At 49.9% G+C, this 61,146-nt stretch overlaps 3 protein-coding genes across 3 annotated transcripts in view; 1 reads left to right on the top strand and 2 right to left on the bottom strand.

Moving 5' to 3' along the window:
- Positions 1-2,602: 2,602 nt before the first annotated feature.
- On the bottom strand, positions 2,603-22,097 carry CFAP52 (cilia and flagella associated protein 52). Its single transcript, XM_042833446.1, has 14 exons — positions 22,027-22,097; positions 21,076-21,275; positions 20,267-20,403; positions 19,257-19,385; positions 18,113-18,212; positions 17,562-17,675; positions 10,489-10,589; positions 9,638-9,808; positions 8,176-8,324; positions 7,048-7,193; positions 4,897-5,048; positions 4,231-4,333; positions 3,887-3,998; positions 2,603-3,107 (listed from the first exon to the last, which is right to left on the bottom strand). Exons 1-14 carry the CDS (start codon positions 22,094-22,096, stop codon positions 2,914-2,916), a joined length of 1,878 nt encoding a protein of 625 aa, XP_042689380.1. The 5' UTR covers position 22,097; the 3' UTR covers positions 2,603-2,913.
- Positions 22,098-22,339: 242 nt separating this feature from the next.
- On the bottom strand, positions 22,340-29,706 carry LOC122168265 (TBC1 domain family member 24-like). Its single transcript, XM_042833454.1, has 7 exons — positions 29,577-29,706; positions 27,576-28,608; positions 27,197-27,355; positions 26,223-26,286; positions 25,359-25,454; positions 24,825-25,101; positions 22,340-23,602 (listed from the first exon to the last, which is right to left on the bottom strand). The coding sequence occupies exons 1-7, from the start codon at positions 29,686-29,688 to the stop codon at positions 23,457-23,459; spliced, it is 1,887 nt and encodes a 628-aa protein (XP_042689388.1). The 5' UTR covers positions 29,689-29,706; the 3' UTR covers positions 22,340-23,456.
- Positions 29,707-32,273: 2,567 nt separating this feature from the next.
- STX8 (syntaxin 8) overlaps positions 32,274-61,146 on the top strand; it is a 78,887-nt gene continuing 50,014 nt past the window's right edge. The window contains exons 1-6 of the mRNA XM_042833452.1: positions 32,274-32,335; positions 32,484-32,583; positions 34,902-34,996; positions 36,562-36,672; positions 45,453-45,577; positions 46,509-46,601. Coding sequence (XP_042689386.1) covers positions 32,319-32,335; positions 32,484-32,583; positions 34,902-34,996; positions 36,562-36,672; positions 45,453-45,577; positions 46,509-46,601 — 541 coding nt within the window. The 5' untranslated portion in view covers positions 32,274-32,318. The remainder of the gene's footprint in view (positions 32,336-32,483; positions 32,584-34,901; positions 34,997-36,561; positions 36,673-45,452; positions 45,578-46,508; positions 46,602-61,146) is intronic.

Genomic DNA, 61,146 nt, shown 5'->3' with positions numbered 1-61,146 from the left:
CCGCCCGGGGCCGCCCCACGCCGCGCTCATGGCCCCGGGCGGCCCCCGCCCCGATCCGGCACCGCAGCGCCGCGCGTAGCGCCGCGCATGGCTCCGGGCGGCCGCCGGGTGCCCGCTGGGTGCCCCCCGCCGGTGCGGGACCGGCGGTTTTGAGAACGCGGGCGGCTCCTCCCCCGGTCGGGCTGGACCCGGGGAAGGGACGGGGAAAGCGGCGAGGAGGAGAAGGAGGAGGAGGAGGGGGAGGAGCGTGGGGCTCCTGTTGGACCTCAATCGGCCTCAGCCCATCGATCAGTCCGTGCGGGGAGGGCCGTACCTGCGTGATCCCCGCCGCTGTGGGCGTGGATGGGAGGGAAGCACGGAGGGAAAGCGAGGGCAGCGGGAGGGGCGGGCGTCGGGGAAAATTCTTCTCCGAAAGAGTGGTGATGCGTTGGCACAGCTGCCCAGGGAGGGTGCAACTTCCTCCTGACACCTCGCTCACTCTCATCCGTCTAATTAAATTATAGATTGCGCACTAAGTTATTTAGAGCCCTCATTAAAGATGGATGGGCGCTGCCTTGTTAGGAACACGCTGGCAGAGCAGCAGCGCTGAGGCAGGTGAGCAAGTGCTGCTGTGCCAGGGAGCACCACGCTGCTCCCTGCTCCATTGGTTCCCAACATGAGAGCTGAGCAGAGAGAGCTTCGTGTTGCTCCCAAGCTGTGCTTTGCTTGCGGCAGTTTTGCTGTGTTCCAGCAAAACCACACACCTGCAGCACCCCGAGGCACCAAGGGATCTCAGTGAATACTACGAGGTTATTTCAGGTGCTGGCGTGCTGAAAACACACACCGAGGAGCTGTTGTGTTGGGGTGGAGTGAGGCAAGAATGATGGGAGCACTTGTGTAGGGCTGAAGGCCGGCTGTGCAGAGGGGATGGCAAAATTCGGGGTGGCACGGGGCTGTGATTGCAGCATCCATCCACCGTTCCCTGCCTTCTGCCCTCCAGGGACAGCACCTTCACTCCATTTTCACATCACAGGGCTCTGTCACAGCACAGCACAGCACAGCACGATAGCTTGCCCACGCATTGCTGCTTCTCTGCCTTGCTGCTGCTGCTGCTCCTGCCAGGAACGCAGCAGTGCAGGGAAGAGATGTCAGCAGCATATGCAGCGTGTGTGCAAACAGAGCTGCTGGCACTGACACCTCTGGGCTTTGCTGATGTGATGGGAGCAGCTCTGCTTGCCTCTGCCACGCTGCTGGGTAACAACAGTGAGCTCACTCTAAGCATCAGAGATCTCTCGCTCACAGGGCCGTCCTTCATCACTGATGATGGGTGGAATAGAATTGCTTTGCTGAAGTGAGAGTGACCTGCGGCTCCTGGGAAGCTGGCATGGCAAGGCCCTGCCCTGCTGGGCTCCCCATCTACTGCTGGAGTGGGCTGGGGCTGGCACAGCAGCAACCCAGGCTGCTCCTGGCTGGGCAGAGAGGACGTGGGTTGCTGGGCTGCCTGCCTGGCTCCACACACAGCTCTGTTTTCATTCTCCTACACAAGCACAAATGTTTTGCCTGTCCATCCCACATTCCAGCGGTTTGATCCTGCCTTCCAAGCCACACTGAGCGCTGCTGCAGAGCTTGTAAAACCTGCTGGAGTGTTTACAGCTGCATAGCAACGAGCCTCCAATCCAGAGAAAAAGAGGAAGGAATGACTTAATTCCTTTGCTCCAGACACTGTTAATAAGAGCAGGGATATTTCAAGCAGAAGGAATAAATGTGGAGGTTGGTGGCCCTGCCTGTGGGAGGGGGGTTGGAGATTCACGATCTTGAGGTCCCTTCCAAACCTGGGCCATTCTGTGGTTCTGTGAGCTGCACGGTGTTTGATGGGCAACATGTGCACAGATACCCCCAGAGCCAGAGCAGAGGGGTGTGCCGTGAGCAGCAAACATTTGTTGTGGCGTAGAAAGAATGACGAGCAATCCTACTTTTCTATCCCCCTCTGCATACCAAAACAGCTAATGAAATCAATCTGGGTATGACAGTACCTAAATGAAATATTAGTTAGCTTAAGTCTCTGTAAGTCTTAACATTAGGAATCCAACATTTTGAACACTTTTCACTTATGACTCGACTCCTGCAGGCCATCAGTGCATGCAAAAGGAAGATTTACTCTATTGGCATCACTTCATAGACCGGCTGCCTGCACTGATCTTCGAGCAAGCTGTACCATCAGAGCTGTCAGTTACAGCACCAGGCATGATACGTGTTTTGTCCCAGCATGAGTATCTGGTATTTCATGCATATTTGGAACCCATTTGGAAAATTAGGGCAGTGACCAGGAATTCACATGCATCCAGCTGGCATTGCTGGAAATAGCTGTGCTCTCACTCTTGGAAATCAGGCCTCTGAACAGAGCTTTAAACTGGGCACTGCAAACGAAGAAGCCCCGAAGACCCCAAATTCCTTTGAGAACACTGATTTAAGAGCTTGACTCAAGAGTTTCATCGTCAAACAGCTGAGCAGGAGCTGAGGGCTTTTTCCTCAATCAGGACAAATTAAAATGAACACAGAAGACTGAATTTACACAACAAGTTATTCATTAAGGAAAGGGACAGAAAGGGATTGGGAGGAGGGAGAGAGCGCACCCAAATGAGCGGCCATATGAACAAGAGCAGACTGGGGGGCTGTCAGGGAAGGTGGCAGTAACCAAACAGCAGTGCTGTAACAGCCTGGGGTTGTCAGGAGTGGTGAAAACTTCCACTCCAAACTAAGTGGAATATGAAATTAGCCTCCCCGCTAAAAACCAGGCCTGTGTGTTCAGTGCTAGAAAGGATATCTGGAAGATCCAGTAAATTCATACCAGAAAGTAGAAAAATAGCATCTCCTCCAATAATAAAAGTGCTTTAAAAACCTCAGCTCTGAGAAGGACGGACTTGCAGGGCTGTCTTAGGAAGCAGCAGCTCCTGCGTTAGGGGCAGGGTACTTCCAGAGCAGGATGGCACCATCGGCACTCACGCTCACGATGTACTTTTTCCCAGGGCAGATCTTGAGTCGGGTGATGTTGCCACTATGGCCCACTCCAATGTGGGTCACCGTCCCCTCGTTGTAGTCCCACATTTTCACCAGGTGGTCGTCACCACCTGCATTGGGCACAAAGGGAGAACGGAGGATTACGCAGAGCCCTGCTGTGCTGCTTTTCGTTCCCGGCTGACAGGCAGAGAATACTTGGGCACTCTTTGACTGAGGAAGGATGGGATGTGCTGTCCTAAGCATTATAGCAAAGCCTACCTCTGTTCAGCTGAAGCAGAGAGGTGGTGGCAATTAGGCCACTCAGGCCCTGCACCAGCAGCCTGCTGTAAGCTCTGAATAGCGATTGCTACCAGTGTGGCAGGTCCTCCAAAGGCCCTTCGCCAGCAGTGTCACCAGGCTCCCTAAAGGAACTGGTGCTGGCATAAAGCCTGCTGGCTTAGCTCAGTGTGCACAGTAGCATGGCCCTGTGCTAGCAGTCAGCTCCCAGAAGAGATGTCACCACAGTTGGGAACGTGTGAGCCTGAGGCTGAATGGAACCTGGAGCCACGTGCACCAGGAAATTAACAGTGCCAGCAGGACACCTGGAAGAAAGCAGTCAGGTGCACTGCAAACACGATGAAAACAAATGAGGAGCCCTGTGCTCCCTTGGGAACATTCGAACCTGTCTTCACCTCTAAATTACATCTTGCAACACTGAACCATAGCATCTTCCATGTCTGGATCACAGCCTCTTCCAAAGTATTTTTCTGCAGCAATTTGTTTTATTCTGTGTTGCAGCTGAATTTTCTTTTATATTTTGTTCTTATTTTACCAAGACTCTTGTTTCATTGCCTTGCTTTTCTTGGTCTTAATACGGCTTCCTCTCTTCTAGTTTCACCCACTCACTCACCTGTGACAAAGTTTGCCCCATCTGATGTGATGTCCATCCCATTGATGGAACCCGATAGCGAGCCTTCCAAATCTCTGATAGCAGAGCCATCATACACTTCCCAGTATCCAATCTAGAGAGCAGACAAGAGACAAGTTCAGCTGTGCATAAACAGCACGAAGATGTCAGTGCTGTCCCACAAACTTCTTCAGAAGTACAGGAGCTTCATCACGAGCCTCTGCTTCCCCAGGAAAGCTTCCCTAGCTGGCACAGCTTGCTCTGATGGCAGCCTGGTGTGATTATGAAATGTCCATAACCAGATGTTCTGCAAGGACTACCAACAGAACTGCTGTAGTTTGGCTTACCCTCCTGTCTGTCCCACTGGTGATCAGCTGGTATTCCTCAGGATGGTAACACACACATTTGAACAATGTGTTGGCCAGAATCATTTGTTTTCTTGTAAAGCGCCTGCAAAACATCCCAAAACAAGAGCAAGCAGTAAGGTCAAAACCCAAACCTTGACTGCCTGAACTCTCTCTACTTGTGCTGTACATCAGGTATCTTTCTACTTGAACGTTAACAGGTTTTAGATGAGTTCAGGGCTTCATGATACCTATCGGGGTCATCAGTTCTGTTCCCCACCATGCTGTGTCACGGGACTTTTGATCTGCTATCACACAAAACAAAGATTTTTATAGATTCCTTGCTAGGTGCTACACAAAAAAAAGTCTTTGTCCCCATCACAGTGCAGAACAAGTAGAGATCTGCAATAGCTTGTCAAGACTCTGAACTGGATCTGATACAGCAGAACAACTCGGGACCAGTGCTTGTCTAAACTGCTCTGAAAAGTTTCCGGTGTTGGAAGTTCCACCTTTCCTGACTGATTGTTCTTTCCCATCTTTCCCCATTTTAGTTCTCTATGGCTCTTTTCCCCCTCCTTCTCACCATATGGTGTCCCAAATAGGACACAGTGACCCAACACGGACACTTCCAGCACTGTAAGCACCTTGCAATACAACCCCCCTCCTTACCCGATATCCCAGATGATGCAGGTTCCATCAAGGCTGGCTGTGACACACTCTTTGTCATTCTTCTTAATCTTAATACAAGACACAGCAGAAATGTGCTCCTTCAGAACTACTTCCAGTTTGTGAGTTTTCTCACCAATTGCCCAGAGCCTCACCTGAAAATCAGCAGCAAACATCAACTCTGTACCATCCAGTTTTGTCTGAGCTCAGGAGAATGCCCACAGCTTCCCCAAGCCCTGCATTTCCCTTACAACCTGTATAGCCACAGAATCTCAACAGGCTGCTCTCTGTTTCTCTAGCTCCAAACGAGAGCCCAACTCACCCACATTTCAGTTCACTCATTTCTCCATCGAGAATAAGCACCTGATCCATGATGCATTTCCAGCTGTGTTTTAAAGATTGAAGAACAGTGCTTCTGAAACTGAGTTTGAAAAGCTACCTGGTACTTGTGGTACATATGTAATGCTAGCAAGTAAATACAAAACAGCTCTTTAAATCTTTCATGTGGAATACATGCCTTGAAAGCATCTCTTTTCCCAGTGGAGGTAAGGGCAGCAATATTTCCACTTGATCCTTCACACCTTGCATTTGCTGTCCCATGAGTGCCAAACTTCGTGATATCAATTTGCTTTTACATTTCTCTAAGGTCAAATGCTAGTGCAAATTTACTATTGCACGCTGAGATCCAAAGCAGAGAACGTTCACCTTCCATGTTTTCAAGTCTGATGCTAAGTTACCTATGGGATCCGAATTGGACACGTCCAATTCCTGCTGCCTAAATGATCAGAGCGTTCAGATACCTCAAGCAACCCCGGCCATCAGAGCTTTCAGATGATTGATTTTGACAGAACCATTAGCATTTCAGAGCACTCCTTTGCCTTTTGAATGAATGCAGCAAATGCCCCCCTGCAGTTCTCATTTCTACTTAACCAACCTTCTAGCTTTAATTCTGTCCCAGCTGTCTTTTTCAATTCAGAGAGCAACTAACCGCAGCCTGTGCCATTCTGTGTGCTCATACAGAATCTAGGTCTTCCATCCCCTGCATCCTCCAGCACTAATCATCCAAGGTACTTCACTGTGCTTTTATTAGTGAAGGGTTGAAGTGGCTCATCATCTCTGATGTCTTTATGCAGTGAGACAAGGCAGTGCTGCTGCTACCACTCTCTATCACTCTGCAGGAGAGCTGAGGCACAAGCTGATTTAGAAAGATGGGGATATTTGCTTGAGATCTGCAAGCCCCACTCTTCAAGATTTCCTGTGCAGTCTTCAGTGTGCACACTGCACATGATGAGCAGGGTACAGAAACAAAGCATTAAGAGCAGTTCTATCCATCAGGATGCACTTAAACGTCTGGTTCTGAGAGCACGCCAGACTGCAGGGAGGAAGTCCAAAGCAAAGCAAGAAACTGAACGCGAGCCTTCCAAATCTATTTTAATATATTTTAAAAAATGCTTGTATGATTTAAAATTTAGGAAAAAACAGCGTCTCTTTTACAGATTGCAAAAGGCCACAATGAAAGGCAGCGTGTGGAGCAGACAGAGAACACGGTGTTATTTTTTAACTGCTGGAATAATATTATTGAAGTGCACAAGTCTGATGCCTTCTGAGTTCTGTGTTGGAATGTTTTCATAACTGTATTGGGAGTCAAGTTATTAGAGCCTTCTATTAACTTTACCACCTCAGTCAGGTAACACCAACCCAAAGCATCAGTTGCTCATAGACGACACAGCCACAGAAGGTGAATGTTGTGCTGTTAACTGAATTCATACAGGTTGTATCTGACTGGACCAGGGCTTCAGGAGAAACGACAGAAAGCAAATCTGTGCTAGAACACAGTGAGACGCAGGCTTGCAAACAATGACTAATGCAGATAAGCCAAACAGGGGGGAGAGACAAACGAGGAAGGATGAAGAGCATGTTCTGCATTAGAATGATTTTCAAGACTAACATGCCAGAAGAAATCGGGGCATTGTTTCATAGGAAACCCTCTGAGAACAAGAGATTTGCACGTATCAAGGGCTAATGCTTTCAAACCCGGTCCTCTGCTCAAGTGTGAGTTCAGAATAGCTCCTTTCTGACTGAGCAGTTTCAGACAATTCCCAGGTCCTGTGATGAGGCACAAAGCTGCTCTGGGCTTTCAAAGCAAGAAATTACCTGCCCTTCTCCTCCTCCACTGAGGATCCGCTTACAGTCGTTAGTAGCAGCGATCGCTGTCACCCCCAGGCTGTGGGCATTGTTAATGACATACTTTTCCCGTCCACTCTCTGGCATGAAGGCACGGATTTTTCCATCGTTCCAAGCTGATGAACAAAAAGAAACAGATCATCCAGGCACAGAGTCTTTCCTCATGCTGTCGTTACTTTCCATTACAAACAAACCCTTTTCTTATTATGTTCCTTTATACTGTGTAGCCTCGCATAAACTATTAAAATTTAATACCTTTTCTTGGTTCTGGCTGAGGGCAAACTGTCAGGTCTCTGGGGAGACCTCATTGCAGCCTTCCAATAATTGAAGGCAGCACATAAGCAGGAGGGGGAACGGCTGTTTACGAGGATGGATGGTGATAGCATAAGGGGGAATGGTTTTAAACTGAGACAGGGGAGGTTTAGGTTGGATATGAGGAAGAAGTTTTTCACCCAGAGGGTGGTGAGGCACTGGCACAGGTTGCCCAAGGAGGCTGTGGATGCCCCATCCCTGCAGACATTCAAGGCCAGGCTGGATGTGGCTCTGGGCAGCCTGGGCTGCTGGTTGGGGACCTGCACACAGCAGGGGGTTGGAACTGGATGAGCACCGTGGTCCTTTTCAACCCAGGCTGTTCTATGACTCTATGATTCAAACTGGTTTGGTAATAGCAGAGGGGCAGCATTGCTACTCTAGAACTGCAGCAGTTCCTGTGTAGACAACTTTCACGTGGCAACAGGCACCAAATTTATGCAAAGTTGCTCTATGTACATTATAGATTAATCTGCTCCATACATCAGTGTTAACATTTTAGAATTCGGCCTTCTGAATAAGACCCAACAGAAGTTCTGGATTGCTGGAGATCACATCTCAAGCAAGGAACCTCCCCTTCCCCATAATCCTGCAACTACGGTGCCAGGATCTGTGCTCTGTGAGCAACATCCATTGGACCAGCAGCTAGCAAAGAGGCCTGTGGTCACAGCAATCACCTGCAACAGCTCCCAGCTCATGCCTGTCTTCATTCTCACGTACTGATGACGTTTATTACACTAGATAACGCTTACAGGTTGGACTCACCCATGGGCTGGGAATGCCCGTTACCTGAAATGATGCTCTTGCCATCCCTCATGAACTCTATGGCATAGCAGGTCATGTTGGGGATGACGATTCGGAGGAGCTCCCTGTTCTCTGGGGTGTGCCATACCCGAATGTCATCTTTGGAGCAGGTTGCAAACAAGTCTGAAGTCCCACTGGGGTGGTCAGAGAGAAGAGCTAATGAGAGGAGAGCACGGCTTCTGCATCAGATCTTAACTCATCCCCTAAAGCTCAGCTGCTGCCGATGTTCAGCTGTGATCCATGCAATAGGGATCATAGTTGTTAACACTGAAAGACCTTTATCACAAAGATTTCCCCTGGTTTGGCACCTGTGTACAGTGAATTTCGAATGGAGCAGAAGGAAATCTCCCTGCTTTAATGAAGTTGGGATGCTGATTTCCCAGACGGAATCCCTACAAAACTTGAAGTGTTGTAGACAGTAGAGAGAAAATGGGGGTAGAGGTGCTGACTGCCCAGGTTTGACATCGACGACCAACAGCAGCCTCACATTGTAAAGATGTCATTTTTTATCTTGCTTACTGGGTGATTCCTATTTAACATTGCTGAAGGCAATAGGGGAAATGGTAAAAGCCTTTCATAGTATAGTTGGTACGTTTGAGTAAAAAAGACCTGCAACATTTCAAAACCTGTGGGGCTGAATTCTTTGAAATGAGCTCTTAAAATAAGCAACAAACAAAAGGAGACATTTGGGCATGGTTTTATGCCACCACTGCTGCTTTCTGCAGGATGAGATTAACTCCAACTGGCATAAGGCAATACATCAGTTATGCACAAAGACGACCAAAGCACGTATCCTCTGGATACGACAGAGAGTGAAATTTAGAGAGCACCGTATGCTTTTGTTCAAAATCACCAGCAAGACAAAGCAGGACAGGGAAAATCGGCCCAGCAAAAGTGCAGCCTCTCTCAGGCCAAGCTTGTGCAGGTGCTTTACAAAGCAGAAGAGCATCAGCAATTTAGGCGTCCTGAAATACACCAGAACAGGGAAATTAAGCCTGTATTTCCTGCTCAGTGACATGTACTGCTCAGGAGCAGCTAACCAATAAGATGTTTAAAACAGGCATGTAAAGATATGGAACCGCAGCCCTCACATTCATCACTGAAGCCTGCTCATCCAAGCACCTCTGTGACACAGATGTGCCAGTTGGGATCATCAGCATCACATTACCTTGAAGCGCCAAATGATTTACTCATTAAATTAGAAGTAAGTGGATTTTTCAGGCCGGTGACAAGGGAGGAGGGCATTTTGCACTTTCCCTGTCTGCTGTGTTACACCTTGACGAGCTCTGATCATCTGTGCTGCGTCAAGAAGCAACGCAGCACCATGCCCCAAATCAACATTCTCTTTGGGATCAAGCTGCCGTTCCCTGTTTGGGAAGGAAACAACCAACTGCTGACCTTACTTGCAGCTCCCTTGGCAGCCCAAAGCATCCCAGCCAGTACTCACGAAGGAAACACGATGTCGTGAACAGCCTCACTGTGGCAGGTGGTGATCAGCTCCTCTGTAAAGGCCGTGTAGTTGACCCGGTAGATCTGGCACGTCTTCGTCCCCACAAAGAACTGGTGGCCCTGACCTCTGCGTGTCAGGGAAGTGACACCACCTTGAACTTGAATGGTCCTGGTAAGAAAAAGCAGGATTTATTTTTGCTCAAGTGCACTTAAATATCCCGCATTGAACAACATCTCCGTTCAGCTTAGAACTCGTGGGGATGGTTACACTTGTACAGAGCTTAGCTGCTTCTGAGCTGTGTGCTGAAGTTGCCTATTCAAACAATGCAGTGACTAGCTGCAAGCCTGATTTTCAAATCACCCACTGAAAAGTGAAGCCTGCAGCTATTTCACATGCAGAAGAAAGCCCTGCGAGCACTCCAGCGTTTTAAGACACTCCTGTGAAATCAGAGAGCACTTTCTCCAGCAAACACTTTCTAAATGGCAAATACTCATCTTCCTCAGGTGGTGTAAGGGAGCATGTAAGTAAATAATGGTTTTACTGACTTCAACAGACCTGTCCCACTTTACATCAGTTCAGGATCTGACTTCTAATGCCTACCAGGAGACAACGGTCATTTAAAATGAGCTACAAGTAGGGCAATGTAATGCAGAAGCACCCAGAAATTTCCAGTTTGCTTCAAATTCCTTATGCTGCAAACATAACATCTAGATTAAGAACACCTGTTTTTGTCTGTAGGACTGAAAAAAACCTGAGGCTTATTTGGATTGTGCCATTCCATAGGAAGGACTGGTCCTTACTGCACAGCCACCATCTCTACCCCTCTGATCCCCCACCTGCAGACTCACTTCATCACTTTGTAGTTTGAGCCTTTACAGAGCGCCACAGTCCCTTCTCCAGTGCCAACTATTACATCTCCTGTCTTCAGCAAAAGCAACGCCGTGACTCCCTAGGAGAGAAGGGGATTAAAACACAACTGGATGGAAGCAGTTGCAAACACAGCCACGCTGAATAACTCAGTGGTGCCTTAATGATGCTCCCCATGGCAGTGTCCACATCGCTCACATATGGCTCTATCAGCATTCTGACTGACTCAGGCTTAAGAATGGTTCTCTGGAGGGAATGGGAAGAAAAGAGTTAATTACAGGCATATATGAACATCTACAGTGGGAGAGTTTAAGGTAAACAGCATCAAAACGAAGCCCTCCATGCAGTCGGGACCACAAAGGAATTTACACATCCTTACCTTGCTCCAGCAAGCAATATACACATTTTATATCAGTACCTCCACTTTGCCTTCCACTGGTTCTTTATAGATGAACGACAGAAGGATGAAAACAACAGAAGATGAAACTCAGCCTAAGCACCCTTTGGCAAAGCTGCTCTTAGGATGCACCCCCTGCATTCCAGGCCCCTCTCGGTGTCTGAAGCATCCCGTGCCACTTCACACACACCACTGATAAAACACACTTGTGGCAGAAAGGCTTTGGAAATCAGACAGCCCATCAGCACAGGCTTCAGCTATTAGCTGAATAAACCCACAGGAGGTCAGCCATTAGGAAAAGCAGAAACGCTTTTCCAGCAGCTGAAGTACCACGCTACAGTTGGAAGGAAATCAATCCCCAGTCCTGCCACAACATTTCCAGCCTCACTAAGTCAGCCTGCTGCTGTTTTGCCCCTCCTCAAGTAGTGTTGGTCTGCCATACACAGACAACAGATCCATTACTGACCATTTCTGACAGTCACAAAGTGGCTGCAAAAGGGGTGAGAGCATTTCTCTGGGGTCAGACCTTGTTGTTTTCACTCAACAAAACATTCTGGGGAGAGAGGGAGGGGAAAAAAAAAGGAAAGAAGACAAGGGAGCCACAAAAACTTGGTCTGAAACCTAAGTTCCATTGCAAAGCCACACATACAGGATGTAATTTCACAGCGTTATGATGTTTGCCTTTGAGTCCGAGCTCATAGAGAACACAGGTTGTGACTGGTGGGGTTTCTTCTGGGCAAAGAATCCCAGAGCTTCGCGTTGTCACAGCAAAAAGACGTGGATTCTCAAAGCAGAGCTGACAAGTAAATCAGAATAATGATTCATCTATACTTTAGGAGGGAATCACTGCCATATACTTGACCTCTGAATTTTGAATATACACAGGAGCCAGCATTTGAAATCTAAGCAGTAGCACCCAGCACTTCTGTTCTCTTCAGCCATTAATCTGGCCCATCCCTGGTGTATTTCAGGATTAAACACTGCAGGGTGTTTAAAAGAATGAAAGCCAGAAAGTGTCCGTTTTCTCTGTGGAAAGGAATGAAGCTCTAAGGAATGTGAGAAAGAAATCAAGACAGAAGAGAACAGACGTGACATTTGAGCTATTTAGAGGTCAATGCTATTAGAAAAGATGCTGTAAAAGCTACAGAGAAAGGCTGCTGAATGTGAAGAAATTACTTTGGCTCTGTTTTCCTAACAAGCAGAAGCAAAGGATGCTTTCTTGCTTCTATTTTTTAATGGAAAGACAAAAAAAAAGACAACAATATGTAGATAGCTGCCTAAAATAGATGAATTCCTTATCCTCCATAGTATCAGCAAGGCTTCTCGGTTGTTTCTGCCTGGTGTTCCATCAATCCTGCGCCTGCACTGCAGGTTAGGGACTGAGCAACCTTGGGATCAACCCTGTGTGGATGGCAGGGAACAAAATCCCGGCCAACTGGCATAAAACCAATCCTGATTTATAATTTACACTCACTGCAATCACTTGTGAGCCTGCCTCCAGCAGCAGCAGCCCACTGCTGTCACGGCCATCGCTGGGAGGCACTGGATGCTGTGCTCCCACATCAGTGCCAGGCAGGGAGCCAGGTTTCATGCAAACATTCTTTGCTTAAGCACGAGAACAAAGGGAGTGTTTTTAATTAAAAATACGATCCTCGAGCAGAGCTGTTTCCAAACTCTGCTTTGCAAAATTTCTGACCAGGCATCAGCAGCGTTTTACCAACCCCTGTTATCTCAGGGTCTTTGGATCCGCTGTTCTGCAGTATTTTCTGTTGCAGGCTGCTTTACCTACCTGTGCCCTGAGGGTGCAGCTCTACGGCTGGTGGCAGCCTTGAAAATCACACCTGTGAGTCCATAGTTGACCCGATTACTGCTTTCTGCTTGTTGCTAATTAGGGTTCTTAGAGCCACTTTGAGACTGAGCAGGTATTCTCTTTGGTTCTCGTAATGTGGGAGGGAAGCAGGTATTATCAAGAGAAAAAAAGGAACACCCGAAAGTGACCGGGATTGGTTGTGAAGCTCTCAAAAACAGTTTGATTTCAGGCTGGGTTTAGTAACTGTGCTTCTTCCTTCTCCTGGCTGCTCTTGGAATCCCCACGAGTACACAGCTCTGGGAGTTGCTCTCGTTATTCATGCAGCTCACATTAACGATGCAGCCAGAGCTCTGCTTTATAACACTGGCAGTCCTTTTGTAGGGGAAATGCAGAGGGTAACCCAGGTTAAAAATATCGCCATTCATTATTTACCTTTTACAAAAGGCAACCGCAGCTTTGAAGTGTGATGATAAACAAAGATGCCAGCACAAGCACAGCCTGTGTGTTCCCTCCCCGCAGGGATGCTCGCTCTTTGTCCCACTCTGATCTCTCGCAGAGTTCTCGGATGCTCTGTGAAATCCAGTCCACCTTGTTAAAATATTTTGTTTATTTGCAAAATATCCGACTATTACTGAAAATCCATTTGCAGTCCTGCATCTCACTCTGTATCTGAGTGGTTACCCTACAGCTCCTCAAGCCTGCAGTGGGAATAAATGGTAAAACTGTGTTTACAGACGTGACAGCAATGCACTGAACTCCACTGAGATGTGAAACAAGTTGCTTCAAACGTGCCACTCCTCTTCAAAACAGAAACAAAGACAACTTCAGATCACATTGAACAGTAAACACGTTCTCAGATCTAAAGGTAACATTTCTCTAAGATCGACCAAAGTTGTTTTCAATACACACCTCCCCCTCACTGGGCAGCAGCTAACCTCCCTCTTTCAAGGCATGCTTGTCGTGGGGTTACTCCAGGATGGAGTTTCAGGGCACGCCACTGTCTTGTAGTTCCCTGGTGATGCTGCTGCCAAGGCTTGCAGGGATGCCCACACACATACAGCTTTGCAGGGGGAACTGCAGCAAAGCGACGAGGGTGGTCCCAAAGGAGGGAGGCAGGGAGCTGGGAATTGCTGGTGCTAAGTGCTACATGCCACAGGTAGAGCTGCATCTCATGGAATGCACACAGCTCTGCAGAAAAAGAAGCCATCACTGCTCCTAGGTTTAGCAATAGGACGTACTACATTTTGTGAAAACAAGGTTGGGAACACTTCTGCTTTGATAAATGCTGCGTTTTCTACTTGAAAAAATACCTGCACAAATACTCTTCTGATATTGAAGGCTGTGCTACAATTGGAAACTTCTGTCATAAGACATTAGAGCTGATTTGTGTACCGAGAGGGCTTGCTGACAGCACAGTGACAACATTCAGTTTGTGTGCAGGGATGTGCACTGGGTGGGCAGAAAGGGGGATCGTGGTATGCAGCCAGGAAGGGAGAGCTGGAAGTATGAGGGTGGGTCTGAGAGCAGCTGGAGATAAAAGTGCACCAGCACGCTCTCACTGATGATACAACACTGCTTTGCACTGGGATCCTGATGAATTTCCCATGATAGACACTGCATTGGTAAGAGTCATGGAAGAGAGCAGAGAGGAAAAGAGCACCTGACAGAAGAGCCTATGAGCAGAAGTGTCCAAACACGCAGCATCATTTTGAGTAACACGATAGAGGAGGATGCTGGATGGAAACCACAAATAGCCCTGCACTGTGAATGTCTTCCTGCCTCTCCCCCTGCCAAAGCACACACACGGTTTCTCTCACCTAGCTGCCACTGCCTACCACCAAAGTAAAAAGATGTAAGTCGGGTTATTGCCTGGTAGCTCGGTTCTCATCCCCAGGGCTGGCTGACAGCTGTGACATCCACTGTGGGATTTTACCTTCTCCCTAGCATCCTGTCAGCCTCTTGAATGTTGAAAGGTCTTGTTTTTCTTCAGCTTTTCACCATTACAAGCAATGCCAGCTGAAGCTAGCGATACTCCAAAGCTCTTCTTCATGTGGATGGGGAGAAGGTCTGGCCTCAGCCTCTGCTTTTCACTAAGAGGCCCTGGGCTGTCCTTCGACTTCCACACTGCACTGCCTCCTGCTAACAACCCCAGCTCATTGCTTCTTCAGTGATGGTCTCAAAGGTGCGTGTACCTTCTGTGAGGGTTTGTTTCAAAGGCTTTTGGCACATTTCCCCCACTCCAGAAGGCAAGGGAGTTCAGAACGCTGTGTGGCTGCAGCCAGGTGTTCCAGGCTGTAATACTACATATAGGACTGAAATCATGCCAGCGTTTAAAAAGGGAAGGGATATTCAATACCAAGACCTCTGCCAGGACATGGGAACACTTGCAGATGGATGCAAAACACTGCAGGATGACTGCTGGAGGGCTGTTGCAACAGCAAACCGCACAGATGTATCCACAAGAGCTCTAATGTGCATCAGAAATCATAAGTGTGATGAATATTTATCAGGAAAACAAAATGCGTACATTCTTGTCACTTAGCATGCACACAGAATTAAACTCCTTACATTCCTACAAAGCAAGTGTGAAAACCAAGTGTGATGACTTCTCCAAGCTTCTGGAATAGATAGACAAACAGTGAGAATATTTAAAGGCCTCATTGGCTGCAAGGAGTCCCAAGCAGGTGGGCATGCACTGGTAATGCAGAAGCACCACGCTGTGACTGGTATCTCTGTAGGTCTGTATGACTGGGTTCATATGTAAGCGTGTTGAAAGCAAAGATCAGAAGGTCTGGATAAACGAGTCCAGAACAGCTTTTTATTTGGGAATTACCGATGATTTTCTCTCAAACTTTTTGTCAGACTCGTGCTTGCCCCAAACAACAAGGCCTGCTTCTTGCTAGGACAATTTCTCCAGCAGTACATTCAGCACTTCCATCTCTATTGCTTCTCTCACTGCTCACTGATTTTCACGGGTTTTAATAGAATCACAAAATACATTCAACCTTGTGAAAGGGAATATTTTGGGAAAGTGTTTGAATTCTTTCTGTATCATCCCCTCCACCAAAAAGCCACAAACACAGCAACAAATAAAGAGAAATCAAGAGCAAGCGTTCTAGCTGTTGCCAATAGTTTCTCATTACAACTTTCTGCCAACAAAAGGCCAAAAGCTCCTCCTCCAGAAGACATTCCTGTCTGTGGATCATTACACAGAGATCTGCAAGTCCCAACTGCAGGCAAACAAAGAAGCTTTGTTGAAGGAACCTCGAGGTTAGGAGGCTGAGCTCTCAGAACTCAAAAAGGAATAGAGCCGATGCACGCTGCACAGCCTTTTCATTTTTGTCCCAGCTGTGCATAAGCACTATGATAAACTCTTTAACTGTGTTATCTACAGTGATATTTTCAGTAAGACCTCTGCCTCGTGAGTGGGGAAGCTGAAGCTACTACAGGGATCGGTCATAAGGGGTATAATAATAATAATAATAATAATAATAATAATAAATAATGTAATAACATGAGATGGGAGAGCACAGATAATAGCAATGAACAAGGAAAGAGCACAGATCATGTTTTAGCTGAGAAACCTTAATGTGGTCCAGAAGCACTGAATTCTAGATAGCAGGCTCTGCCAGAGCTCCTTGCGGTGCTGAGCAAAGTCACTTAAATAGATTCTTCCAAGCAGAATCCAATTGTGTATTCCACAGGTGCCAACACACACAGACTCTGGGGACTGACTTTCAAAAGTATGGAACACTGAAATATGCAAATAACTGGAGTCAGTTGGAGCCCAGCCTGTGAGCACAGACAGCCACATAATGTCAAGTGCTGTGGGAAAAGGATAAAAGACCAAACCTCTCAAAACGGGAGCCAAAAAGAAGCAGTTTTTTACACTTTAATTTCTCAGTAGCACCACAGAAATCCCAGCAAAGCCTTGGAGGACCCACTGAACCTAACTATTCAAACAGGGCTGTGATGGTAGCACTCGGTACAGCAAGCCTGGTGCATGTAGGGCGCACTGCTTTAAATGAAGTACTGGTGAATGATTATCAACAAAGTGTGGTGATGGAGACCAGGCTTCAGAGAGAACCCACAGAGCAGCTGGGGTTGGGAGGAACCTCAGGAGCCCTGATCCAGCCCAGCCCTCCCTGCCTAAAGCAGGGCCAACAAGAGCACTGGGAGCTGGCACTAAAAGGCTGCAGAGGAAACTCTGCCCTATAAATCCTGACACGAGTCACTGACACACTGCAACTCTTAGCACATGGATTTCCATCTCTGAGGTCAGTGGGGGTAACTGATACCAAGCCGCATCTTTAGGTTTAACAAAAAATGAGACATGCTTCACCTGTGAGTTTTTACTGTATTTTCAGCCAGTTGTGCTGGTAACTGACTGTGAGGCCCTCCTGTAAATAACGCGGCTGCAAAAATTGCCCTGCTGCAGGTGCTGTTTTTCAGCTGAATCCATTCTTGACCCACTTAAACCACAGGCAATTCTGCTGCACAGCTACGATCCCAGGACTCTCTGGTTGCACACAGGAAGCACACAGACAGGACAGAGGCTGTTCTTCTCTCCCCTCAGCTTTTCTCTCTTCAGTTTGCCTTTACTCTGGTCCTTGCCCCTCCTCAGCTGTGCTCCCATTCTGTTTGTTTCAGCAGCTCACAGTGCTCCCTTCACCTGAACATCACTGCGTCACACACAGCCACACTGACTCCCATTCCACTCATCCTCTGTGAAGGATGTGAGCTTGTGCACCAGCTTTCTGATGGTTCTCCTGGAGGTTGTCCTAATTTCAGCCACTAATAAGCAGGAGGATAAGGAAAACGATGCAAGTGACAGAGCTTCTACTCACCAACGAAAACTTCTTCTGAGGCCCAAAAGCAGTCATCAGCTTGTTCCTTGTGTTCACTTTCAGGACATCACCAGTTGATGTGCCAACGTAAAAGTAATTATCATCCTCTGCTATCTAGAAGGAAGAGTGAAAAAAGAGATTGTGGTCCAGATACTGAGGCTCCTGTCCCAAGCCTACCTCTGTGCTGCATCAATAGCTTTATTTCAGCACACTGCCAGGATTTACCCTCAGGGCACACAGCCACTGCTCTCACATCAGCACTCACAAGGATCTGTGTAAAATGTTTTCCAACCAAATACTTTGAAGCAAAAGTTGAATTCTCTTGAGCCCCTGACTAAAGTGCATGCTGCTTCCTTTCTGAAGCATTCAAAAGACTTTTCCCAGGATAAAGAAGCTGTGGAAGACCATCTGCCATGAGCCAGCGTGTAGCAACCACAGTGCCACCATGCAGTCATAATTAGCATTCTTAGCATCACTATAAAAGCTCAGAGCCTGTCTCTACCCTGCAGAGAGCTGCTTAGTTCAGCCAAATCGTTGTGGCTGATGCTCACCTTAAGGCTTGTGATCACCCTTCTCAGTTGCCCTATCTGGCATTCAGCTGGTCGGAGTTTTCTGTTTGGTAGATCCAGCTCCCATACTCGAATGGTCTCACTAAAGGAAAGCACAGAGGAAAACCAAATCCGTGCGTGGAATGGATGCCAGAAATATCCCAGCTCAATCATTATTAGAAGAATGAAATGTAACCTTTATGAGGTTACATTATGCTGCAATTTTGATCAGGAGGAAAAAGAACAACACCGGGGAGGCCAGAAGCAATCCTTTGTCTTCTCTGCTGTCTCTTATGGTAACTTTTTTTCCAGATAAGCCAAAAATCTTAAAGGCTCAGCAATAATTCATACTGGAATTATGGGGAAGGCACGTAATAACCTGGATATTAATTCCCCAAAGAGACATGCACGGTGGGAACCCTGCTTCTTAGAACAGCAAATGAGCAGCACCAGGCACTTTCAACTATTTTCTAGCACAGTTGGATTGACAACTAAGAACCAACACAGTACTGCTGTCACCCCTGTATTTCACAGAGTGTTACAACTGCAAAGACCAACACTTCTAAGTGCAACTGCAGCCAAGGGCATCGAAACCTTTCCCTGATTTAAAGGGAAATGCGGGACCTGGGCAGGTTTAAAAGTCAGGGTAGATACATGGGGACTGCCTCAGATCCATGGGAAATGTGACTCCTTGTAACAACTTGTGTTACAGGCCAGGGACCAGCTGTACATTGCCAAGGACAGGAGAAGATCCAACAATTCACAGGATATCATTCTCCTTCCATTAATGGGGTGCTGCCTGGAGCTGTGCATTGACTGCTTTTCTTGTGCAAACACTGGGAACTGAATATTTTAAGGACTGCTGAGATTCCCTCTGAGCAAAAATCCCAGTGTAAAGAACAGAAATTAAGCATGCTGGTTGGTGTGTGCTGCTTTGAAAGCATGCGCTTCTGTGTAGAACAAGGAAAAATGCTTTGAAGAGACAAGCTGCTGGTTATCCATCAGCCCACTGAGAAGCAAAACAAAGCAAAACCACGAGCACAGTGATGTTTAATATTCCTCCTATTTAAGTAAAGGCTCTGAAAAAGGAGACAGGCCTATGGGTTTTTTCTCCTCACAGGGGTTCTTGTAGCAAATACAGCCTTACACTCCAGCAGTGACAAACATCTCGTCCCTGCATGCAGAGCACTGCACGATGGTCACATTGCCCGCGCTCCGGGCCGAGGCAGGGCTCCCACAGACAGCCTCTCTTCTTGGGACATCCCACACAACCACGCTGCAGAAGAAGGAAAGGCTTTAAAATACTTTGCTTTTTAATGCTACTTAAAAACTTAGCAGAAAAAAAACCAAAACTTTTCTTCCTGCAGTCTGTTCCCAAAAGGATAAGCACTAAGGACTGTTTCCCTGCAGTTTGATAAGCACTAAAAGTCACCTTGCAGACAGTTTATCCAAGAAAAGCCTTCGCACAAATACATGGAATCCTCTTGCTAAGGAGGTGGGGATGTGCATCCGGTGGATTCCTCCTCCCGAGCAAGAGTCAAATCATATGGAATATGAATATCAGAATGGCGAGGCCGGACTCTTTTCAGTGGTGAGTGGAGACAGGACAAGGGGACACGGCCAGAAACTGCAGCATAGGAAGTTCTGCACAAATGTGCGAAGGAACTTCTGTACAGTGAGGTGAGGAGCACTGGAACAGGCTGCCCAGGGAGGTGGTGGAGTCTCCTTCTGTGGAGATGTTCAAGACCTGCCTGGATGCCGACCTGTGCGACCTGCTGTAAGGAACTGCTTTGGCAGGGGGTTGGACTCGTTGAGCTCTGGAGGTCCCTTCCAACCCCTACAATTCTGTCATTCTGTGAAATATCTTACATAGAATCTAATTTAAAATGGCCTTTTATTCCACTTGCAGTCCTTCAGGACATTACAACAATGCAGTTGTCATACCATTTCTGGGTGACAAAGCCAATTTCAGAATTAGCTGCTCCCCTCATCTTTCCCTGCCCTACACACCGGCGTGCCAACCCAGCTTCCCTCAAACGGGATGCTCTGAAGAGACGTCAGCAGGGTGCCAGGAGGAGGAGTGAGCATCCCCTCAGCACGTCCCTCAGCACCCTGCAACTTGGCAGGAATCATTCCTCAGGAAGGGGAAACCTTTACCTGCCGTCGTCCCGGCCTCCCAGTGACACGAGATAAAGGTCGTTCGGAGAGAATGCCAGTCCTTCAACTTTGCCCTTATGAAGGGACAGCCGGGCAAGCAACTCCTTCTTCTGAAAATCCCACAGAATGATGTCTGCCTGCAGCCCAAAGCAGAAGTCAGAGCCAGAGCATTAGCTGTGAAATGCTGAAGCGCTCTGACAGGAAGGGAGTTTCTCAGAAGCAGCCCAGCAGAAGGTTAGCTGATTTCAGCCCAGTGCACTGCAATAGGGATATGCTTCACATCAGGTGCTGTACCAAGTATTACTCCAATTTCCAGCTTAGAAGCTCTGATTCATTCCAGAATCAAGGTTTACTACATGAAACCTATTTTGGAAGAGTATTTGACTGAGATTTTAAAGTGCTGAAAAAGCAAATAACTGATTCCTTCCCACTGCCTCAGGCTCTTTTCAAATAAGCATTAAAAAATTAAACCATTAACAACTTTAAGTGTGACAGTGTTTACTAATTAACATCTAATGGGATTTAGGCTGCCACGTGTCCACAACACTTTCAATAAAAAGGACCAGGACGAAGAAATCCCTCCATCTAGTTACCCTGATCCTAGGGAGAGCGTTTAATACTGTGCCAAAACATCAAGGCACATCCAACAGCAGAGCAGCCGCAATCCCCCGTTCTTTGCAGCGCCCTCCCACCACACAGCCATCCGTTTTCCATCAAAATTAAAAACAGGTACAAAGTGCTTTTGCCACTCAGAGAGAACCCCATGTTTCTGGTCGGTGTAATGTGGTTAAAGATCGAGGGTTGCCCACCTTGAAGCCCATGAAGGTGACTTGTCCAGAGGCAACGTAGCTCCCACTGCTTGACACGACGACACAGGAGACGTTGTTGGTGTGGCCGTGCAAGAAGGTTTGCTTCTTGCTGGCCAGGTCCTGGATAACCACGGTGCATCCCAGCGGGTAGAGAAGGTGCTTGTTGTCAGGGTGACAGATGAGGCCTGAGGCAATGTGTCCTGCCGGAGGGACAAAGCACGAGGCTGCCTGTCAGCACCCTGGGATTGCAGGCGGACTTCCCGCTCACGCTTCCCCAAACTCTTAGACTTCACAACGAGGGCAAAACCAAGAAGCTGCCACCCAGAGCAGCACAATCCCATATGTAATTCGAGGTTGCCCTTTACAGAGGTTGAGCCGTGCTTTCTGCTGCTACCAGGAGATCCACCCGGCCCTCAGGACGGAGCCCTTCATCACAGCAGGTCCTGCGTGAGCAGCTGCTGGTCTGTGAAGGCCACCTCACCAGCTCTGCAGCTGCAAATCTCTCAGGACGTTGGGCAGCTGCAAAGCCCAATTATTGACCCCACTGCCAAGCCACAGGGCTGCTCTCGGCTGTGCTTTGTGCAAGAGGATTTGATTTTATTCTGAAACGAAGCTTCTCTCATTCCAGTAAGCTGGGCAATTAGACATAAATGAACAGCGAATCCCTCTATTCAGCCTGAGTTTGCTTGCTCTGAAGCCTGTATCACTTCTCCCTGAGCTCCTGCCCCCAGACAGGGACATTATGCACAGCTCTGCTCCTGGCCAGGCACCCATACAGCCACAGCCCCCCAACCTACCCCCAACCTGCCCCCCGTGACCCCCAGGTGCCCCACAGCCCCTCCACCTGCCCCCACGGTGCCTCATTTCCCCCTCCAGCTGCCCCAAGCTGCTCCATAACCCCATAGCTACCCCACAATCCCTTTCTTTCCTCTCCCCAGGTAATGCAGGTACCATTGAAGCCGATGGCCGCCCGCAGCTCCAGCCTCTCCGCCTCCTTCTCCTCCGGCGTCGCCGTCGCCATCGCCAACGCTTCACGATGGCGTCGCGGGCGCCATGGCAACGGCCAGCAGGGGGCGCTGTGAGGCGGGGCCGCGGGCGGGGCCTGGGCCGGGACTCAGGGCGGTGCTGGGCTCCAAGGCAGTGCTGGGTTCAAGGCGGTGCTGGGCTCCAGGGCGGTGCTGAGCCCCTAGGAAAGCTCTTCATAGCCCATGAGGAGTCCCCCGAGCCACCAAGCCTCGCTGCTATTTTTTTATTCTCCAAGAATTTTGAGCTTTATGCAGTAATGGAATAAAGCATAGGGAGGAAAGTGGCGCAGTGTCTCTTTAGACATGGCAGGGGCTCATCGGGTTACCAGCAAGGTGGCACCAGCAGTCACTGTGATTTACAGCTCTGACCTGACGTACACAGCAGGCAGGGCACTGAAGGGACCTGCAGGCTTCTGCAGCACAGCCAGGGCTCTGCAGAGCAGTCCTTGTGTCTGTGTTTGCTTGCCCTTCCCAAGGCAGCATGCTGGAGCCAGAGGGGAAGGTCAGGCTGGATGGCTGATGGAGGGCTGTGCATTGCCAGGCACACTGCACATCTCTGCGGAAGGGAAACGGCCTTGTGGAAGGAAAGAGGGAGTTCCGAGGGATGTGGAGCTGGACAGAATCTCCAGGAGGTGTCAGACAGCAAGAAACATTGAGGAGTCTGGAGCCAGGTAATCAGGAAATGCTCATTAAGGCTCGTGTATTAACAGCGTACAATTTTACAGCTCTTTGCTGTCATTATGGCAACACGAAAATGAGAAGGCTGCGTGGGCTGCAGAGGTATAAATGCCAGGCAGTGCCTTGCTGCTTTCCAATCAGCAGGTTGGAACAAGAACAAACAAGGAGTCCTTTGCAGCATGATGGATGGGGATCGGTGCCTGGCCCAGGTGAGTCCTGGTAACCTCAGGGGCTGCAGGACCCACACATGGTTGAAGGGGGCACTTGGGCTTGGGGTGAGAATTGAGGTGTGGAAAGCTCTTATGGTGAACTTTGTACCTTGGTGCTGGATTTTGTCTAGGCTCAAGATTCCCACCCCAGGCTGCCTGTGCTGTGGTGTGGCTGCTTTGCTGGCCACAAACAGACCTGGGAAGCATAGAAAACAACGACCTGCCTCCCCTCTAGCATCCTGAATGGGAGCAGAGCAGGTGGAGCTGTGTCGGAGCTGGGAGGAGTCTCGTTCCTGACACTCATGGCCCTCCTCATGCAACCATGGCCGGTGACAGTGGAGGGGAGCACAGCGAGCAGAGGCACACAGAGCTGCTGGCAGGGATTGTAGCAGTCGTGCTGGAGCCATGACTGGTGCCGTGTTGTTCCTGCCTTGGTGAGCAGCACAGTGAGGAGCTGACCCCATGGGACCTAAGTATTTTGGAAGCCCCACACCTCCAGCAGCTGCACCTTGAAGTTCTCCTGGCAGAGCGGAGGGTTGTCAAAGGTCTCGCAGGGTTCCGTGCGTCCCCAGAGCAGGTTGGCATCGAGGGACAATGCTTGGCCTCCCCCTCCACCTGCAAAAGCACACCAGGCATTGGGATCTGTGGTCACCCTTTGCTGCTCCAGCAGGCATTGGCCAGGTCTTGGGATTATACCCATCTCTCAGCAGTATTTCTTACAGCCACGCCACAGAGCTGTCACAGACAGATGGTGCATCTGCCCCAGGGGATCGTGCCTGGCTCTTCTGCAAGCTGTTCCCCACCCGCATCTCCTCTCAGTCACAGAATCACAGAATTGTAGGGGTTGGAAGGGACCTCCAGAGATCATCGAGTCCAACCCCCTGCCAAAGCAGGTTCCTTACAGCAGGTCGCACAGGTCGGCATCCAGGCAGGTCTTGAACATCTCCAGAGCAGGAGACTCCACCACCTCCCTGGGCAGCCTGTTCCAATGCTCCTCACCTCACTGTAAAGAAGTTCTTGCGCACATTGATGCAGAACTTCCTATGCTGCAGTTTCCAGCCGTTTCCCCTTGTCCTGTCTCCATTCACCACTGAAAAGAGTCCGGCCTCGCCATTCTGCCCCCCACACCTCAGATACTGATAGACCTGGATCAGGTCCCCTCTCAGACTTCTTTTCTCAAGGCTGAACAGACCCAGTTCACTCAGCCTTTCTTCATAGGAGAGATGCTCCAGGCCCTTCACCATCTCTGTGGCCCTCCGTCATTCAAGACGCAGAGGAAAGGGCCAGGAAGGGCATGGCTGCCACATGTGGCTGGGAGGTTTAGGATGCAGAGCTCCTGCTCAGCTGGGACCTGCTCTGGAGCTCTCAGAAAGGGCATCTGTGCCCTTGTGCAGCCCTTCATTCTCCTGCTGACCTGAGGAAGAGCGGACTGACTTCATCTCCCCTGACTTAGGACCAGAGGGAATGGCTTCAAGCTACAGCAGGGGAGATTCAGGCTGGACATTAGGAAGTATTACTTTTCAGAAAGGGTGGTCAGGCACTGGAATGGATGCCCAGGGAGGTGGTGGAGTCACCGAGCCTGGGGGTGTTCAAGGAAAGACTGGATGTTGTGTTGAGGGACATGGTTTAGTGGGAGCTATTGGGAATAGGCGAACAGTTGGACTGGATGAGCTTTTAGGTCTTTTCCAACCTTGGTGATTCTATGATTCTATGACTTCAGGGGTCTGACTAAGACAGGAGGTCTTTGCCTTATGGACAGCTTGGATTTTAACCTGGAGGGGAAGCTCTTTTCAAAGCAGCTGCGTGCTGACAGAGGTGCCTGCCATTAGGTAATTACCGATAACGATCCCTTCCCGAGAGCCGGACATGAACATGGAGGCTGTTTTGGAAGGCAGGAGGAAATGCCTGATAGCCAGGAACGGGGACAGGCGGCCCTTCCTCTGCGGTGCAGGCACGGTGAGGAGGTTGGGGCTGGCACTGCGGCTGTCTGGGGAGGAGCTGAGCGGAGGAGTGGGAACGGGTGATGGTGAGCGCTGGCGCGAGCGTGGCATGGCTTTGGCCAGCTCTGGCTTCTTGATGAACACCCACTCGTACCTCTCCATCTCCGGGCGCACCTGGAAAGCAGGAGAAAGCCCTTGGGGCATCACTGCATGGCTGCCTGTGGGCCACCATGTGCAGCAGGGGTGGGACAGCTCAGGATCCCTCCCTGCAGCACACACTGTCTCACTGTCATCCCTTAAGGAGGCTCTGGGAAATAGTTTTCCATTTTTTTTCTAACAGAACATCCTAAAGGATGGTGTGCCACTGTGCCTGGAGTTAGAGGAATAAAGTAGCAATGGAAGACAAGCCCATAAGCATAAATTTGACTTACAGTGAACACGAAGCATTCCCCTGTCCCAAAAAAGCCTGATGTCAGCCCGTTCTTCTTCCTTTCACTCCAATCAGAGGAGAGGAACGCCCCACACACCTTTGGGAGAGAGCACAGGGAGCTGTCAGGGAGCACAGGTGGAAGCCTCCACTGAGGCCAGCTCTTGTGTGCTCAGCACAGCAAAGGCTCTGCCTCTCCCTGGAACTGTGCACAGGAGAATATGAGCTAAAACATGCAGGAAACAAGATTTTATAAGTCACTTTTCCTTGTCTGCACAAGGCCCTGGGGGCAGCAGTGTTTCTCTCTTCACTGCACTTGAATGCTGGGGGTGGGAGGTCAGGACTTGTTGGCCAATAAATCTCTGGGATGGCTGAGTCATTTACAGAGCTTGCCTCTGCTGTTTGATAGAGAGTGCAAACATAAAATGTGAGTTTATGAGCCACTCTCAAAGTCCCTGGGAAGATGCCTGGCTCAGGTAATTCTGCAGTTATTCCACGACTTTCAAATATTTTAAGAGCTGTCCTTACTTCACTCCATTTCCCTTGTGTGGCTGCTCTTGCAATGAAGGAGGGATTGTTGCATTTAATGCACTGAAAGGAAGTCCTCGCTAAGGCAAAGCATTTGCTGACTTCAGAGAAGCCTGCTTAGCAAAGGCTTCGTGGTTTAGTCTCCAAGTGCAACAACGCCTCTCTCATGGCCTCTCTCCATCTCACAGACTCCTCTTTTACCAGCAGCCCCCCCCCTTAGCCACTGTCTGAGCTGCCTTTTGGTGCCCCTGCAGCACAGTGATGGAGCCAGCACTGGTGGCAGGGGGCACCTTCCCCTGTCACACAGCACAGCCCACCTCCCTGCTCAAGAAATACTCACCTCCCCCTCCGTTGTTTTTAGGAGCAGCACCGTCGGTTCGTAACCTTCACAGCACGAGTAAAACCTGCGAGTTTTAAAACACAATGAGGCTGCGTTGGTGCAGGGCTGAGCCCAGGGACGTAGCTTGGGCAGCTCCTCTGTTGGTGCCGGCATTGGGGAGCTGGCTTTGGGACTTCTAAGGCATCAGTTTTGTTCAGCAGCACAGGCAATAACTCACATAAATCCAAACATAAAATCCACCCATGTACTCTCAGCACCATGGGGGGACACTCCATGGAGCCGTTTCCCAAGCAATTTATTTCCTGCATTTATTCTGGATGTGCTTCTCATCCGCCTGGAGCCCAAGCTCCTGCCTGACACCCGCCCTGTGAGCTGCCGCTGTGCTAAGGTGAAACTGCAGGACATGGTGCTGTGTGGCCTTCCCTCATCTCCCCTGTGCTGAGGACCTGCTCATGGTGCGAGCATGGACACTATGCCAAGAATTACAGCAGTCCCAAATAAACCCCATGGAAAACCATGGGCCACTGATGTAGTGGGCAGCGTGCAGCTGCCAGGCAGTCCCTGCACCATCTTCCCATGCAGCAGGGAGCTGTGTGTCATTGACATGACCAGCATGGAGCATTGTGGGGATGTTTCTGCTCTCCCCATGCCCTTTGCTCTGCAGCTGTCACCGGGTCCTTGGCACTTCCCTCACTTCTTGCAGATTTGGGCATTTGGACTCTCTTAGCTTGAGTTTGGAGGGTTTGGTGTCTCCCCCGTTGTGGGCGGTACCTGAGCTTGGCCTGCTCTGTGCAGCCTCAGCACGATGTGCCACTGAAGAAGGCACTCCTTGCTCAAAGGGTCTTCAAGGAGCGTCCCCAGGAGACCTCAGGTATGTCCCACAGATGTTGCAGTTGCTCCTCTCTATACCAGTAACTCTTACCCAATGTTATGTCTGTCCATCTGACCCAGCTTGCCCGGTAGATCACACTCACCTCTGCAGGCTGCACCCATCTTCTGAGGTGGAGAAGAGCAGCAGTGGGGGGAAGAGGGAGAAGCGCTCGGGGATCCAGGACCAGATGATGCGCATCTCCTGAGCTGATACAATGCTGGAGCTGAAGCTCTGCATGTCCACGGCCAGGTGGAAGGACTGCCTGTGAAAGAGAGGAGTGTGTCAGTGCTCAGCTGGTGAACCCATAATGTGCCGTTATGTGCCACAGGGGGTGCACGATCCCAGCAGTGTCTGTGCAGCATAACCACAGCCAAGGGACACGCTGGAGCTCCCCTGTGCTCCATCTCCACTAGAACCCATTTTTCACCCACTTTGCCCCAAGAGCATCATTGGCACTGTGGGCAAACAGGCCGGCTTCCTACCTGCCCTGCACCATGGTGATGCCCCTCTCCATCAGTGCCTTCCTGTTGGCCATTTGCAGCAGCCAGATTTCCTTGCGGGAGAACAGCCGGATGCCAAACGCTCTCTCCAGGAGTTTGTCAACAGTGACGTGCTGGGCAACGTTCTGCACAAAGACCTGCAGTTCTGCCTTGGTGTCAGTCCCCTCCTGCTCAGCAGAGCTCACCGACAGCCGGTACTGCTTCAGCAGGGCCAGGGCGATGCGGTACAGCACCTTCTGCCCCTCCAGCAGGAAGACATCAAACACACGGATGGCGTAGCTGAAGGGGAGGTCGCGGAAGAGCCACGACAGCCACTCAGAGTACACCTCAAAGACGTTCTCAGACGTGCTGGCTATCAGCTTGTGTGCTGCCGGGCAGTGCTTGTTGGCCAGGTCCCCAAACGTCATGCAGGAGGCCTGATGAGCCAGGAAGGACTGGTCGATGTAGCTGGTGTGGGGGGCATTGCTGGCGATGAGGCGGGAGATGTTCTCGAAGCACTGAGCCTCATCCTCACTGTAGTGCAGCAGCAAAGCAACCAACGAAGGCAGCGCCGGGCTGTAGGTGATGTCAGGGAACAGGTTGCCAACGCAGATGAGGATCTTCTTCAGCGCCGTGACCCCGTCCATGTTGAGGCAGTACGTGGGCAGGGAGCAGCCTGCCAGGAAGTCGGGCAGCGGGTGGGAGCTGGCGCCGTGCTTTCCGAAGAGCCGTGCAGCCACGTCCCCATACACCAGGGCATCGGGTGTGACGAGGCGGCAGGCGACGCGCTGGCACAGGTGCTGGTAAGCTGCAGCCCTCAGCGCACGGCTGGCAGCCCAGCAGCCCTCCCTCGCCAGCTTCTTCAGCTCCTTGGGAGGCCGGCTGAGCGTGTCCTCGGGGGGATCTGCCTGCTGCTCCACCTCTGGCATCTGGTCCCAGTCCACGAATGGCCCACCGCCCGCACAGGAGCCGCTGATGTGCCACGTGTCATCCTCCGGTGTGACCACGACGGTGATGGGAGAGGAGCTGAGCACCACTGTGGGACAAAGAGCTTTAATCCCACACGGCACCCCACTAGAAGTGCCACCCTGGCACAGCCCGGTGAGGTCCCGGAGCACCTCCTCCTATAGCAATACCTCTCCCTGCTAAGGGAAAGGGCAGAACAGCCCCCGTCCCTTGGGGGCTCAGCCCCCAGCAGGTCCCTGTTCCCCATGTCCCCGTGAGCCCAGCCAGGCGGCCCGGCACCGTTGTATGCAAAAGCACTGGAAGTGGGAATGGCTGCACTCAGAACAGCGCCGTGAGCAGGGTTTGAGCTCCTCCTAGGGAGAAAGCAGAGGTATTTTCCTTGGTGTTACCGTCGGGCTCAGCCCCACATCCCGCTTTTTTCCATCGGAGTTGTGCCAGGCAGCTAATAGCCAGAAGGATGCAGCCAATTAGCACACACCTTAATTCTCCAGTATATCATGTTAGATGTGCTCACTCAGCCAGGAGAGGGCGGAGAGATTCGGATCCCACCTGTGGATTTGTGCAGAGATAAACCTCTCTGCTCTGAACTCAGGGGGGGCACCCAGGGACAGCACGGCACAGCCACAGTGCCACATGCAGGGGGCCAGGTCCGAATCTGCTCGCACCGTGCTGGCTCAGTTCGGCTCCTGCTTAGGCTCAGCCCAGCCAGCACAGCCAGCTCAGCTCTGCAGAGCATCTCATGCTGCTCTGAGCAGCCAGGCTGGGACTCAGGCAGAGCACCAGGCTGAAAACACAGGGGGTCACACAAGAACACTCAGCACAGCCATGCTTACGGCCATAAAAACCAGGCTAAAACAATGGGGATGCAGCAGGGTTATTTGTACCCCTGGGTGCTGCTATGATTCCCAAATTGCCCCTGTACTTGCAGTAGGAGAGAAGCCATAAGTAGCACCACACTCTGAGCCCACCCGGCTGCAGGCACCTGGCTCAGGACATATCAGCAGCCCAGGCCCCATCCCCAGTATGGTGCTCACCCACCTTGTGCAGTGCTGCTGCCATCGCCGTCCCCAGCATCCCCATCCAGCTGTGCAGGGAAGGCTCTGGCCGCCCCTTCGGGGGCACAGGGCAAGCTGAGCCCCACCTGCAGCATGCACACACTGCACACAGCCCCGGTGCTGCTGCCCCGCTGCAGCTGCTGCCCCGCTTTTAATGCACCTTCTGCACACGGGGCACGTGTTTGGTGTAAATAGCACGAGGGGTGGAGCAGCTCTGCGCCTCGGTCACCCCTTTGTGCCCAGCGGTGCGCCGAGGCTGGGGAGGGGATGAGATAGGTATCAAAACAGCAACACAGCTGTTGAACTGCGTGGTTTGTTTTTCTCCCCAAGGATAACCTTTATTTCATGTTCACTCCCGGGCAGGGAGAGGGTGAGGGGATAAGGGAGGACCGTCCTTGAGCTGAGAAAGCATAAACATGGTAAATGGTTTGGGAACCGCTTCCTGCTGGATGGTGCGGGTCTCAGGGAGTGAGAAATTGGAGCATGTGAACGGTGAGGGCTGGGAGCCAACTGCTGAGAGGGGCTGGGGCTGCGAGGACAAAACGATGCCCTTCTGGCAGCATGCTGCTCTTGGCTGGGCAGTGTCACATGCAGCACTGGGGAGCATCAGTGGGTGAAAGCACTGGGGGCATCTGGAGACAAAGCAAAACCAGAGACTCCACTGCATGGTTGGGTTGGAAGGGTCCTCACGGTCCCCACCTCCTCCGTGGGCTGGTTCTCTCCAGCTCAGGTTGTCCAGGGCCCATCCACAGCCTGGGAAACCTCCATGGATGGGGCACCACTGCACTGTCCTGGGTAAAGGGATGGCAAAGCACATTCAAGCATCCCCTGCCAGACCTCCCAGCTCAGCAGCTGCTCCGTGGAGCCTCAAAATACCACAATTCCAGGCGTGTTTCTATACTTCAGCATTTCCATCCTCTCCCATTTGTTGCTGCTGATTGATTCTGCCTCAAAGTGCTTTGCAGGATTACAACCTGTGTTGCAGGCATGGGCATAAGAGCTGAGTTTGAGGAGGAGCCCCATTGCAGCTGAAAGGAGCACACGGCGAGGAGGATCCATCATTCAGGCAACACTTAACAGCAGGATTCTTTTAAGCACAGAATCTTCTTCCTTCAGAAATCTCAGGATGTGAGATGGGAGCGAGTTGGGCACCACGCGATATGGCTTTGCTGCTCCATGAGTTTTTAATGGAGAAACAAATTAAATATGTAGTGAGTGTGCTGTGCTGCCTCCGGCTGAGCTGCACAGCTGGGGCATCAATGTTTGATGCAGCTGCCTGCACCCAGACTCTGCCAGCCTGGTGCTGGGTGTCAGGTTGGGATGGGGGGGTCAGGGTGCCCATAGCAGGACCTGCTGGGTCTATAGTTGTGATGCAAGTTGTGTCATACTGGGCTAAATGCAGCAATAATCCCATATAACGAGGCCAATAAAACATCACTATCATGCTGTCACTACTTTTAGGGCACCTGCTCATATTGGCAGTGATATGCATCATAAGATGGTGGCAAATGGGACACTGAGCCCCAGTGCCCATGTGCATTGGAAGAGGGCTGCTGTAATTTCTGGAGCCATTGGTTTTACTGCAGGGCCCTCAGGAGCCATCCGCAGCCCAAATATTGACAGCGTCAACAAGGCAGCATCACGGCTTCTCAGCATCACGCCCTGCCTGCTCCTGGGGACATTTCTTTGGAGCAAAATTCAATGACAGCAAATCTCTGCCCACTGGAAGACAGGGAAGAAGCACATGGCCTCACCCCCAGGCCTATGTCACTGTGCACTCCTCCCCATTGCTGTGCCCCAAGGCCTGGGGTCTCACAGCCTGGGATATCCTCACCCCTCCTCTGCCCTGGCTGTTCCTCGCTGCTGTCCCCATGCCTGGCATTGGGCACCCTGGGGCTGTGTGCCTTTAGTTCCAAAGCCATAGTAACACCACTGCAATAGCAATGCCCATGTGCTGCCAACATCCAGCCACAGGGATCCCATGCCACGGGGATGTCGCCCCTGGAAGAGGCAGCCAAGGACAGGGGATGGGGGTTGGTACCACTGCTGTGCACATGGCATTCAGCTGCATTACTGCCAGGGCTGCAAAAGGCCTGTGCTGTGCACCGTGCACAGTGCTGTGCACGTCTGCACCACGTCCCTGTGTACATCCACAGCCTTGCTTTGTGCACGCTGCACCGTGTGCCACACACTCAGCACCTCTAAGCTGTGCACCTGCTCACCCTTAAACCCCTTCAGCTGTGGACCTCTGTGCCCTATATTGTGCATCTCTGTCCTCATGGATCGTTGTGCATTTACAACACACCCCACTGCACAACGCAGTACGCAGTTCTGCAACCTGCAGCTCTGCAGTTCTGTGCTGCGCGCCGCGCGCCCCGCACATCTGTACCCCACATCGCACCCGGCCGCTGTGCAGCTCCGCACCGCATACCGTGCACTTATGTACCTTTGCACTTCTGCACTGCGCCCCAAGTGCCGTGCACCACTGTATCTGTGCACTGCGCATCTTACACCACAAAGCGCTCACCGCTTCGTCGCGCACCTCGGCAGCAGAGCGCTGTACACCTGCACGCACTTTTACCTCCCCGCCCCCTCGCACTGGACGCTCGCGCCGGCGGGGATTGAGCCTCGGCAGCCGCCGTTGTCACATGACACAGAGGGACCGCGGACACTTCCGGGCGGTAGAGGCACTTCCGGGCGGTAGTGGCACTTCCGGTTGGCTGTGATGGCTCCGGACCCCTGGTGAGGGCCGGCTGAGGCGGGGGCTGGGTTGGGCTGGGCTGTGGGGGGCCGGGAGCGGCCTCGGGATTTTGGGCCGAGGCTCCGCGTTCCGTCCGGTGGCGGTTCCGGGCCCCGCCGCGCTGACGCCGTTCCCCGTCCCGTCCCTCAGGCTCTCGCAGTACGACGCCGCCTGCCAGCTGGCCCAGGAGGTGGCCGAGCGGATCCAGGAGCGCAGCCGGCATCGGCGCAACGGGGAGAGCTCGGCCAAGGTACGGCGCGGGGCCCCGCTCGGCCTGGGGGCCCTTCTTTACGGCGCAGCTCTAATAGGACGCGAGATGGCCTCCGTGCTGCCAGCTGTCGTCACAGAGTCGCGTTTTGGAAATGCTTTCTTTGAAGCATTGAAGCATTGCTTTGAGGAACGCTGTGTGGGCTTTGCGCAACGATCGGTGCTTCTGACGAGGGACTCGAATTTGGCACGAATTGAAAAGAGGCTTTGGGAGTGATCGGGGTGTTTTCTCCAGCTGCAGCGCCTGATGGTGGCGATTGAACTCTGCTTTCAAAAGGAAGGCGTTTCTGTGTTTAAACTGCTGTGTTGGAGCAGTAGGAGGCTGGCAGTAAGAGTGCTGCTTAATTGTGCTGTGTTTATAGAGGACAAAGTTCTTTGGTTTGAGTCGTTGGGGTCTGCGATGTTCCAGGAAAACAACAACAAAAAAAAGCACACACGAGTTGTATTGGTGCTGCTTGAAGCCTTTCTGGTAGCGCAGCTCCTCCGGGTTCTGTGTTGTGGAAACATTATGCTTATTTCTTCACAACATCATTCCTTCCATGCCCGGTGTTTTCCGATTGCAGTTTCACTTAATCCATTAGCAGTTAAAGGTGAATATTTGGCCGTGTTTGGTTCAACTGCAAACAAGTGTCCCACAATGAAGAGTTGTTTTCATAACAGAAACGCATGTTGAGAAATTCACGGCTGAGCAGTGCTGCATTCCATGACAGCTGAGTGCTTCTGCAGCGTGAAAGTGTGTGCAGCATTTGCCTGGCAGGGAGAACGTGACCAAGCTCTTATTTTCATCCTGTTTTGCCATTAGCATGGCTAAAAAAAGCCCCGTTGATAATTGCTAAGTAAACTTAGAGCATAAGATTTGAAAAGGGGAAGAGAAACCTGCATGGAATGATTCCAAGGCAGCTCTTACGATCTGTGACCTCTGCTCAATTGAGCTGATCTTAAAACTTCCTTTTTTTCTTTCTTTTTTTTCCTCTTAATGGAAGTGCAACCAGGCTGTGCAGAGAGGCTGTGGATGCCCCGTCCGTCCCTGGAGGTGTGCAAGGCCAGGTTGGATGGGGCCCTGGGCAGCCTGGGCTGGTATTAAATGTGGAGGTTGGTGGCCCTGCGTGTGGCAGGGGGTTTGGAGATTCATGAGCCTTGAGGTCCCTTCCAACCCTGGCTATTCTGTGATTCTGTTTGTAGCACAGTTTCTGGCCAGAGTAGCAGCAATCTGTGTGCTGGATGGCATTCTTGGACGCATATACCTTTGTTCCTTTGTTGTGCTCATTAAGTGCAGCATTCTCCGACTGCATATGAGTGCAGGAAATGAAGATGTGAAATGGAAAGATGTTTCATTACCATACTGCAGAGCTAAAGGGTATGCTGCACGTTGAATTTCCTGAAATCTCTCATGCCCCACTGTGGCTTTGGGAATGCTGCATTAGTGCCTGGCTATGTTTGAGTGTGGGTTTTGTAGCTGTCTGGTTGTGTGCTCTCAAACTGCACCAGTGTGGCTGTGCGTTTTGTCTCTGTTTGGAGGTGGTGGAGAGCAGATCCGAGCCACTGAGTGCTCTGATGGAGTCCAGGCCTTTTGCTCGAACTGCTCTGTTGCTGTGCTGATGCCTTTCTCTGTAGGCATTGCCCAAGACAATGCTGGTTTAATTTGGGATGGAGTGGAGGAAAAAGGAGGAGGCTTCCCAGAAATCTCAGCTTGCTCAGAGCAGGGAAAAATGCAAACAGCTTAACTGCATTTCTAGTAGGAACAGATGCACCCGAGCCATGGGCAGGGAGATGGGCAGGTGTCACAGATGGTGCTGAGAGGTGGCACTGGGGGAAGCTGAATGCCTGTGGGATCCTCAAAGTCTGGAAGAACTCAGTGGAGGGAATGTCTGAACCTGTAGTCAGCTTCCCTCCCTCGTGGGAGCTGGGAAAGAAACCCAGTGGCAGCGGGAGCTGGCGCCTTTATTTGTGTTGGAGATCAGAGGAAAGGACTGGAAAATGAGCTGGAAAATATTAAAATGTGCTGAAATACTTTGCCCATATAAAGGAATCTGTTTAGAAAGACTTGAAAGAAAACTCTCCATATTAAACAGCATCGATGCATTAGAACAGTGTTTGTGAAACTAGTTGTACTTATCTCGTGTTGTAAGCATGTAAAATGATTAACTGTGGTGTTCTCTTTGGGGCTTTGAGGTGGGCTGGTTCAGTATAGGATCCTTCCCACCCGTGTAGCTGAAAGGAAATGCATTGTTACCTGCATGCAATAGCATTTAATGTGATGCAAATACAGTTCAGACAAAGAATCTCTTTCTTTTCCTGCAGCTCAATGTGATCATCAGGTCATCACTGCAGAATCTCAAAGAGAAGATTGATCAGCTGAAGGACTCCCTGCTCCGGGCTGTGTCAACGCACCAGATGTATCTGCACAACAGCATCTCATTGCTCTTGCCCTGTTGTAGGAGAGGGTCTGAAAACGTGCTGTAATTGCAAGGAGGCTCTTTTTTTCTTGTTCAATTTTGGGAAGGTTTTTTTTTTCGCTACAATTTTGTCAGTTAATGGTGGGTAATATTTTTATTGCAGCTGTATTGTGGAAAGGATTGAGAGCCTGGGCACCTCTGGTGCAGTGGGCACAGGGCTGGCTCAGGTGCTCTGAATCATCACATGCAGCTGCTGATGGCACAGCTCTCCCATGAGCCACGTTCACCTACCTAGCAGAAAACCCCCTCTGCTGTTATTTTCTCTTGGCTGTGGTGTTGGCTGACTTTAGTCCTGGAGGGGTGAAGCCATGTTTGGGCTGTGGGCAGGGAAGTGCCAGCCCCAGTGTGCACAAGAAGCAAAGCATCTGCAAAACATTGTCGATATGCCTTAAAATATATCTTATGAATCCCAGGCTTCTTTTATAGGAGCGTTGCCCCATGGCCTGGCTTGGATTCGCTCTTCTTGTTGCATGGTGAGGTGTAGGGATTTGGAAGCACGTCCATCCCCCCCAGAGGTGTGTCTGGTGGTTGAATGGATGGATGTTTAATTTCAAGCTTAGTGTAGAAGAAATCCTTTCACAGCGTGAGGCCTCTGAATGCTGAGCTGTGGCCCTGGGTAAAACTTTCACGTCAAGGGAGTGCTTCAGGGCGAATGAATGCTACTGCTGTGGCAGATAACGTACAGAAACCAGCATGGCTGTTGCACCATCTGTGCAGCAGTGCTTGGAAGACAGGTAGCAGTCCTTTGGAATGTCTCTGAGATGAATTAAAACAAGTGTGTCACCTGTCAGAACTGCAGAACTTTGGGCATCTTCTGTTTCAGACTTGCTGAACAAATTGTTTTCCTTCCGTCCCAGTGGCTCTCAGGGTGTCGCATTGATGAACTGCAAATGGAAACAACTGCTTGAAGGAAACTGTTGGTGTTTTACTGATGACTTAGTGGGGAGCTGCTCAGCTGGGTGGTGTATGAGTCTCAGCTCCTGGCAGATGAGATGTGCTGCACCCTGCTGAACCTCAGAGCTCTGCTCTTTTGGAGCCTGCCCAGGTTCAATCACAACAGGATAGGGCAAACCCTTCCCTGAGCACGCTGCTGTGTGCTGCCGGTGTTACAGAGCCCATCTGCTGCAGAGCACTTCTGAGTAGTAACTGACAGGAGAATGATGGTGCAGGTCGAATTTGTAATGCCTATGCTAACTTGGCAGTAAAGAGCCTCTTGGTTTTGCTGATTGCATTCAGAGGATGAGCAGGAGATCACTGCAGTCACTGCATGCATCTTAGTCTTGGAAATGTATGACCGTTGGAGAAGTGTTCTGAAGGAAAGTAGGTGTCATGAGGGACGTGGCCTGTCCTTCTGTTAGGTGCTACAGCCTTTTCTTACAGCTCCAGTTGCTCTTGTTATTTTTTTGATCAGGATTTATTTTAAGAACGTATAGCAGGTTTGATTTGATACTCAACTTTTAAGATTTTCCATGCTTTGAAATGTGCTCCTTAACCGAGTCGATTAGCACCCAGCTGGAGGGAGACAGGAGGCAGAACTTGGTGGATGACCTTCTCACACGACAGAAACAACTTCAGGCATCTTACAAGAACGAGGGCACAGAACCAGATGTGATCAGGTATGATGCTGCTGTCTTCATGAACGGTGTGACTTGTGCTTTGGGGTTGTCTGAAGTTGATGTTAAATGCATCCATGGAATTAATTTACCTGTATCTAAGTGCACTTTGATTTGCTTGGAAATCATGTACTTGATTTTGATGAGAATGTCATTAATGTTTTCCAGAGCTGGGGGAACAAGGGAGTGGAGAGTTGCTTGGAGATGATAGCTGCCCATGATTTGGCAGAGCCAGTCACAGAGCTGGCCTGATGGGTGCCACAGCCTGTGTGCTATGGTGAATTGTTGGAAGGAAAGCTGTCAGGATGGAGCTTAAACTTCTGAATATCAAAGAGCTTGTCTTTGAGTGGGAAGGGCAGTCTGAGTTATTTTCATACCTCATGTGAGCTCCATCGTGGCTGATAGTTGTCGTCCTTAATGTGTTCCTAGAAATAATCCATCCCTGGCCATCTGTGTCTGATCAGGAAGAAAGGGAGAGCTTTCCCTTGAAGAGTGAGATCTGGGCCTCTTGCCCAAGGTAACTGCTGGCATCCTGCACGTCAGCATAGGTGGGAGCCTTGCAGTGCTGTGTGTGCTACAACATGCCATTTTAGGCACAGACTTGATATGTCCTTAGAGCTGTCCATAAGGCATCTTTTAAGGCAGGCTGCAGGCCTGTAAATGAGTATTTGCTGCCCACAGCTTTACTGCTGAGTCCTTGGGAACTGCAGCCTGTGTATAAGAAGCTGCTTGCAGCTACTGTACATCTAAGAGCTTATGCACCTCACTGAAATACCGAGAAATGCTTGCTGAGCAGCATAGCAGGGAGATGCCTGTGGGGTTGTTACAGTTCCATATCCTTTCACGCTTCAGTTAGCATCACCTGGCCTCCCTCCTCCTGTTCCTCTTTCTGTCCTATGTTTTCAGTGCCATCCCACTGGTCAGCAGGTGTATCCTGGGTTCAGCCTGCAGCTGTTCTGTGTTCACCTCAGCTGTTCTCTGCCTCCCCATCGGCACAAACTGATTTTTCTCTGAGGCTCCTTTTTTTTCTCTGAAATGTGTTTAATTTGCCAGCTGAATTACCTGCTGGCGGAAGAGGAGGAGAAAAGTGGCAATTAATAATCCTGGTTCCTTAGCTGGTGGCTGGGCTAAGGGCAACCAAATGCAGTTGTCATTTCCTTCTTCCTTTGCAGGCTGCTGGGTGCCAGACCTGCTATCTTGACGCAGTGTTAGGGCTCTGGTACATCAGAACGGTGGTGTGTGTCAGGGACAACTTCAGAAGCATCCTTCTGACTCATAGCCTCATGTGCTTTGATCACTATTAGCCTCAAGCTGGCATTCATGGAAAAAAAAAAAATATTAAATGCCTCTACTAAAACAAAACAAAAAAAAGCCTGGCTTGCCATTGTGCTGACACCATGTGTGTGATGCCTTGTGTGCTGCTGTTTTGGCTAGATTTCAGCTCAGAGAGCTGCACTTACCTCCCTAAGTTTTCCTTTGTGAATTCAGGTCATGTCCTGTCCTTCAGGGCAGTGCAGGACAGAAGCAGAGCTGCAGTCTGCGTTTGCAGCACTTGCTGTATTCCCATCATCAGTTAAACTAGTTGAGCATAGCCTGTAAATGGCAGCGCCGTTTCTGAGCATTACTTTTTACAACACGTACTTCTTCGGGAGCTGCTCCTGAAACACAGCTGTTTGGGCCCAGAGCCTTGGTTGCTTTTTAGCCCCGTCCTTCTGAAAAAAGCGGAGATGCTATGATGCTGTTCTAGGGTAAAAATTGGGCTGCCAAGGTGAGTGCCGTGCCTGACTTAAACTGCAAGGAAGACGTTTCTCTAGCTGTTTGCACTCCGGAGCAGGCGTAGGAATTGCTCAATTTCCCTGATCTGTTATTTGTTTCTCTTGCGTGTTGCTGTAGAAGAATGTGTACCTGCACAATCAGTAATGGGGTGCAGGGGCTGCCTTCCACACTGTGTTCTGCCCAGCTGAGATGTTACAGTTTGTCAGCTTTGCGTGGCTGACACCTGCTACAGGGGTGAAACTGTAGGCTTCAGCCTCATCTGCTCCTGGTTCTGTGGCCTTGACTTCCCTGCAGTGTGGCGCCAAGCTGCCTGGTACGTCAGTGATAGCTTTAATGTCCAACGCTGAGTCAACCGGAGCCTTAAAATAGCAGCTAGGCACTGCTTTGTAGGGCCTGGTGATGCCAGGAAGCCGGGGCCTGCTCTGACCGGTATGTGAGTGAGCGTGGCTGCCTGAAAACTGGCCTGGAGTGAGAGGAGCCCATCCGTGCTGTGGCAGAGAGCCAAGGCTGGACCTACAGCTGCCCTCACGTGGGGTACTGAGGCTGACAGGAAGAAAGTATCAAAATCCCATGATGATTTCATGCTCCATTAGGAATGATCAGAGAAACCAGTAATTTCCAGCAGAAGATAACATCAGAGACAGTGCTTGTTTTCTTGTGTTGCAAGGCTTAAAGTTTAATAGTTCTCTTTAATGAAAAAGGGACAAAACCCTGCCAGCTCCTCGCTGGCTGGTGAACTCACACCCCTTCCATGCTCTCCCTTGCAGCTCTTGCTCTCCAAGGCACAGAGGTGCAGCCAGTGCCTGCTTCGACCTTCCTTACTTGGAACTGGCTGCATGCAGGGTGTGCAGAGGAGGTGGGTGCCTTCCTCACCAACCTGCTGTTCCTGGGGCCAGAAGACAGTGCTGCCTGGTGGGGTTAAGCTGCTGTTTATAGCACTGAGTTGCTCTGAAGCTGTTAGACTTGTGGAGCAACCTGCTGTGGGTTTAGTAGGTTGGAAAGGCCACTCTTCAGTGTGTCTGGAGTCTCAAAGTCAGCTTTACCCGCCGCATTAGAAAAATCAGCACACGTTGTTTGATTAATTTCTAGCAGTGACACTTTTCTCTGCTTTTGTATTGGTTTTCTGTATCTAATCCACCTCTGATGTGACAGCACACACTTTCAGAAGTCTTTTTCTTTCCAGCAGTCATTCCTTTCATTAACCTTCTTGCACCACTGATCACATATTTATTGTCCCCACGGCCTGTAATTGTGAAGGTTTCGCTAGAATTAATCTTCGTTTATATTTGGTCACCATTCACTGAGTTTTACATCCTTTGAAAACTGCTGTAAAGCTATTTCTGATTGTGAAGTACAGTGGCCTTAATGCTCTTGGTATTTATCCTAACTGACAACTTGGGCCGGAACACAGGGCAGGACACTACATTACTTTGGTATAACATTAGTTTACCTTCCGGCGTTGTCGGCCTTAATTAAGATGCAACTGGAATTTTCCAGGGGAAAGATTATGCTGTTTACGTGACTCCGCCTGTTTAGGGTTACTTAAATGTTCTATAATTGGCAATTCCAGTATCTTCTCCCCTCCGTTTGCCTAGGAAAGACATCTGTGCAGGATGTTAAAAGGGAGACTTAAATGAAGCAGAAACTGCTGTATTGTTCCTCCCGTCTCCCCCAGTAGTCAGCGTGTAGGAGTGGGTGCAGCTCACTCTGCATCAATGCACTGTGTGCACCTTGTGCTGAGTTATCCAGAAAACTTGAGGTAGCTGTGAGACATGAAGCACCAGGTGTGATTGCCACGTAGGGAACGTTCAGAAGGGCCTGGGTTCTTTTTTGCAATGTGTGTTAGTACTTTTTTTTTATTAAAATCCCTTTCTGACAAATGTATGGTACTGAGAACAGTAATAAGAATAATTTTTTGTTGTTTAATTGTCTCTAAAATTATACCAAGATCACTGATGGCCTCCCAAGCCGCGAGCCGTGCTCAGCACCACAGTGGGTGCCAGCCTAGCGCCGCCTCTTGGGGGATGGGGGCAAATCCGGGGGGCAGCTGCTGGCCCTCCTCCTCCGGGGGCGTCGGGGCCCCCCAGGCTGGTGGTCCGTGCCCTGGGCGGAGGGGCCCGCTGCCGCCGCCTGCCCCGGCTGCTCCTGCGGCTCCTGCGGGGACACGGGGGCGGCGGGTCGGGGCTCGGGCCCCCCGTGAGGGACGCCAGGGAGCCGCTCGGCGCCGGGGCTTGCAGGGCTGGTGGAGCGGCTGGGGCCGGGGGCAGGAGGCTCCTGCGGGGAGGTGGGGCTGGGGGTGGCCGCGGGGCCGTCCTGCCCTCCTGTTTCACGGGCAGCCTGGTTGTCCTGCTGCCGGCGGAGCTCTGGGCCGTACAGGGCCGTAACGGTGTCGATGAGCCCCGCCACGAACACACGACCTGTGTGGTGTTCCAGGTACGACTCCAAGTTCAGGCTCAGGGTGTCCTCGTCGAGCCCGAACAGGCACAGCAGGTGCATGATATCAGCCCGCGCCGCAGCCACTGTCCACCACTCATCTCCGATGATGTCCTCGAGCTCCTGCTGGATCCAGCGGAGCAGCGGCTCGAGGTCCCCCGGATCTCCTCGGAAGAAGTCCGCCCAGGTCTCGGCTGGGAAGCTGTGCTCGGGAGCCTCGAGCTGCGGCTCTGCAGAGCCCTGCTCCTCCTCCTGCTCGTCCTCGGAGCGCCCTGCAGGCTGCGGGATGGGGCACGCGAGGAAATCCTCCTCCGCCTGCACCGCGTACCGGACGGCCTCGATGTTCTCCTTGCACACGGCACAGGTGCGATGCTGCTTCGCCCAGCGCAGCGCACAGCCCAAGCAGAGCTGGTGCCGGCAGGGCGTCACGTAGGCCGCCTCGGCCCGGTTCCGCCCACAGACGGGGCAGGTCCAGTCCGAGGGCAGCTCCATGGCCCCGGGCGTGCGGTGGGCCGGGGAGAGCCGAGCCGGGAAAGCCGCTCCCCTCGGCGGGCCGGAGCCGTCAGAGCTGCGAAAGAGGAGAGGCCGCGGTCACTCGCCGTCCCCGGGCGGCGGCGGCGGCGACGCCCCGCTCCCTCCGCACGAAGCCCCGGCCCCGCTCCCCGCCGCCCGCCCCGGGGCCGCGTCCCCGCACCGCTCACCTCCGCTGCCGCGAGCGCACCCCGCGGGGCCCCGGCCGCCCGAGCCGGGCAGGGCCGGGGGAACGCTGGCGATGCCGCGGGCTGAGCGCCGGGAACTGCCGCCGGCAGCCCCGCAGCACGGCCCAAACCGAGTCTCTCGTTCGCGCCTCCGAGTCTCGCTGCCGCGCTCGACCGGAGTCCGGGCACGAGTGATGCCGGGCTGTGCCGCGCCCCGGGTTCTGCAGGGAGGCTCCGTGAGCTCACAGCCATCTCCGCTGCTGTCACAGCCCTTGGCCGGTGAGCTCACAGCGCAGGGCTGCGTGCCTTTGGGCACCGGGCTGGGCCTGCATCGTTATCACCCCTCATCGTTCCCCGACTGCCCTTTGTGGCGGTGATAGATGAGGGAAAATAAAAAGATGACATATTTACCATATTCTCAATAATCCATTTTTCATGAAGTATTTATGTTTTCTGACACTTAGAAAAACCTTGTTGTCCTAATATTGCTCTCATGCAATACCAACTGGTGGCATTGTCTTTGTCTGGGTTCCTTTCTGTACGGTGTGCTCACAGCACAGCAGGCTGTTTGCTCATGCCTTTCTGTGCAACTTGCAGTAGAGAACCTGCTTCCGTGGGGCTGCACTGTGAGCTCTCCTGAGGCCCTTTCCAACCCCTACAGTTCCAGAATTCTGTGAAGTCTTAATCCTAACTGGGATTTTACCTAATGGCAAGTAGGCATCAGATGCCTGCCTGACTTTAGTTAATGATCCATCAGGTATTTAATTGTTTTTGTGAATCTTGCTATTGTTTATGGAGGAGTAAATGCCCTTTGGGAAATTAGGATTAAAAATATGTTGTTCAGATGCCATTAGAACTCCTTCCTGCTGTTGGAGTTATTGTTTGCTGCAGCTGTGGTCTTCTGCCTTCAGAAGTGACGAGTCTTAGTGTGCAGAGATCTATGAATCAGGCTTCTCGAAGAGATGGAAAAAGGAAGTTGTCCACCGAGAGCCCCATGCTTGTGTCCTAGCACCAGTTGTAGGGCTCTGTGCTCAAGGGCAGGTCGCGTCTTCCTTCTTGGAGAGCATTTTCTAATGAGCTCACTGAGGTCAGGGCCGTGGTTCTGGGGAAGGTGTATGCATTTGGATCTGTTAGGAACAGCAAACAGCAGTAAAGTTAAGTCAAAGCCCACAGCTTTAGACACATGCCTCGGGTTGTGCCTGCATGCCTCTTATTAGTGCTTAATGTTCGTTATCCTGGGGAGAAGAGTGTCAAAAGGAGGTCAGTGACTGAAGCTGAGCTGCATGCTTTATGTTTAGCCTCGTAGGTTTGCTCAGACAACCTGAAGTTTCCTGCCCAAGGTTGTTCTATGCCAGCATCGTTACTGTGGGATTTTGGGCATGAGCTGAGTCCTGACCAATTACAGTGATAATGCTCTCATTCCTGAGGAGTGTAGGTGGGCTGTGGATACTCAAATGTTGCATCTCTCATATTTCTCCCATTCTGGGGCAAGAGACAGCTTTTGTATGTTAAAACAATTCCTGTTTCATTTACTAGCACAGAGCTTCCCCACATCCACCGCCCACCTCTGTGAGCAATTAAACCGTAAGTGAGAGAATGCCCTGGTTTTGGCCATCGCCACAGAGGTTGACCTGTGGAGCTAAGCTGAGGTGCTGTGAGCACTTCAAAGGACCTACTGTATAACCGTATCGTTAAGGGGACGTCCGAGTGCTCATGCAACTAATTGTCATATGACCCAGGTTTTGTTCCAAACGCAGTCTTGCTGATCGCTCTCCTAAAGCCGTAAGCCTTGATGTGTGGCCTTGGTCTCAAGTAAGTGTTGGGTGACTAATCTAAGTTACTGGGGAAGTTTTATGAGAATTATCAGGGAAACAATGCCTTCAGAAAGATAAGCCCTCCCTTGTTAGGCAAGGACATAGCTCCCCGATTTTAAACCCCATCATCTTTTATACTTGGGCACATCGCTAAGCCTCGTAATTAGTTAAATCTGCTCCCATAATCAAAAGCTATCCACACACTCCACTGCTCTGTGATGGTTTGAAAGATTTACGTGATTAACTTGGCGGAGGCCGTGGGTGGCTAATTGGATAAGCTTTAATCTTCACACCGCCAAAGCGAAATGTGGTAAGATCAGAGGAAGGAGGAAGTCGGGCTGTGCTGTGTGGGAAGGCAGTTACCAAACATGTCAAAAAGATTATTGTAACGAGGGGACCTGTTGTCATGACCCAGCCTACAAGAATAGGGCAGATTATCAGGGGAGAGGGGGAACAGTGCAAATTATGTTGCATTTGCTTGCCTTGGCTTTTTTAGCAGGCAGAAATAGTGGTGTTCTTCCTGGCAAGCAAGGAGCTTTATGTTCCTTTTGCTTTGTACGAGTAGTTTGGTCAGGTGTTGTTAAGCACTGGGTTTTGAGTGCTTGCTAATTGAGCTGCTGTAATGATCTTTGTCTTCAGGTGCATCGTGCTCCTGGTACGCTGTGAGCTTGGTGTGAGCCTGGGGAATACAAGAGGGGATCTCAACCTCCCAAGCAATGAAGAAGTCTTGTTAATGTGTAGAACAGCATTGCAGGGCTTTATTTAATTAAAGCAGATCCACCAGCTTGATGAATACACGGAGATTTTCATGGAGGTGCAAAGAGCTGAACTGTAGAACTGCCCCATCTGCTTCATAGAACATGCAGTGCTCTGTGCAAGATGCGTCTGATTCAGGGCAGCCCAAAGTTCACGTGGTGGAGAGGAATCCTTCCCAGCACTGCTGGTTCATTGCATGGCCAGGAGATGTCTCCAGCACACCGCAGCTCCTCACCAATCTCAAGTTCAGCCCTTTGCTTCAGTACCTTTGCTCTAAATCCTCGGTTGTCCTGTTGTAGAACTGCTTGCATTGATTCTATTGCATCATCACCCGAAATACTGGGCTTATGTTAGTGCTGAAGAGCATTTCAGGTTATGTTGGAGTGGAGGGACCTGGAGTCAATTAAAAAATAAAAAATAGGTCTTGGCTTCATAAAACATTTGAGGGAGTTTTTGAGAGGTACCAAAAATGCTCCTGGTTCTCATTTTATTTGTGAAAGTTGTTTGGGGAAAAAGAGGGCAAAGATAAAATGGGGATAAAAGATAGAGTTGAAAAAGGCAAATGGAAATGAGAAACTCCTGCAGCCGAGCTGCAGTTGAAGACCCATCTCCTCAGTGTCTCCGACCCCAGGGCAGATTTGCAGCTTGGGGCAGGCTGTCAGGTCATGCTTATACCAGAAACCAATGAAGAGCTGAAAGGAGGAAACCAGAAATCTGGTATTGAGAGAAGATATTGCAGTGGCATTTCACTTTATAACTGGAATTTATGTTCCCTGGACATTGCAAACTTGCTGCCTGTTGTAAACTGTGCAGTGTCTGCTGTGTGAGCAGCCTCAGGTCATAATTCCTGTCAAAGGAAACCTGTAACTTGATGGCTCTTTCTTGCAAAATGCGTGTGGCTGCTGCCACAAACAAGGCATGCAGGAGTGGGGCTGTGTGTTTTGTGTCTTGATCACAGAGCAATGCCATGTGTATGTATTTACACAAACCTTTCTTTTTCTTTGTAACAGGTCTGCATGCTGAATATAGCATCAAAAGTATGGTGTTTGTTTCATGGGTAGCTTAGTTGTTCAATGTGAAGTAATCTTCTCCCCACTTCTCTGCTTTTAGGCAGTGGGATGGACCTTGCAAAATGTTACTGGGGAAAATTGGAATCTTTCTGGCTCATTTATTCAGCGTTTGCAGAGAACTGTGTAGAACGTGACAAATAAAGACAGGTCCATCTCTGCTAGCCAACCTTGCATGCACAAATTAGAGTGAATTTTATGTCTAAAACTTGAAACTTGTTTCCTGAACTTATTTTCAGATCTAGCCTAATGGCAGGAGGTGTCAAACGAGGAGTGACCAACCCGTGGCTCCTGGAGGAGTCTGAGGAAACCAGGGGGCTTGGCTTCGATGACATCAGGCAGCAGCAACGGAGGATCATAGAAGGTAGAAGAGTCTGTCAGTGTGCTATAGGCATGAGTCCTCATGAGAAAGTCAGTGCAATAACCTGTGCTGAAGCCCTGTTAGCTGGGGCTGTCAGTCCAAGTAGCTGGCGGTGACTTCTGCCTGAGCAGGAGCAGTGTTGTGCTTGCAGTATTCCTTGCTGGGAACATCTTCTCAAAGCAGCTTTTCCAAATAATCTCCACGCTGATTGAAACAAGTGGTTTTTCCTGTGGCAGGGGAGGAGAAACCGCTGAAACAGTTAGCATGCCTTATTTGTGACCAGGTAACCTTGCGGGGCTTCCTCACGGTCAGATGCAAGTAATTCAGGGATTGCCTTTTGCCCACGTTTTATTGAAGCTGAGTGTGTCACAAAGTAGAAGAGCTGTGTGTGTTTGGTGCTTGCTGAGGGTGTGCAGGGCCTGCATGTAGCAGAGACAACATGTGCCTTTCTAGAGGAGTGCCTGCAGAGCTAGTGTCCCCTCCTTGCAGGCTGCCTTCCATGCGCTCCGTGTCCTCTTGCAGCTTTAAAAATCTATTTGAATTCTTTGGTGCTTGCATCACCTGTTTGCCTTGTATTCATGTTCAAAGTTTCTTGGAAAATGTAAAAAGGCTAATCAGGGATCTGTGTGTGCGCCAGGAATCTCCTGCATTTATGATTGAGGAACAGCTGGAGGTTGAATTCTTGGGTTTTTTTGGGACCATCAGCTCATGTCCCAGCCAGAGCAGACAAATTAATTACCCATCATTCACATTGTTTTAGGAGTACTGTTGCCATAAGGATTCATTTTCCTGTTGTGTTGATGTCCTTTTCTGAGTTTGTTTTAACTCTTCAGGCACAGACTAGATCTTTCTCTTTGCTTCTGCATCTCTTACTGCACACAATGTGGCACACTGGCAATTTGCCTCATGTAACCTGATGTATTTTTTGGTGCAGAGCAAGACGCCGGCCTTGATGCTCTTTCTTCAATCATATCCCGGCAAAAGCAAATGGGACAGGAAATTGGGAATGAGCTGGACGAGCAGAACGGTAAGAGCAAGATCCACAGGGGCCCATCTCACTCATTTTTGTGTAAGATTGTGTCTGATTTCCTTTAGTCTTCATATGTTCCTTTTCCCCCACAATCAACAAGCCAGCACTGCAGAGGTTTGTACAGCGGCTCTGACAGGTTCTGTCTGCTCACGAGCTCACTGTTGTGTTTTGTCTTACTGCATAACCCGGGTGTGTGTGAAATGTGTAACACTTGGGATGTTTTTATGAAGGCTGCCTTTGAAAGAAAAGATGGGAAATTGTATGTAGTACAAAACCATTTTGTACTTGGATCTTCTGCACTTTTCAGCGGTTCTGTTCTAATGACCCTTTTTTTAATGGTAATCTTTTATTTGTTGCTGGATTTCATTTGGACATTCCTCCTTTGCTTCTTTAGTTATTAACTAAATGGAAAACCTTGAGCCAGCAATTAAACTAGAAGCGTATTGTTGGTACAAATGATTGGGATTTTGAAGGTTTCATGAGTTGAATGTAGGATCAAATTAAGTGCAATATTGAAATAGAAGAGCACTTTTTTTTCTTTAAACTGAGCCAGTATCCAAATGGTGGAATTGCTCTCCTGATAAATATGCTTTGTTACGGCCTGAATTGCCTGCCTGACATCAGCTGTCCCTAGGAGAGCAGATCCTCCAGTCTTTCTGACTTCTTCCTTTCTTACAATATGGTAATAGTTCAATTAGAGCCTTGGAGCCCTGCCAGTTGTCTCCCTTGCACAAAGACTTGAGCCATATGGTTTATCTTTGGGTTGTGTTGTACTTAACCACTGAGAAGGTAAACGTCCTTTTACTTGCTAATAAATGATATGCTGAAATCAACTTCTTCCTGGGCTGGTATTTTTCCCTTTATGCCTCTGCATGCTGCTCAGAGTGAGGGGTTCCATTCTAGGAACTGCACAGCGTAAATGCTGCTTGGGAGCTCTGTTCTGACTGGTGGGAGATGGAATGTCCTTCTCGTGCTTGCCGTGCATCCGTGCTCTGGAGGGATGAGGAACGACTAGAATGTGTCCTTGTTCATCTTCAGGTCGTTAGAAAATGGTTTGCACAGCTGGGAGAAACTGTGCGAGGTGCTGCTGTCGTGTTGTGATCCTCTGCATCATCTGAGTAAAGACACTTTCCATTAGAAATCTCTGTTTCATGAGTTTCTTCTATTAAGAGTTGTTTAAAAAGTCACATTAATTGCTTTTTTTCCTCTAAATAGAAAACAGGTGGGACTCATGAGTGTGTTTACTAATTCTCTGTGAAACCCTGGTTTCTCATCAGGGAAATATAGAATCTGTGTTCCATTTCCCTCTCTTGGGGGCCAGAGGTTCCCCAAATCCTTATGTTTCTGGGACTGCAGGTTTTGTGTGTTGTGCTGTTGCAGCACTGCGTGACCATACTGAGCTTTTTGTAGCAACAAAGCCTTCAAACATCTCTGAAACTGGGAATGTGTTTGGCCCTCCTTCTTACAAATAGTGCAAATAATGCCAGTTTTGTTTGACGTTCTTCTCTTGCAGATATTTACAAAGCCTGGAGCAAAACTCGTAATGTTTCCCTAGGAGCTCTTTGTGAGCGACAGGCAACTTTTTCTCAAAAGAGGAGCTTTCCCAAGTGAGGATTGCTGTGGCTGAAGGCTGCTGGGGGCACAGCAGAGCTGCCTGTGCTTCTCACTGCCCTGCCTTGAGATGAAAAGGATGAGACCTGCTGGCCTCGCAGGCGCTGACTGTATGTCAGCAGCACAGGAGAAGGCAGCCATCCCACTTGTGCAGAGGGAGGCACCGCACTGCTGAGCTTTGACTTCTCTGCTAGCGAGCAAGTTGGACTTCCAGGTTTTCTCTGTCTTCACACAGTTATTATTCATCTTATTTTTCCCTTCTGTGTGGACGCAGGGGATATGGTGGTGTGCTTCATGCAGGAAAAGCTGAAATCCCTCGCAGTACTTTCCAGTGGGCTACTTTCCCTCTACCCACCTTATTTTATGCCCTGTGCTTAATTGTCTGCAGGCTTCTCTGCGGCGCGTTGCCAACATCGTGTTGCTATTACACTGTCAGGCTGACAAGCGTAACTGCCCTGTAATTTCCCCTTGCTCAGTCTCTTTCCTTCTTAGTGGTGAGTGATAATGGCATCGTCTGTCTGGGGGAAGGCAGTGGAAGTTCATCTTCATTAAGCGCTGCATCAGTACTTCTTTTAATTCGAGTCAAGTTTCCCAGCAGCAGCCTGACAGCTCTCACCTGCTTTGGCCATTGCCACCTCCTGCAAGCGCTCAGTGCCTTGCTCTGCCTTCGGAGCTCCAGCTTCTGGTAAAGCACGGCTGGCTTCAGAAGTAGCTGTCGATGCCTTGTAGTTAGTGCAACCATTCAGAGAGCTGGGTTAGTGCATTTATTTCCCAGGCAGCGGCTCTTTTCCTTCCTTGTTCCGCTGCCATCTGTGACCTCCCATCGTCGGGCACTTCCCCCGTGTGCCAGTGGGTGTTGCTGTACAGCTGCGGATGCTCTGAGCACAGCCAGCATTGGAGGCGCCCGGATTCATTATGCAAAGTTTACTTCTCGAGTCGAGTCACTACGTGTAAATTCTTTTGTGTTTGTTAAATGACTGCAAAATGATGAAATGCCTCTGCGAGGGGGGCGGGTGCCCGGTGCTGTCTGCTTTCCCCTCGCTGGTGGGCTGGCAAGCGTGGCACAGGGCTGTGCCACACTGAAGGAGAGGCATGGGGGTGGCTGCTCTGCGCCATGGGCTCTGGGAAGAGCTGGGCCTCCTCAGGCCCACCAGGGGCTTCCAGGTTTTAATTAGAGACTAATGTCCTTCTGTACTCAGATTTTCCCCAGAGCTCCATCCTGGAGGTTTTATGGCCCTGAGCTGAGCTGTGGGTCCATCCCGACGTCCTGAGCACAGCGTGGTGCACCAATGAGAAGCAGGGTACGGGGAGACATTGTGTTTTTCCAGCCTTGGGAGCCTGCTAGCAACGGGAGAGATGGGGGGGATTAGCAAAAGAATTTTCCCATTGTTAATTCCAATGTTGGCCCCAGAAAACTTTCTGTATTCTTTTCATCTGTTACATGAAAAAAAAAAAAAAAAGCAGGAAAATAGTGCAAATGTCCTCTGGCCCTGCTGATGAGGCAATCTAATCTAGTGCAATAATTCGGGAAGAATGCTTTCAGAAATTCTGAGTGCTGTTTGTTTTACCCTTATAGAGATGTTGCCTTTCACTGTGGCACGCTCACATGAGGACATAACTGCTCTCAGCGACGGAGCCTGCAAAATTCATAGTGCTCAACATTTTTACCGTGCTTCTTCCCTTTTGGTGCAGGCCATTGAGGATGGATCCTTCTGCTTCCTGCCCACTGAAAATTCATCAGAACATAAATACGTTCATAAATGATGAGCTGCAAAGGAAAGGCCATCGTTGGTCCTTTTACTGGTCAAGGGGTTGCTGGATGCAGAGCAAATATGCAGTGAAGATAGCTCTTTTTTGAGTAAACTATCTGTCAGAGTGATGTTTTACAATGTGATTATGTAACATATTTACTTTCTCGTCAGCCAAATTGCAAAAACCAACCCCACATTCAAGCATACGTTGTCTCTTTGATAGTTTGCAGCTCACCTATGGTGTGCTGGCTAGAACAGGGGCTCAGCTTGGCCCTTCCCTCTGTGCCAGCCCAGGAATCCCAGTGACTTTCTGGCACGTGGAGTTGGTGAGCTGGGCACACTGCAGCCAGCACACCCGCAGGCTGCTTTGTGTACACAGAGAAATGTTCTTGTGCAGTCACAGGAAGCAGCTGAAACACCTTGTGCAGCTGGGACTCAGTGCACGTCTCCAGGATGGTGTTCAAGTCCATCCCTTCTGGTGCAGCTGGTTGGTATGCAGACAGTAATGTGCTTCTCCTAAAGATTCTTTTACATGGCTATTGTATAGCCAGCATCAAAAAGCAGCCCTGAAATACGACATAGTTTCACATTTCTGTTTATTAGGTACATTTTGCTATAATACAAACTAATTAGTATTGTGTATAGAATATGTATGAGTTATGAGGCTAAAACCAATGGGGCTGTGGATATATTACCTCATTGTTAGGATTAGCTTGTAAATAAGAGAAGATTGAAGATTGAATGTGAAAGAACGTTCATCTTGTCCGGAGCACAGTCCTCCTGCCCCAGCTGAGATGGGCTGCTGTGGGTTTGAAGGTCTGCAGCATTCCTTGAGAAACGCTGAGCACCGGCAGGTTCCAGGTTCTTTAAACACCTCCAAAAAGAAGCATCTGTTCTTAATATTTAGATTTTAAATAACCATCCGTAGCTTGACTGACCTCATGCTATGCAGATAGATTTTTATTTTGCTTCCTGAGCTTATTGTGTGGAGTAGAAATGACTTCAGTTTTATTGGTGAAATGTTCTGTCTTTATTGCGCGCTGCTTAGTAGGAGTTAACCCTTCTTAGGGGAAAAATTAACACCCGTGTTAAATGTTGTTTTTTGTCATCAGTGATCTAAACGGGGGAATACTCAGTCTCAGTGTGAACACTCAGAAGTCAGGGAGTGCCAAAAGTGAGCTTCGATGGCACTCCTTGCATGTATTTCTAGGCTTAAAGCAGTCACACAGTGTTTTGTGCAGGACTTGATCTCGTCTGGGTTTGGATTGGATTGGCAGTAACTGTATGTAGAGGCAAAGTTATTTCTAAAGTGTCTTTTTATGGCTTCTTCCTGGGAGCCCTGTGATGCTGCTTAAGTCTCCTTGACCATGCTTTTTCCAAAGCACTTCCCTTCTGTGCTTCCAGGTGTTGTAGGGTCTGTCTGCTGAGCTTTGGGCATTGGAGCTGAACAGAAAGTGCTGTGAGCGCTGCTGGGAAGGAGAAGGCTTGGCGTGTTGCCTCTTTCCAGAGAGGTTCAAAACCTCATTTACTGAGCACCCCGAATAAACCGTAATGATTCATTTTCTTATTTTTCCTTCTGAGCTGGGGTTGGTGGTGTTTCATCTCCTGAGGGAGCTGTCAGAATCAGAACACACTTGTTTTTACCATCAGGAGGGCCATGGCTGGAGGAGGAAGATGCAGAGCTGGAGCAGTGCACGGCCTGCTGGGTGAGGAGGGTAAAACAAAATATTCCGTATCTGTCGAGGAAGTGAGCCCTGCCCTGCTGACTGCTGGAGGATGTATGTAATGAGAACTAGCGGTACGTTGAGTTTATATTGGATCAAAAACGCGTGTCCACACAAAACGGCATTATTTGTAGCATTTCCCAACCTTTTTAAGTACATCGCTTTGCTGCTTCAGTGTTTCCAGTGTTTGTGTATACGTCAAATTTCCTGGTATCTTTAAAAAGAAAACTGGAAAAAAAAAAAAAACACAAACCAAACCTGGAAAGTGCAGAATGGATCCAGCGCCCAGCGCGGGTCAGCGGCCAGATGAGAACACCTCCGCAGGGCCCTCTGCAGCGCGGGCTGACGGCGCAATTTTGCCGGTGTTGGCTGATGGGGAGCAGCGTGTGAGAGGTGTGAGATGTGCTGCCTGTGGGCTCCGCGGACAGTTGCTGACAGCAGCAGTAAGAATGAGGCGTAAGCATCTGCGTTCCCTTTTGGGCTCTGCTGGGTGAGTTGATGGCGGTCCGACTGCTGGAGCTCTGTGGTGAGCAGTGGCGGGGTGTGAGAGCTGCTGCGGCTCTCTGCAAAGTCCTCGTTAAGAATCCGTCGTGTCACATGAGTTTGAATTCGTTCTATAAAGGAGCTTCGTGAGTAGGGGAAAACAACTCAGTGCCATCTTGATGTAAGAATGGTTTTGATTCTGTTTCACAAGACGTTCTTGCAAAACCCGTGGCTGCATGGGTTCAAGTGAGTCATCTCCAATATATATGAAGTTGATCGGATAGTTATGCTCAGAAATTAAGGACTGCTGATTCATAATTAGATTATGAGGCTGAACTGAGTTGGGCTGCTTTGGTCCTTCTAGTTCTCCTCAGCATTTTTGCTGAAAACACGGAGGATGAAGTGCATGGTGTGCTTACCCAACTCCTGTGTGACATAAGAGACGAGGAAGGCTGCAGTAACGCTAGGATTCCTCCCAGTGATCTTGACAAATGAGAGTGAAATTCAGCCTGGCTGCAAGCAAAGGGTCACACTGGTGTGAGGATTAAGCTGATTCAAGATGAGCAACTAACCCTTAGGAGAAGGGCTTGGGGAGCACAGTCTGTAGGTCACAACTTAAACAGGCTGAACGGTGTAATGCTGTGAAAGGCTCTGACAAACCACTGTTGTTCAGCCAGTCCTTTATTAAACTTGGCGTGGAGAAGGGACAGCAGCTTGGCTAGCAGCTCATCAAGGTATGGGGAGCAGGTGGGGCAGCCAGGGGTAGGCAAGGTGTGCCTTAAAGCACACAGGAGTGACCACCAGGAGTGCTGGGATGGCATGGCTGGAAAAAGAGCATGCTGAGAACAGGAATGGAGGATTTCTGCAGAAGGAAATGAGCTGCTGGGGAGGGAGGGCTGGGCAGAAGCAGTGGGGTGAGTTGTGGGCAGAAGGAGCAGGGGTGAGGTGTTATTTCTGTTGGTTGCACTGCTGGGGTGTGTTGGAGCAGGAGGTGGACTGGTCACCTTGCTACTGCCTTCTCTAGCTTTTTCTTTCTTTTCTGCAGCTTGGCTTCCTTCAAACTTCTCATTCTCCTGCTTTTATTGAGCTGATCTTTAATCTCCCCTCCTGAATGTCTTAATCCTTGCTTCTGAAACCACCCTGTCTGCGTCCTTTTCTGTCTCCCCCTAACTTGTGTTAATGGGAAAGCATTGGGGGACTGCAGCTCCTGAGGCCACTGGAGAGCCGTAACGGGGGAAAAGAGCATTGTTCTGAAATGGCTGAGATGTTTTGGCTGAAACTTTAATATATTCTTTTTTATGAAATTCATCTGGAAGTGAGCATCCAAGCTTGGAATCTTCAGCCCGAGTCCTTAACATTTTTCATCATTTTAAACAACTGAAAATAGGGCCCTCTCTGGGGAGGCAACAAACGGCCTCAACAGCATTCGTGCGGCTGAGGCAGCGCGTGCTTTGTGTCGCTCTCTGTGTACATGTGATAATGGGAGATGCTCCTTTTTCTCTCAGTATCTTTTATAGCTTTCTGCGGCGCTCGCAGAACCAGATAAAGCAGCACAGCACAACCTGGATGGGGATGAAAGGAAGCTCGACGCTGACACACACACCGTGAGCCTGTCTGGCCTCTTGGCACGCACCGCCTTTTTCCTTGAATAGTTCAAGCCGTAAAATAACTGCTCAACATTTGTCTTCTCAATTATGTGGATTTTTCCACAGTTAGTCAGCCCCTACCTCACCCATACGCCGTGTGGGGGGAGGCTGCCTTCCTTCAGCTGTCCTCATGGCCATTGGAGTGTTGGGAAAGTGCTGCGGGGGAAAATGAGTGCCGAACTCTTGTGAAACCTCGCCGGATTTCTTGATAAGAATTATGATCTTAACCGTCTCAATTGCAAAGTCTTGTCATTAATTTTGTAGCAGGGCTTAAGGAGAGCTCTAATAGGGATGTAAACCTCAGCTCGTAGCAGAAGAGTTCTTTTCCCCCGTCTGCTCCTCCAGTCGTTTGATTTAAGCTGTTTGAAAAGAAAACAAAACCTCACTGTAATTGTAGATATTTCAACGCTCTGATGATTTTTTTTTCCATGTTAATTTAGCTTTTCCTCTGTTCAGAATCTCAAATTGAGACCGCAGAGGTCTCCTAGCCTGGTTCTCCTAGCCTGCTTTCTGCTCTGTTGCTGCCGTTCATCATGTAGAGGCACAGCCCCAGCCCGTATCCAGCGCAGCTCCTGCAGGTGAAATGCTGTACCTGCAGTGGGCAGCAGAAGGTGTAACTCCTGCCTGCACGCTCTCTGTTTGAAGGAGAGAAAGGCAAGAAGGGAGCTGCCTGCTGCAGAGTGCCTGTGGTGGGAGATCTAGGGGGCTGTTGTGGAAGTTTATAATTCTGCTTATTTTACCCACATAGATTTGTTGTTACCTATCTGGCCCATTTCCTTGGGTGCTGTCCCTCTTGTTTTTGACTGAATCAAGGAAGGATTTAATTGCATGATAGGTACTGGGTCCCAGGCTTTCTCTGGCCTGTTCTCCAGGAGCTTGTGGTTACAGTGAGTAGGATCTGTCTGGAGCATATTTTGCATCAGCATTTTCAATGGTAGATGGCCGTGTCTGGGCAGTGTTTTAGTCCTGAACCATTAAGCACCACTTCTTTAAAAACAAACATCATTTTGAGCCAGTTCTTCATTGTGGCAGTGAAAGGCAGCGTGAGAGTTTGTGCTTGAAAAGACTCTGACATTACTGCTTCCTTCGTCCCTTTCCTTTAGAAGGGGTCTGTGGGGAAGCAGTGGTGATCCCTCAGTCCTGCAGTGCTGGGTAACTCGTGTGCCTCAGTGCTGCTGAGGGGAACGCAGTGCTGGGCTTCAGAGGGAGTCATGCTTGGGAGGAACCGTATGCTCTTGCATCACGGTGATTTGGTGAGTGGGCTGCTGGATGCTAAATGGCCTCGTAATAGATTTCCCAGAAAACTTTTAGGGTCAAAGTCTGAATGGTTACAACACGGGAGAGAGCAAGAAAACCACGTTTTTGGGCACGTTGTCCTGCTGGAATCCGAAGAGTGCTTTGAAGTTAATTTACTCACCACTGAGTCAGTTTGTGAGTTCTCTCTTTCAGATTGTCCTGCGTTTCTCATTATCTCAAACAGATTCTAGCTCACTCCTGCCTGAACGGAGGACTTCCCTCGCTGTTTCCCTCTGTTCTCCTGGATACAAAACAGAACATACTCCATCTCCAAAGCTTATGCTGGCTGCTTGGCTGAGCTTGCCCCCATTCCTCGCTGGCCAAGGAGCCTCAGGTTTGCTGGTCTGTCTTATGATATGTATGGAATCACTTTGGTGGTCAGCACCTCGCAGAAGCAGAGAATGAAGTGGAACATCTTGTGATGCTCTGAGCACCGTGAGGGGCAGGCAGCAGAGGGGCTGGTTGCTGTGCTGCCTGTGTGCGTGCAGACGGAGCTCTATTGTGCTGTGTTTGAATAGGAAGTGGGGCTTTCTGGCTTGGTTAAATACTACTTTGATATTTGTAAAGTCTGCTGCTAGGTGCAGCCTGCAAGTGGCAGTTGGTGATGCTGAAGCATTGAAATCAGCCCCACAGCTGTCTGCTTGTACAATGGGCATAACACAGTCACTGCAATGGGATGACAGCAGAACTGAGCGCTGCGAACAATTGCTTGCTCAGAACTGTGTTTCAGTCAAACATAATTAAAGTTGATGTGACATAAACGTGGCACGGGATGCTTTTAAGCTGATGAAGTTAATATCTGAAAGCATCTTGGGATCGCTTAAAAACAGATAAAATAATTGTACTGTAATTATTATTGTGAATAATAAGACGACTTCCTTGCAAGCTCGAGTTTAAGGTGGAATAAGTCATATTAGCATAACCTTTGTGAATTCTTGATGTGTTGAAATTTATCTTGGCCCTGTGCGGCCCAACCCAAATAAGATCAGTGCTGTGAACGTCGTGCTGTTGGGGCCACATACTGGAGAGGCATTTGGCCTTGCTGGCCAAGGATGTGCCTGCTGCCCTGCTAAGGTGCTGCTGGGGCTGGGCTGGAGGGAATCCATCAGGAGCCAGTGTGATTCTCACTGTGCTGCTCAGGAGGCCTGGAGGCTCTCCCAACACAGCTATGGCCAGCACTGTAGCACGAGGGAGTAAATCCATACTTCAAAACAGATACCATAATATGAACCGGCTGGCATCGAAGTGGGGGGCATTATCAGCTGTGTCTTTTGGCTGCGTAAGTTGCATTGTTTTGAAATAACTCCAGTATTTGATCTCAACGTTTTGTTGGAGGTTTTCTCATGCAACCAAGTTTTGTTGAAAAATGCTGGTTTGAGTCCAGAGCCTTTAGTCGGAAACATCTGGGCCTGATGTTCGCCAAGTTTGGGAGGAGCTCGGGGGTACCTGCCTGCAACAAGAGAGGGGTTTGGCCCTGGGCAGCCAGGTGCTGGGATCCGGCCCTGAAGCGCTCCTCTGTGGGTCCGGCTTGGGACTGGGAACAGCAGGAATGCTGAGAGAAGGGCGATTCAAGCACTGCCCGTGTTCTAAGGGTTGGGTTAGATCTATTTTGGGCAGAGCCCGTGTGGAAGTAAGATAACATTCGGTATAAACTCCCAGAATGTTTTTTCTGTCTTCCTTTGACCTCTGTGTTTACATTGCCACGCTGAAATGAGAGAGCAGTGACAGCAGACAGCCTCAGAGCCCAGCCTGGGTGCTGGGACTGGTGGAGGGCACACAAATCCTGCTGTGCTGTGACAGCCCAGTGCTCCCCTTGGTAAGAACTGCAGAACAGCAGTGCTGGGGGCTCAGCACAGTGCTCCAAGCAAGCTGTCATCTTAACGTGGATGTTCCCCCTTCTCTTGGTGTCCTGTGTCCCACCTGGGCACCTTCCAGATGTAGCTCTGCTCGTGACTAGCAGTTCTGGTACCTGCTGTTAGTTTGGAACATGGGCATTTTCCTCATCCCCCTGTCATCCCGTTGCTGTGCATCAGGGTGTGGGTATCATGTTACTGTAATTGGGTTTTCAGCCCAGGTTTGTAGATAATGTGGGTTTTTGCCAAAGAAAATGAGCAGTGTGAATTGAACTCTGAAGTGGCCTTCCGAAACATGGTATTTGAAATGAATAGAAAATCAGATAAGCTGGGAGGAAAGCTTCCTTCTGGTCGAGCTTATGACATAGGCTCGTTTTTATGTAATAGTTCCCGTTATAAATAAGTAGTTTTCCTTGGAAACTATTATTGGGACTGAGCTGCCTCCAAGCACCAGCCCAGGGACAGAGCACGTAGGGCGTTCTGTGCTGAGGATCAGACCTGGAGAGGAGCTGCCCTCAGTGTCTGCGTGTAGCTGGGGTCGGTGTGAGACCACTTGGGTTTTTCCCACTGCTGAATGATGCCTTACTGTTCTTATGGAATTACAGGGCTGCTTCACTGGAGCCCGGTTAGCTTAACTGTAGTCCTTTCTGCTGGTTAAACTGTTGTGACTTCACTTCTTACGCAAAAACTCAATTTGATGCTTTATTACAATAGAAGCTGCAATTGTTTTTCTGATGGGTGATGTGGGTGGTGTGTTTTCAATGGAAGGAAAATGACTTGCATAGCTGGAGACCAGAGGGCTTTTCTAAGGGAGGGTCTGAAGGTTTGTGTGCACCATCAGTGCTTCCTCCTTTTGCTGAAGGGAGAAGACTTCCTTCAAGCTGGCAGTGCCTATTTTCCAAGCAGAGATGTGATATTCGGTGATGCTGACCATAAAGGAGGGAGAGCCTCTCCTGTCAGTGCTCTGTGTGGCTGAAGTGACTTTTCCTGAAGGCCTTTTAGTTACTCCATGCTCTTCCCCAGCTTTCATTCATTCGGGGCATTTGTCCAATCCCTCCCCTGCACTTCTGTTCTCAGATTTCTAAAACTTGCTCCCAAAATTGTCTGAACTACAATTGTGCTGAACTACAACTGGAGGCTGCAGATAGAACCTGATCATTAGTTTTCCATACTGCACCTTGTGTTGCTTCTCTTCAGAGCAGGCCAGGTCATGGCAGGGTGTTTTCTCAGCATGTGAAGCCCAGGGCTGCTGCTGGGAGCTGGGTGAACCTCTTGGGAGCTGCTTTCTGCTGCTGGCAGTGCAGCAGTGACATGGAGCAGCTGGAGGGGATCTCTGTTAGCACGGCATTGCCAACCTGCCAGGCCTGCTGGGTGCTACCAACAGCAAGTAGGTTCAATTACAGCTTTGCTACTGGGCAGGGGCATCAGCAGCTTGAGCTTTTGCATTTTTGGAGTTGTACTGGAAGAGTATTGTTTAGAGAGGCTTTTAAGTGGTGAAATGATGTGTATCTTACTGCTTTGTTACAAGCATAAAGCAAACTTCTTACTTGTTTCTTGTTCCACTTTCTGTGGACTACTCACAGTGCAGCCATGCGTGACATCTCAAACCAAGTTGGCAAGGCTGAGGGATCTCCTTGTGATAGGCTTTCAAGCAGGAAAAGCAATATGCCAGTCCATTAGGAACCTCAGTTATCTGCTCTCAACCTGGCTGTGCTAATTCTGTTTGCAGCAGGACTGATGCCACTGCCCAGCCTCGCTGAGAGTTCTTCAGAAGTGGGAGGCAATGTAAAGAGGCCTTCTAGAAGCTTTGCAGAGAACAGGCTTGCCCTGCATTATTTGCAAGCTTACTGTGTGAAGAACTGAGCTGCTCTGCAGGACGTTCAACTCCTTGAAAGTAGGGTAGGTAACAGCAGGACAAGAGGAAATGGTTTGAAGTCGAGGGAGGGAAGATTTAGGTTGGATGTCAGGGGAAGTTCTTTGCTGTGAGAGTGGTGAGGAGCTGGAACAGCTGCCCAGAGAGGCTGTGATGCCCCGTCCATCCCTGGAGGTGTTCACTGGCAGGTTGGATGGGGCCCTGGCAGCCTGGGCTGCTGTGAAATGTGGAGGTTGGTGGCCCTGCATGCGGCAGGGGGTTGCAGCTTCATGATCCTTGAGATCCCTTCCAACCCTGGCCATTCTATGGTTCTGTGACTTAGTGACACTTGACCTGTCCAGAGCAGCGTGTTGGGAAACCTTGTTGGAATGAAGCCGAGGGCAGTTGGTGTGGGGTGCAGGAGCTCTGTGACCTGGCTTCTCATCCATCTCCAGAACATTTTTCCACGCTGCTCAGCTGTGACAGCCCAACCATTTGTCCTCTGAAGTCAGTAGGAAGACTTGCGAACCACTTTCATTTCAGAGTTGCCGGGAGCCTTTGTAAGGAATATGTTTTAAACAAGTCTCCCAGCACAATGCCTAAAGAAGTTTGAAAAGGAAAAACAGTCTTAGCGGGGATTAAATGGAGCAGCTGGGCACTAAAGCAGCAGAGACTGTCTGCCTAAAGTCATCTGGAGGTGGTGACGTCACCAAAACCAAATGCAGCAGAAAAGCCATTCTTCAGTTGTGGTATAAAAACATTTCATAAGCTGACTGGCACTATTGACTTTAGCAAGAGGTTTGTGTTTTTGAAAGGGAGGAAGCTTTCCAATAGCTCTTGCTATTAATTATTATATGAAAACAAGCTGCAGACACTGAGGAGTTGTAGTCCTGCCCATCTGTCCTTGATAACTTGTGGCACTGATTGCTGCTCTGCTGAAGTTCCCATCGGATCCTCAGGTATTTCTGGATGGAAAATGATGACTGCACTCCTTTCCAAGCCCAGGTTTGCACAGGAGTTCCTTGCTCTCACTCAAGCTGTCTCCTTGCAGGCAGTGGCTGGCGAGCACCTCTTCTGCCTGAAGCTGAGCGCTGATGAGCTGCTAATACAGACAGCCTGAAGCTGTTGCAAGCGTTGTGCTGACCGCTGTGTTGTGTCAGTCTCCTTTCATGTTTCACCCCGCAGTGCCGTGGGTGCTCTTGTGCTCCCAAACAAACCCTTTTTTTAAGGCTGGCTAAAGGAGCTGGGAGCTGTGCCTGCTGCTGCATGGTGATTGTTACATGTCGGATGGATGTGGGGAGATAAATGAGTGCGGTGCTGGCTGTTGCTGTTCAGACTCAGTCCACTTGTTTAATATGTTTGAGGATTGGAAGCCTCCCTTCTTCTGGATAAGAGGGGGAGGAGCAGGGAGAGAGAAAACCAACAGTTTAATATGTTTCAATGTCCCCGTGTGTCTTTCCCCACATCCTAAACATGAAAAATAACAGTAAGCTTCCCTTTGGCCTTGGGGGAAGGAAAAAGGAGTCTCCAGCTGGAATTCATGAAACTTTATTGAATAAATGAGCGGTGTCATGGTTTTGTGGTGGTCTCTCCAGAGCACAAATGGTGTGCTGAGAGTGAACAGCCGTTTCATGCACACTTAAACTGTCCTGAACCACCAGCCTCCCCGATAATTCTTCATCCTTCCACGTGGGAGAGAAGCATAGGATAAAACCATTTAGAGAGGAGAGCTGGAAATCAAAAGGTGTATTTTATCCTCTGTAAAAAGAAGCCACCACTTTCCTTTTGCCTTTTAACATTGCCTGAAATAAACGGTGTATGTTATTGGAGGCGCTTTTTAAGCGTGGGGCCAGCGAGTGGCTCTGGGTCTGGTGACCCTGCAGTCCTGTGTCTGGCAGTGAGCCTGTGTCAGAGGAACAAGAATCATAGAATGGCCTGGGCTGCAAAGAACCACAGCGTTCATCCAGTTCCAACCCCCTGCTATGTGCAGGTCGCCAACCAGCAGCCCAGGCTGCCCAGAGCCACATCCAGCCTGGCCTTGAATGCCTGCAGGGATGGGGCATCCACAGCCTCCTTGGGCAACCTGTTCCCAAACGTGGTTCATGTGTTTTTCCCCTCCTGTAACTTCTGCTTAAAACAGCTGCCCAGGCGTTCAGAGGAATGCGCTGTCTGGACGTGGGAGGAGATGAAAGGGTTCTGTGCTCACCGCAGTGCTGTGCAGCAAAGAAGCCTCCATGGGTTGAGTGCATGCAGCTCGTTTGCATCACCACCTCACCATGCTTACTGCACTATGTGTGCCTTGCGTGGCACTGAGCTGAAGCTCCCA

Source organism: Centrocercus urophasianus, unplaced genomic scaffold (genome assembly GCF_019232065.1).
Source record: "Centrocercus urophasianus isolate 14NV4802_14NV808 unplaced genomic scaffold, USGS_Curo_1.0 seq_41, whole genome shotgun sequence".
NCBI classification, from domain to species: domain Eukaryota; kingdom Metazoa; phylum Chordata; class Aves; order Galliformes; family Phasianidae; genus Centrocercus; species Centrocercus urophasianus.
The sequence above is the reverse complement of the archived record's forward strand: the minus strand, read 5'-3'. Positions and strand labels throughout refer to the sequence as shown.

Bases quoted from the DNA above. Each gene is read 5' to 3' on its own strand.
- CFAP52 (XM_042833446.1), bottom strand. From the start codon at position 22,096: ATGGCGACGGCGACGCCGGAGGAGAAGGAGGCGGAGAGGCTGGAGCTG. The intron at 3,999-4,230 runs GTAAGCCAAACT...TCTGCTCTCTAG, and splicing joins CCAGTGGGACAGACAGGAGG to ATTGGATACTGGGAAGTGTA. The intron at 3,108-3,886 runs GTGAGTGAGTGG...TGCCCAATGCAG, and splicing joins TGGGGCAAACTTTGTCACAG to GTGGTGACGACCACCTGGTG.
- LOC122168265 (XM_042833454.1), bottom strand. From the start codon at position 29,688: ATGCTGCAGGTGGGGCTCAGCTTGCCCTGTGCCCCCGAAGGGGCGGCC. The intron at 27,356-27,575 runs GTAGGAAGCCGG...TCTCTTTCACAG, and splicing joins ATCACCATGGTGCAGGGCAG to GCAGTCCTTCCACCTGGCCG. The intron at 23,603-24,824 runs GTAATTACCTAA...GTGCTTTTGCAG, and splicing joins TCGGGAAGGGATCGTTATCG to GTGGAGGGGGAGGCCAAGCA.